Below are 71,664 nucleotides of genomic sequence, written 5' to 3'. Positions count from 1 at the left end.
AATGATGATAATGATTATGATGTAATCCTGGTGCATTACTGATATTAAATGAATATTAACTCCACCTTAACAAAAAAACACTTGCTTGGTAATTTCCTTTGTTTACTACATTCCACACTCTCCTCAGGCCCGTTTGTGAGTAACCCTGTTTCAGCAGAACTTGTGAGCTCCACCAGTGGTCATTTCCAGTCCTGGGGTCCTTGGGAGTGAAGAGGAGCAGTCTTCACATTGAGACAAGCCCTTTGCTAACCACTGTCTCCATTCATCTTCCTGCAGCCTTGATGGGGCACACCTCTGATGGTCCACAGATTCCTGATGGGTCCTAGGGGTTCATTGTAGGGAAGATTGTGGATCACAAGGAAAGCGCTTCCTCATGGGGGTCTCAGATGCTAAATGGGAGAGAGCTAGATCCTCACTAGATAGTCCCAAAAAACCACATCAATTAAATATTTGGGTTTTTGAAAAAAATGTGATTAAATAAGCAAAGAAATTGTATTTCCCTGATATTGAAATCCAAGTTTTCATTTCAATTTTAAACATGTTTTTTTTTCCAAATTTCAAATTCTGCATGGAATTTTCATTTTGATTCCTTTTTTGGAAAACAAATAATATTTTTTAATTTTAATAATTCTTACCTCTTTTTTGTGTTTTTCATATGTAGATCTCAAAGCACTTTACAAAGGAGGTCACTTTCATTATCCCTGTTTTAGAATTGGGAAACGAGGCACAGACAGGGGAAGTCTCTGTTTGCTGTTCTCCTCACTTGCTTTTGCTCCTCTAAAAATAAAAACCTGTATCCAAAGATACACCCACCCCCTCTTCCCCCTACAATTACAATGCATATCGCTAATAGAATGTTGCAGATTTTCTGCAATAAGAGTCATTACCTCACAAAACTACTGTGCCTGTGATCTCAGAGATGGCTGCCTCCTTATGATTGAGGATGGCGTGGGGAAGTCACATCTTAGAGATGTTCATTGCCCTTCTGACTGGCAGGTGAAGTGGCCCTAGTTCCAGAAATGACACGATCTCAGAAATCTTTCCCATGTATAATATCTGAATAGGTGCTGAGATGCAAAACTCTCTGAAATCCCCCTGAGCTTTACTGCGTCTGATCAAGAAGTCGGTTCCCCAGAGCTTTGAGGTTCCCGTCACAATGGGAATCATTAACAAGTTCACAGCATGTTTCATTTGGTTCATGTTTGTTTTTAGACACCCAAACTCAACAGGCTGGGAACGTTTGCAGTGTACACTGGTGCTGACACAAGCGGGGATATCCAGGACACAGAGAATGAACTGGGTATTCGTCTGGCCTCAGAAACATTGTAAATCCCAGGACTCCTGGGTGCTCTTCCTGCCACTGAGAGATCAGTCTGATCAAGTGGTTATCGCTGGACATAGGAGTCGGGACTTGTTCGACTTATGCAGTTCGAGGAGGGGAGTGAGAAGTAGTGGTTGGAACAAGCAGGCACGGTCGTGCCAAGTTGCTCACATTCATTTTAACATATTTGAGCCAAGAGCATAGCTCAATATTCTGATATTCTTTTGGTGAGCTATGACTTAAAGGTCAAAGTTTAATTTTGGTCTCATTTTACATTCCACATCCAATGTACAATCAGAGTCCACAAATTTCTACATTCCAGGAAGATGGGAACGTATGGTGTCAGTGACGGGCCTGGGATAAGCATCTCCATTAGTATGATTTTCTCCCTGATTTTCCAGCCAGGTCAGGAGCAACAGTGATGGGATAGCTACCAGGGGTCTGTATACCTTGTTGCGTGTGTAGGCTGAGCTGTTCACCCAACGACAGAGAGAAGTGTACTGAACTGACACCGGGATGTACGTAGGCAGCAGCAGGGGATGTCAGTGAATTAGGGGCAGATTTTTAAAGAAGTTTATGCATCAAGTAGGATTTTCAAAAGCCCTGGGTGACTAAAACCCATTGATTACAAAGGGGATAGGGCAGCTTGATTCTTTTGAAAATGCTTCTAGCCCCCTAAATACCTTTAAAATCTTACTTTTAGTCCTAGAATAGAATAGAATAAACCCACCTGTACAACAATAGAATAGAGTAGACCCAGCTGTACTAGTTTAGAATAGAATATTATAGACTAGAGAAGAATTCTGCTCCATTGGGTTGGGGGCAGGTCAATTCCAGCAAACATCCCTTCATTTAGAATTGCTCACCATTTTGCCCAGCACAACCCAAGTCTTTTGACTTCATAGGCAAGGAAGTTGCCATGGATTCCTACATAAACCAGCGCCGGAAGCCCAAGTTTTAGCAGAATGTTAACAATGACAGATCCATTAATTAAGGGAAAGGACATCTCAAAGAGACATATTTCCCCATGGTTGGCTGAGTTTTTGAAGGTCTCACTCAACTAAACAGCACTTCTCTGTCTGTCTGTAACGCAAAAACTTTGGAATGCCACATCTGATCAATTCCAAATCTTCAGGGAATGTTTTAGGCATCATTGGTCAGAGCCCTGATGATTTTAGGGGAAATCAGAAAACCAAAAGGGGAAAAATGTAGTACACATAGAGCTCCAGCCATCTGATTAGCACTGCCATAGCGACAACCACCTCTGCAATTCTCCATAGATCATACATGGTGCTATTAAAGCCTTTCATCATGACAATACTCCATCGCATCTCTGCCCATCTTCCCACTATAGTTTAACATCCTGACACCCGGCATGACTTGCTAGAAAGACAGAAAAAAAACAAATAACTAGGGGGAGTGCTAAGAGGCAATGTGGGGGAAAGGTGGGAATGGGGTTGCGCACTGTTGCGTCTCGGTGCCTCTCAAGCGGGCATGAACAAAGCTCTTCAGTCAGTATGATTGGCAGCTAAGTCATTTATTTCTCTCCAGCATATTTCATTTATACAATTAATGCAGGCAATCAAGCAATTGCTAATTGGTTAATAAAGTGCAGACAGGCACAGCTGTAACTTCATTGGCTATTTAACATCTTGGCCAACCCTCTAATTTATTATTCTGTTATTGCCTCCCAGCAGATAAGAACTAGCTTCATCCTTGAAACTTGCATGTCAGTTTCTCACACTCTTATGCAAAACAATCCGACACTTCCCCCCTTTTCTCATAATAAAAAAGGGAAGGCACAGCAAAACATTCCCAGCTCATAGCATTACATTACTACAATCTATTACACAGCAAAACTAAAAACAAATCTAAACACCAGCTGCCTAACTAAACCGTAACAATATCTTTCGCAGTGCCCTACTTTTACCTATACATCCCTCCTCCAGGTAACACAAGTGGCCCAAGGGGCCAGGAGGGTTCTGCCAATGTGCAAACACCCACAAAGCAGGTTTCCAATAAGGGCTTCCACTGCAGCAACATGGGGCAGGAAAAGGCCGTAGTATTTATGGCACTCTGCGCCAAAATCAGCCAAGGCCGGACCCACTTCGCCGGAATCCATCTGGGACCTTGAAAACAATCTCAGCTAGGCCACCTGGCATTTGCCTCGCTCTGGCATAACAACTTTATCTCATCCCTCTGTTCTTGTAACCACGCTGCTGTAATTTTCCACCAAGGCAGCATAGGGAAGATGCAACCGGACATCTCCCCCCTATTCTTAAACACAAAAAAATTAAAAACATCCAATAAACTACACCAAACTTATAACAAAAGGCATACAAACAAAACAAAAAAATTAATATACCTTATGCTACAAAGCTCACCTATAACCATGCAATTCATAACATACAACACCAACAACATCAAACAAAACAAACATAAATACACAAAAATCAAACACATAAATGGTGTAAATTCTGCAGGGTTCCCCCAATCTCCATTGCACACCAAATCGTGACAAATTTCTATTACCAATCCATCCCCCATGTGTCAGGTGATCAAACTGACACTGAGGGGGGGGGGGGTCCTAGCAGGAAAAACACAACATAAACCACATAAACATTTTAACAACATCACAATTCTTTCTGGCCAGAAACACATATCACAAACAAACATAAAACATAAAACATAAATTTAAACTCTATAAATAATTACATGGTACATTAAATGCTATGCAGCTAACACCAATTTTCTTTAATATCTAAAAAAACAAAAACAAAACTACCCCTACTGGGCAAGTAATCATTACTTAAAATATACCAAAACCCTATATAGCTAGCAAGCAAAACAAAACAAAAAAAATTACTTCATCAAGTAAATCATTTACATTAATACAATTGCTTCCTAGCTTACTCCTAAAATTCAAAGCTAATCACAGCTTAAAATTTCTTACTATTAGCTTCTAATTTTAAACACTAAAAAAAAAAAAAACCATCACCACTTATATGCCCTTAGCCTAATACAATTACAATTACATAGCACAATATACAATCTTCAACTAATGCAACAAAATATTCATGGCCAAACAATTGCAAACTAATTTCTTGCCTAAATTTATTTACAAACATTTCAAAACACCAAAAACTTTTCTCTAAGCATTTTTACAAAATTCAACCTTTATTCCCTCTGGCAACCATAGAGTTAAACTTTTAGTCTCGCTACGCCCTCAAGAGTTTTTCAGCCAGCTTTCCAAGCCTTATCTGTTGCCTGTCCGCTTGGGCCCGATCCTGTTTTCCCTTCCAAATACGCTGTCTATTATAATATAGACCACATCTAATATCAAGCAGTCTACAACGGCCAATAATCAGCACATGACACAAAATTAACAAAAAGTCTAAATAGACTAACAAAGGCACTTTACATAAAAATTGTTAGGGTCACATAAATTCAAAGCCATTCTCCCAAATTACCTAAATTTATGCCTAAACAATCCACAATTCCCCCCTTTGAGAATACTCAACAAACCCGTTGGCTGAGTTTTCTCAAACTTGAAAAACAACAAACAATTAAACTCTAAAAAGCTGGGGTAAATAATTTCACATTCATCCTCCCCATGAACCCGGCAGGGTTCGATATGTAAAAGCCCTCACCCCCCAACTCAACCGGTTTACATGCTGGGGAGGGGCACTGCAAATATTTACACTTTTACTTAAACAGTGTCTAAATATATTTTTACAACTCCAGATCAGATGGTACTCCTAATATATTTGTAAGGGCAGTGGGCTATCCTGGTGCTCAAAATCACTCCGAATGGCCATCAGCTGGCCATTCAAAAATTCAAACATACTAGCTCCCACGGCAATGCTTTCTCAGCCTCAATAAAATAAGAACATATCATTTACAATCCAATTAGGGTGGGCTATACATACTGAAGGATTTATCCAAAACACAGGGCGCAGCCTGTAGAATAAACCCCGAAATTCAATTAATACCACAGTTCCAAACATAAGTCCCACAAATTTCGTCCTGCCAGTGTGTAATTCTTTGTTTCTTCACCAGGATCAGTTCTCAATGTCTTTTTAGTCAGAAATTTCTGGACTTTGGCAATGTCAATACTGTAAGTGTTTTTTCTCCTTTTTCACCACCGTCGTGGTTCAGCTTCTACGGGGGAAATAATCAGAACGTGGGGGCTGCAGCGGACAAGGAAAAAATTAGCCAGCACGTTACCTTGTCCTTTTTTGCTGCTGTTTAAAGGCACAATGGAGCTAAAAAAAAATTAGGCCAATCATCAGTAGGAAAATTCTCCTGATGTGAAGGGGTCTTTCTGCAGTAAAAATCATGGGTCCAAGCAGTCAGTCTTTTTTGTAGCATGTCTTTACCCATAAGAAAAGAAATCTGACACATTCCGGTAATGCCAGGCCGAGTTTTGCAGCTCTCATTAACTTTTTTGGGCCCAGTCACGCTCTCTTTAGTCTGGGCTGTTCGCCAAGTCTTATCTTTAGCTTGCTTAGTTAACTCATGCTGTTCCTTTTCCTTCACGATATAGAATTCATCTTTATGAGCACCTCAGTTACAGGATGGTGCATGATCAGATATATCCTCTCAAGGGATTGTATCATGTCTTGCTTGTAGGTCCGAACGACCTCCGGGGCCACGGCACGAGCCTCTACCTGCGCCGTGCACTCCAACGTCTTCCCGTCCAGGGCTCGCTTCCAGCGGAGCACCTCCTCGTCCTGTGCCCGAAGGCCGGTCGGGAGGAGCTTCCCCAACTCCCCCTCTCTTCTTAATAAGTAAATCAGTGCAGCAGGGGAAATTCTTTCCCCCTGTCGGTTCATAATGTGCAATAAAAGCTTCTGTATTTTCTTCCTCGTTTTACTCCATACTTGACTCAGGGAGAAAGTTTCCTTATTGCCCTGAGTCACCGACTCCCAAAGCTCGGAGCCTAGCCGCTCCCAAACAGTTTTATCAAAGACTGTATTTGATTTAACGAAAAGTCCCATTCTGTGTTATCTTTTCTTCAGCTGATACAGCGGTACTCACGTTAGCTGCTCTGCCCTTCACCTCCGCGGCTTATAGCCGCTGCTTTCCTCCGCGGCTTATAGCCGCCTTCCCCTGGCTTCTGGCTTGTAGCCACTCTCCTCCGGCTTATAGCCGCTTTTCTTCTTCCGCTGATGCAACGGTTCCCATATTAGCCGCTCACCTCTGAGCTCAGATGCGCCTCTCCTTTGGACGCCCGGGGGCTGGCCCTTCTCCAGCACTCCCCGCCGCGGCTCTTCCGCCTGGAACAGGCCACCGAGACTAGGCCACCGACACTTTCAGCATTCGATACGAATCACGTCGGATAGGCACTCCCCGCCTCTGGGCTCAGGCTCCTGGCCGTTTGCCTCTGGGCTCAGGCTCCCGACACTATCATGATTCAATACGAATCACGTCGGGGTCACCATTTGTTGCGTCTCGGTGCCTCTCAAGCGGGCATGAACAAAGCTCTTCAGTCAGTATGATTGGCAGCTAAGTCATTTATTTCTCTCCAGCATATTTCATTTATACAATTAATGCAGGCAATCAAGCAATTGCTAATTGGTTAATAAAGTGCAGACAGGCACAGCTGTAACTTCATTGGCTATTTAACATCTTGGCCAACCCTCTAATTTATTATTCTGTTATTGCCTCCCAGCAGATAAGAACTAGCTTCATCCTTGAAACTTGCATGTCAGTTTCTCACACTCTTATGCAAAACAATCCGACAGCGCACATGGATGGAATGGGGGAGAAAAAGGAGGACGCTAGAATGGGGGAAGGAGGATGGTGGGGGAAAAACACCTGTTGGAGGAGGATTGGGGGAAACAAGAAGCCAGTAGGGGAAATGAAGGCATGCAAGGAGCCCCTATAATATGCAATGAGGTAGGCCTAGAGAAGTCATGAAATGTGCGACCCCTCTAGTACAATGAATTACTACCCATCTATCTAGAAGACAAGAGCACATTTATGGGAAAAATGGGGGAAAGAGTCTAAAACCAGCTATCACTTGGAACAATGGGAAAACCTGTGGAGGAAGGCTAAAAACACACCTATATCTGAGATATAGCAGCCTTCCTGCATTTATGCTGGGAAAGCCCTAAGATATTAGGACAGTAAGAAGCCAATATTTTGGAGGAAAATAAATATATTTTTCAAAATTACTAAAGTTAGGTCACTTATGGAACCCATACTTGCAGCCTAAACTTGGTACTGATAGAAGGAAGGACTCATTGATAACTCAGTTATTGCCAGTAGCCAGATCCGTGATAGCTCATGTTTGGAGGAGAGCTCCACCAACATTAGTGGAATGGAGAAATAAACTATGGGTAATCCCTCCAATGGAGTAAATGGCAGAGATTACCTAGATCAGTGTCAAGTAGTATAGATAATGAATCATTTCCATGTTTGGAATTGGAACCTAATGAGCATAAACATCCTGATAAGAGGTTGACCTCTCTACTCCTAATCAAGATTCCCCTGTTTATGCATCCAAGGATTGCATGACACAGTGTCACACTAGGAATTCATGTTAAGCTAATTCTCCATCATGACCCCAAAATCTTTTTCAGAGTCCCTGCTTCCCAGGATATAGTCCCCCATTGTGTCAGTGTGGCTGTGACTGGTTGCCTGGATGGACCACACTGAGAATGCCACGCTCGGGGCAGACTGCAAGAAGTAGTCCCCCAAAATTGGCGATTTATCCTATAATTAAAGTCACCAAACCAGTATCAAAAGAGCTTCTATAGTACTATACTGGTTAACAGGAAGCCAAAGACAATCCTCTTTAAGCATTCCAGTCCTTGGCTCCTATGTAGGCAAACAGGCCTAATATAGTGAGAGGTTATTGAAAACCCTGTGCACCATACTTAAGGTTCTACCAATCCCAAAGGATCAGAAACTTACCCTCAGATCAATATATATTTCAGATCTTACTCAAATATCCTGCTGTCAGCCAATCTTTAGAAAACTAATTAAAATTTATAAAGAAAAGAAAAGAAGAGAGTTATAACTGGCCCAAGGTTTCATTTTTTATAGCTGAAACGGGCTGCGAAGTGTTTTGAGCACAGCATGTGACGGAGGATCCTTCTCTGTTGAGCACACACTGACCCATCACTTTGAAGTTAACATTCAATTTCCTATGCACACACAGCTAATCTAGTTACACTCATTTCCATAAAACAATTAGCCGGTCCTTCATTATAACAGAGATGGATAAGCTGAAGACAATGCAGATAATATTAGTTTCCTGCATTATCTCACATCTTTGATCTTAAGGTTAACTGAATGCAGTTTCATACATTGATATATCCTTGGGGGCAACAGCTGTAGGAAGAAATCACTGGAGACACAGAGGCTGTAAACCTTGGAGCAGCCATTTATTGCTACACACAGAACTAACCAACAGCCAGCCAAACAGGCTGGGTTATCCCCTAATATTCTGACTCAGTTGCCATAGCAACACAAGATTCTATTACCACGACAACGAAATACACAACATACATAATGTAAGGCGATTAAGATATGAAAGGGAATTAGCATCTACAAGCTAATTTGGTTACAATGTAAAACGTCTAATGGGATATACCGTAGATAAACACAGACAAATACACTTAGCATCTACCCTTGATTTCTATTACCACAAATGAATGGGTTAATGACCGCTTGTCTAGTATATCTGTTTGAAATTCACACACAAGTGAATTATCCTGATACGATTGTAATGCCTCTTGTTAAATTGTTATGCGTCATACACAGGTTGGCTGGTCTGCCAGTGTCAGTGGCCTACATTCTTTGTTCCTAGATGTATACATTTACATTTAGCCATATTAAAATGCATAATGCGCTTGCACCCACCTTAACAAGTGATCCAGATCACTTTGTATCTGTGACCTGTCCTCTTCATTATTTACCATTCCTCCAATTTCTGTGTTATCTGCAAACTTTGTCAGTGATGATTTGAAGTTTTCGCCAAGGTCATTAATAAAAATGTTAAATAGCACAGGACCAAGAACCGATCCCTGCAGAATCCTACTAGAAACACACCCATTCGATGATGATTATCTTGGCTGAGAGAATGAAGTTCTGGAAGTGGAAGATATGCGGATGTCGACATATTGTTTTCAGTAGGCACTAGATGTTCTCCCATTGAAATCAGTGGTAAACCTCACAGTAACAGCAGCATGATTGTTCTCAATCTGATCAGAAAATTTAAACCACGGAAACATAAAAAGAGTCCACTAAACTAAAGGCCAGATGGTGAATGGACAGCAGGCACTTAAATGAGTAGCCTCCCTGCAGCCAATAAGGTTAATCAAGGGAGAAAGACTCAGACCTCCAAACATATTTACATGCCTACTTCTCATTGAAATCAATCGGAGTTTGATTCCTCGGTACTTTTGAAGATCTGGGCCTTAGTGCTTCTGAATATGGGTACGAGTTCCAGGCTTTAGCCCTAAATCTTCACATTCTGGAAATAGAGAGACTGGATGTCCCTTCATAATTAGATCTTTATTTAAATAGGTGATGCATTCAGATTTTCATTACCCAGGTTTGCAAGGGAGAGAAACTCAGTAATCGCTGTCCTGGGACCTCCCTGTTAAATGCTGAGAGCACACCCAAACCTATGAGTCATTGTAACAGGGTGCTGGCTAGGAGAAACAAGCCAGGCCCCTGTTCACCCTGTTCCAGAGGAAGAAGGGTATTAGTTGGGCTGGCTGAGGGGCCACACCCTAATTACTAGAGTGGATCCACCTGCAGGGCTGGGTAGCCAGCCTGCCCTATAAAGCTGGCTAAGAGACAGGAAACAGGAGGAGACAGGAAAGGGAGGAGTGTGGGCTCTAGAACCCTGCTGGCTGGGAAGGTAGTAGTCTCCCAGAGTGTTGGTCTCTGTAGATATCTGTAAATAATAGGTGGTGGGAACCGACACAAACAATAAAAGGACACAGGTGCTGCACTTCAATTGCTCTCTAACTGCATTTGTGGAGGGGCCAGGAGAAGGCACCACTACAGTCATATATCACCAAAATCCCCATTGAAGGTAAGTGGATTTTTGCTTCAGTGAAATGTACAGAATGGGGCCCAAAATATTTTCATTTCATGGCCAGATCAAAAAACACATTTGTTTTCATAAGCTCCAGTCACTAAATTCATGGCCTCTTGCAAATGCAGAGAATGTGCCTTGTTCTTCTTTCATTGACACAAGCTTTACAAAAGTACAACTACATTGACTTCAGTGGAGTTACTCTTGATTCACAGCAGAGCAGAGGGAGACCTCCCTCTGGCCCAGCCTATGACTAAGTTCCCTTTGGGGATCTAGCCCACAGTGACCACGACCTGATACAGGTGTCACATTATCGACCATTTTGCAGCAGTTACCATGGCATCTGAGATACTGCAAAAACCAGATCCTCAGCTGGTGTAAATCAATGTAGCTCCATGGAAGTCATTTGGGGATCAATCCATGAAGGGACTTAGGTATTGCAACATCTAACTTTTAGGCATTTTGCCCTGATTTATCAAGGTATTTAGGTACCTAAGTCTAGATTCACCGAGGGATTTAGGTGTTGTGATGGTCAGAGTCACAAGTACTAACTTTTAGGTGCCTTGAAAATCAGTGGGATTCACAAAGCCTTAGTTCGGTGCTCAGGCTTCCCGTACAATGAATGCAGGAAGTCAAGTGCCTGAGAATGGGATTCACAAAGCCAGCATGCTGGGTGGCTCCATGCCTAAGCTAGCCAATGGGAGGTGTTGTGTATTTGGTTGTCATGGTTTTGTTGCTATGGCAACCAAGTTAGATTATTATGGGTTAGCTCAACCGGTTTCAACCGGCTGAGAAGCTCTCTGTAGATATGTAAATAAAATGGAGGTTTTGGTTAGCTGCCTGCTCTCTGGCCTCAAGTGATTGCTTCCTACACCGGCTGCCCCAAGGATATAACACTGGCGACGAGGATGGGATCCTGGTGCTGCTCCAGTAACAGAAGGAAGTAGAAGTTAAGGTAAAGACCAAACAAAGAAAAAAAGCTGCTTCTTTGCACTGACTGTGAAAGTGAAACTAAAAATCATGGCTACTCTGACCAGGCCCCTGCAGCCTTTTGATGAGAATACAGAGCAGTGGCATGTGTATACTGAGCGTTTTGAGCTTTTTTTTATTGCAAATGACATTACAGAAGCGAAGAAGGTGCCAATATTCTTAAGTGTTGTAGGGGCTAAAACCTACTCCCTGCTACACAGCTTACTACACCCTGTTAAGCCAGCAACTAAATCTTACAGTGACATTGTGGAAATCCTGGGGTCTCATTTCTCCCCAAAACCACTGGTAATTGCTGAAAGATATAGGTTCCACAAAAGAGACCAAAAGGAAGATGAAACAGTTGTACAATTTGTAGCCATTTTAAAAAAGCGTCTGGATACCTTTTTACTTTCCTACAGAAACACACCTCATGCTACGACCCACGCATCTCCGGCCTTTCTAATGATGGGACGACAGCTGCGCACTTGCTTTGATCTGCTGAAACCTTCTGAACCCCGACAAATTGTGCAACATCAGCAGCAATATCAAGTCATCAGACGGGCACCCAGAGCAAAAGACCGAACCTTTAGCCCGGGACAGCCAGTTTTGGCTCGGAATTATACTTCCAGAGCTAAATGGGTTCCGGCCACAGTCATCACTCAAACAGGACCTGTTTCCTACACAGTCCGGACTGCAGAGAATCTTACCTGGCGGCGACATGTAGATCAGCTGTTGCCAGGTCATGCCAGTCCTCAGGACCCATCTGCAGTTGAGGGGTCTGACTTCACCTCTTCTGGTGAGGGATCGAATCACGAGTCACCTGTTTCTGACTGTTCTCCTCCATTACCGCCGGCAGCTGAGATACCCCTTTGCCCAGCACGAGCTGATACCACCTCCTCACCTGTTCGTGCTGCGGACCCTGAGCCCCTAGTGCTTTCGGGTGCAATAACACCAGTAGTTCGCCGTAATCCACCTAGAGACAGAAGGCCTCCTCATCGGCTGGATCTTTAGCTAGGGCGAACCCACGGTTATGGGGCAAAATAATCCCCAGGGTTTAGCCGGGAATGGAGGCAGTCTACCCTCCTTCTCTAGTCTAGTGTGTGTTTTATTTAGGGGATGTTCTTATTAGGGGGGGAGGAATATGTTGTGTATTTGGTTGTCATGGTTTTGTTGCTATGGCAACCAAGTTAGATTATTATGGGTTAGCTCAACCGGTTTCAACCGGCTGAGAAGCTCTCTGTAGATATGTAAATAAAATGGAGGTTTTGGTTAGCTGCCTGCTCTCTGGCCTCAAGTGATTGCTTCCTACACCGGCTGCCCCAAGGATATAACAGGAGGTGCCAAGCAGAGGGCTGTGTGTTAAGCCCCACCCCTTTCAGGGAGTTCTGCACCTACCTCTGCTTGTGATTCTCAGCAGTGAGCCTTTGCCTGGGGTTTGGTGCCTAAGGCATTTCTTGCAAGCAGTGGGGAAGAATTCCCTCCCTCACTGCTTTTAGCCCAGTGGTCCGGGTGCTCACCCAAGAGACCATTGGTTCAAATCCCCCATCTGCTGAAGGGGGCGAAGTGATCCGAACAGGGCTCTGCCACCTCCAATTTAAGGCTCTAACTACTGGGCTATAGGATATTCTCATGTCGGGCCCCCTCAATCTTTCCCATTGGTGTAGTCCCACTTTGAATAAATAATTAAAGTATCACTGGAGGTGGGGGACCAGATCCAAGGTCTTCTACATTCAGGGCAAAGGCTCTAACCACCATGACATAGAGTCAGTCTCATGCAGTCTTTTTCTCTGCCCTCCCCCCTATAATTCTTTCTATTCCTCCAAAGTTGAATGGCTTCAACAGGAGAAATTGAGGGAGGTCCACATCTGAATACTTGACAGCTCAGTGGCTTGGGCCCTCACCTGAGAGAGAGTAGATTCCTGTTCAGCTTCTTTCTCCCCCTCAGGGGGACATGGGGCTAGAACAAAGGTGTCCTAACCACTAGGCTAAAGGTTATAAGGGAGTGTAGTGAGGCGGCCTGGCTCCCAGCCGCCCCAGAGAGGGACAAGCCCTTATGGTCGCCAAAGTGGGCGGAGACGCAGAAGCCTGTGCCCGCCCCCCAGAGGTCAAAGCGCAGGGCAGGAAGTATAAAAGCCCAGCCCCAGGACTCAGAAGCGGCCTGGCCTCCGGAGTGGCCAGACGCTGGTGCCGTAGCTCCCGTTGGGGGGCTCCCACCGCCTGCGACCGACCTGAGGCCTGGTCATACCTGCGGAGCCTGGACGCTGACCAGGCGCTGGAAAAGCCCCTAGGCCGGCCGGTACAAAGGGACCCCAAGGAGCTGCCCAGTTTACCTCTCGCTCAGCATCCTGAGGAGACCATGGTGTGGGACGCTGTGGAAGACGCCGCCAAGACAGAGGTACCAGTAGAGGGGGAGGTCGGAAGTAGCCCGGAGGCAGCCGACCCTAGTCTGTCTGCAGCACACCCAGAGCCAATGTCAGTGTGTTGCGGCCAGGATCCCCACTGACACAGCAGCAGGCTGCCTGCCGCTGTTAGAGCCCCGGGCTGGGACGCAGAGGAGTGGGCGGGCCTGCGTCCTCCCTACCACCCCACTCACAGGTGGCATCTCCCCCTCGCCCCGACGCTCAGGCCCAGGAGTCTGGGCTTAAATTATGGAACTATTTGCTCAGCCCCTGCCTGAGGGTCTGAGCCCTGAACTCTTGTTTGCTGCCCCCCCCAACCTAGGGCTTGGGCTTAAACTACTGAACTGTTTGCTCAGCCCCTTCCTGAGGGTCTGAGCCCTGAACTGTGGTTTGCTGCCCAACTAGGCTAATTCACCAGTGCACTGGACTCATGTAGTGAGGCGACCTGGTTCCCAGCCACCCCAGAGAGGGGCGAACCCCAACAGCGGACATTTACACGGATGTCCTACCCCTCCCCTGCTTTTTTATGTGGATCTAGGCCTGCTCTGAGCACATCCTACCAGATCAGGCCCTTCAAGTGAGATAGGCAGAGGAACACCCACCTTCTCCCAGTATGGGAATTGCTCAAGTGGACAATAGGGGTCCGGATCACCAAGTGAAGCTACAGCGCGCACGCCCAGAGGCAGAAACATAAACATGTAGGGAATATTTACACTGAGAATTTAGGCACTGGGTGAGTTTAGGGTCCTAAAGGATTCATCAGCTGAGTGGGGGTTTTATGAATACCAGGGGGTGGATTGGGGAGGCCTCCCTTTCAACCTTCAGTCAAGTGGTTAGTGTAGTGAGCCAGGATGTGGATGAATCCAGTTCAGTTCCCCCTTCTGCCTGATATGGGGAAGGGTTTGTTAAACAGCGTCTTTCTGTTGGATGCCCAAACCGCTGCACAATAAACTCATCCTCACTCTCTTTGTTGCTCGGTGTATACTTAATTATTTCATACACAGTAGAACAGCTTCTACAGGAGAGATTGAGACATTCAGCCTATGATAGCCCAGAGTTAGGGCACTCACCTAGGAGGCTAGAAATCCAAGTCCAAATACCAACCGCACATCACACAGGGAGAGGAACTAAATTCAGGTTTCCTACATCCCAAGTGAGTGCTTCAACCCATGAGATAAAAGTGATAAGGGAGGCCTCATATGCCCCCACCCCCATCATTTTGTGTCTGTTTAGGTGTGCTCTGAGACCACCTACCAGATCAATCCCCACGGGCTAGGCAGGTGGTGCAACACCTGCTCTGGGGACCCCATTGGGGCTTAGGGATCAGATAGGCACCCAGACACTTAGACTAATGTGTCTGTGCACATGCTTACTGGCAGAAACTAAAGTGTCTTGAGGACTTGAATGTTGGAAAGTCAGGCACCTAGGGATTTTAAAGGCCTACAGGGTTAAGCGACAGGGGTTTTGTGGAGCTCATGGTGCCTAAATGTTGGATTTAGGCACCTAAAATAGCAATTAGATGCCTAAATCCTTTTGTAGAACACACTAATTTCAGCTCCCTCCGGATTTGGAGATGGCTCTTACCTATTCTACAGATATAGGAATGCAAAAACATACACAAAGATTTGAAGTCTATGGAAATACTTTATTGTTTTTAACATGCTATATTGTCACTTGACAGAGAAATTGCCATGCAGCATCAGCCCTGTGGTTCTTTTAGTCCACGCACCCTTCTCCAGTGGTAGCCAGTATCAGCTGCTTCAGAGAAAGGAAAATTATAGGCTAAACCATGAGGAAAATTTCATCCTTGCCCAGGTAGTCAGTGGTTGGCTCATGTCCTGAAGCATGAAGGTCTCTACAAATGATAAAGACATTTTAGAATTCTGTTAGTCTCCATGTCTGAATGATCTGAGCCACCGACATGCACAAGGGTTATGAGCTTGTTAACTAGAGAGAGGTGATAGTGACAGAGTAAGAGATGGACAGACAGACGAGTTGTACTAGATGTCCACCCACATGTCTCAAACTCATTGGTTTATAGCCGGATAAGAAAGAAAAACAATGAAACGGTGTGTCATAATTTTGTAGTTTTTTCTTGTTGCTCCAGTTTTTTGTGCAAATTAAAAAGAATGCTGACACGCTGTGTTGTATCTCTCTGTCGAAATGCAAGGTTCATTTTTTCAAGGATTTGTGGCCCATAGTCCTTCTCAAAGCTTCTTTAACGTCCTTGTTCCTAAGGCTGTAGATGAAGGGATTCAACATGGGGATGACAAAGGTGTAAAACACAGATACTGCTTTCCTTGGGTAAAGAGAAGATAACCAAGTGGGCTGGGCGTACATGAAAGCAGTGGTCCCATAAAATAAAGTCACAACCAACATGTGGGAGGTGCAGGTGGACAAGGCTCTGTGCCTGCCCTCAGCAGAACGAATCCGGAGGATAGTGAAAATGATGTAGATGTAGGAGATGAGCACAATCAGGGCAGTGCTCACTATGATGAGGCCACATAAGGTAAACATCACAAGATTATTGAGGTACTTATCACTGCAGGAGAGACTGATCAAGGGAGGGCCATCACAGAAGAAATGATCGATCTCGTTACGCCCACAATAGTGCAGCGTAAAGGTGAAGCCTGTTTGCACCATGGCGTTCACACAGCCACAGATATATGACCCTACCACCATCTGAATGCAAACCCACTTGGACATGGTGACGGGATACAGGAGCGGGTTGCAGATGGCGATGTATCGATCATATGCCATCACTGCCAGGAGGAACCCTTCGGTGGTGAGGAAGAGACCGAAAAGAAAGAATTGGGTGGCACATCCGTTATAGGAAATGATTTTGCTCCCTGATAGGAAGCTTGCCATGGCTTTGGGGGCGATGGTGGAGGTGAAGCAGAGGTCTAAGAGTGACAGGTTCATGAGGAAGAAGTACATGGGGGTATGAAGGCAAGAGCTGACTCTAATGATGAGGACCAGGATGGTGTTTCCCAGCACGGTTACTGTGTAAATCACCAGAAACAAGACAGAGGGGATCATCTGGCATCCTGGACCGTTTCCAAACCCTAGCAGGATGAATTCCATGACTGCTGTGCGGTTCCACTCTCTCACTGGCGCCATGGCTGTTAAATCCTTTGGAAAAGGCGTGAGATAAGGATTAAAAAAGAGGCAAATGAAGAAGATGCAATGACAGGCTTCATGAAAAGAGGGAGGATGGTCATGTGGAATAGACCCTGGTCTGAGACTCAGCAGATCAATGTTCATTTTCCAGCTCTGCCACAGACTCCCTGTGAGGCCTTGGCCCAGTCACTTGAGCTGGGATTTCCAAAGCAGCCAAAGGTAATTGGGCACTCAACTCCATTACATTTCAATAGGATTTAGTCACCTAGGACCAGATTTTTGAAGGTATTTCTGTGCCTAGTGGAATTTTCAAAAGCGCCAAGGCACCAAAATCTCATTGATTTCAATGATTGTTAGACATCTATAAGCTTTTGCAAAATCTCACTAGGCTCCTAGATTCCAAGACCAGAAGGGGCCATTCTGATCAATACATTTAATCCTAAATGCCTAAATACCGTAAATTGATCCTAAATATATTTAAAAATCAGGGGGTAACCATTAAGCTCTTGTGAAAACTCTCAGCTTTAATATTTCTGTCCCTTAGTTCCCAGTTCTGAAAATGAAGATAACATTATTTCCAGAACTCAGAGATTGTTGTGATTATAAAATCATTAATATTTTGGAATAGCTCAAATGCTACCATGGCAAGGGATAAAGTACCTTGAGTGATTTTCAAAATGAGACACCCAACGCCCCATTGACGTTTTATAATATTTGTGTCCTTAATTCACTGAAGTTCTATTGAAAATCTCATCATAGATAGCTTTGCCATCAAATTCAATCTGCCTTTGACTTGACTATAAGCAGATAAGGCCCTCGTAATCCAAGTTCAACAAATTCCTCATAAAATTTGAGTTGTTCTTTTGGAAGGCATCTTTTCTAGACTAGCAGCTAAATAAACCCGCTATTTCTTACAGCTGTAATACAAAGCACATCTCTTTGGCCAAGTTGGACAATTGCAGACTCTATGCATTCATGTGTGATCCCATTGATTTATAAAAGGGTGGGAGAATTAGACTTTGACATCAATATCATATAAGAAGATTGGATGACCTTGAAAATTGGAGTAATAGAAATGGGAATGAAATTTAATAGCATAAAGTGCAAAGTCATGCACTTAGGGACTAACAACAGGATTTTTGCTATAAGCTGTGGACATATCAGTTGGAAGTGACAGAGTAGGAGAAAGACCTGGGTGTACTTATCAGTCACAGGATAACTATGACCCATCAATATGATGTGGCCATGAAAAAGGCTAATGCAATCCTAGGATGCATCAGGAGAAGTATTTCCAGGGGAGACAGGAAAGTGTAATTACCATTATACAAGGCACAGATGAGACCTCATCTGGAATACTGTGTGCAATTCTGGTCACCCATGTTTAAGAAAGATGAATTCAGACTGGAACAGGTACAGAGAAGGGCCACTAGGATGATCAGAGGAATGGAGACCCTTCCTTACGAGAGGAGACTTAAGAAGCTTGACTTGTTTAGCCTAACCAAATGAAGGCTGAGGAGAAATATGATTGCTCTCTATAAATACATCAGGGGATAAACATCAGGGAGGGAGAGGAAGTCTTTAAGGGCCAATATTGGCCTTAGAACAAATGAAATTAGATGAAGGTTTCTAACCATCAGAGGAGGGCGTTCTGGAACAGCCTTCCATGGGGAGCAGTGGAGACAAAAAGCCTAACTTAAGAAGGGGATTGTACGATGGCACGTGGCCCATATGCAACTGCTAGTAGCAAAAATCTCCAGTAGCCAGAGATGGGACACTAGATGGGGAAGGCTCTAAGTTACTACGAAGAATTCTTTCCCAGGTGTCTGGCTGGTGCATTTCTCCCACTTGTTCAAGGTCTAACTGATCTCCATATTTGGCATCAGGAAGGAATTTTCCCCTGGCCAGATTGGCAGACCGTGAGAGTTTTTGCCTTCCTCTGGAGCATGAGGCGTAGATTAATAGCAGGGTTGAACTAGAGTAAATGGTGGATTTTCTATAAATTGAAGTCTTTAAATCATGATTTCAGGACTTCAGTAACTCAACTCAAGGTTACAAGTCTATTACAGGAGTGGGTAGGCAAGGTTCTGTGGACTGCGACGTGCAGGAGGTCAGACTAGATGATCACAATATTTCCTTCTGGCCTTAAAATCTGTGAGTCTGGGTCGGCCTGGGTCCGGTACTATTCAATATTTTGATTAAAGACTTGGATAATAGAGTGGGGAGTATGCTTATAACACTTGTGAATCATAGAATCATAGGTTTAAAAGGGAACACAAGGGTCATCGAGTCTAACCCTCTGCAAAGAGGCAGGATTTGTTGCTTCTGAACCATCCAAGATAGATGTCTATCCAGCTTGGATGACATCAAGCTGGATAGTCACCTATCTTGGAGTTCACAAGCACTTTGGAGGACAGGACTAGAAATCAAAAGGATCTTAACAAATTGGAGAAATGGTCTGAAATGAGCAAACTGAAATTCAGTAAAGAAACCTGCAAAGTACTATACCTAGGAAGAAAAACATTCATTGTACAACTACAAAATGAGAAACAGTTGGATAGGTGATGGTACTGATGAAAAAGATCTGGGAGTTATAGTGGATCACAAATTGAATATGAATCAACAATGTGATGCAGTTATGAAAAGGCTAATATCATTCTGGGGTGCATTAACAGGAGTGTCCTATGTAAGACATGGGAGGTAATTATCCCACTCTACTTGGCACTGGTGAGGCCTCAGCTGGAGTACTGTGTCCAATTCTGGGTGCCACCGTTTATGAAATTTGTGGACAAATTGGAGAGAGTCAAGATGAGAACAACAAAAATGATGAGAGATTTAGAAAATCTGACCTATGAGGAAAGGTTAAAAAAACTAGGCACGTTTAGTCTTGAGAAAAGAAGACTGAGGGGGCACCTGATGAGAGTCTTCGAATATGTTAAGGACTGCTATAAAGAGAATTGTGAGCAATTCTTCTCCATGTTCACTGAAGGTAGGACAAGAAGTAAAGTGTTCAATCCGCAGCAAAGGAGACTTAGAAAAAATTTCCTGATATCTAACCTAACTGTAAAGGTAGCTGAGCTCTGGAATAGGCTTCCAGGAGAGGCTGTAGAATCCCTGTCATTGGAAGTTTTTTAAAACAAGTTGGTCAAAATTGTAAGGGAATTCACAAACTGTCACTATAGATGTGATTCTCTTCTGTCAGATGAAAGACAGTTGAGATCTCACGACTGGAATCTAGGGCAACACCTGAAGATGTTCAGGGAATCCTCTGAAGATGCAGAGATGTCTGTGTTTCTCTGATTCCAGTGAAGTGTTAATTCTGCCTCATGTTAGATTATTGAAGTTGGGATTTTCAGTGGTATGCATCTCCTATTGAACTGACTGAGCTAGCAATTTTCCGAATCTTCTGAGTTCTGCAGGTTAATTTTTGGAGGGAAATCTTTCAATGGTCTTCTTGAATTCTCTCATTCCTCTATTTCAGCACTATCCTAAGCCCTTCCAGCCCAACCTGCTCCTCCACTCCTAAAAGAGGTTAGTTGTATTAATGCATTCACTGTTGTGAGAGCAGTAGATAGGTCACCTCAAATGGCTCTCTCTGAATCAGGAGGTTAATTACCTTTGTATATTGCATGGTAGAGACGAACTGTCCACTTTTGGTGTGCGCACTTCTAAAAGGACATTGAGAAAATGAAAAGGGTTCAGAGAAGAGATACAGAAATGAGTTGAGGTTTTACAATGAACTAACAAAGGAGATCAATCTATTTAAATTATTCAAGAGATGGTTTAGACATGATTTGATCATGGTCTATAAATGCCTGATGGTAGAAGATACTAGCTTTTTTTAGACACATCACCACAATTGGAGCTCATGAACATACAGATTGGAGTCAGTGCAGAAAATAACCACAAATTATTTGAGTGGCGGAGAAAATACCTTACAGTGAGAGAATTAAAGAGCTCAATCAGTTTAGCGTCTCAAAACAGAGATCAGTAGATGATCATAGAAGCATTGAAAGTAGGGCTGGAAGGGACCTCAAAAGGTCATTTAGTCCATTCCCCTGCACAGAGAAAGGGCCAAGTATACGTAGACCATCCCTGAGAGGTATTTGCCTAACCTGTTCTTCAAAAAACCTCCAATGACAGAGATTCCACAGCCTCCCTTCAAAGCCTATTCCAGTGCTTAACTAGCCTTATAGTTAGAAGTTTTTCCTAATATCTAACCTAAATCTCCCTTACTGCAGATTAAGCTCATTACTTCTTTTCCGGTCCTCAATGGACATGGAGAACAATTGATCTCTGTCTTCTTTATAATAGCCCTTAATATATTTGAAGATGGTTATCAGGTCCCCCCCGGCTTCTTTTCTCAAGACTGAACATGACTGGGTTTTTTAACCTTTTCTCATAGGTCAGGTTTCTAAACCTTTGATCAATTTTGTGGTCTCTTCTGTACTCTCTCCAATTTGTCCACATCTTTCTTAAAGTGTGGTGCCTGGAACTGACCTAGTACTCCAGCTGAGTCCTCAACAATGCCTGGTAGAGCGGGACATTTATCTCCTGTGTCTTACATACAACATTCCTGTCAATACAACCCAGAATGATATAAGCCTTTTTCACAGCTGTATCTCATTGTTGGCTCATATTGTGATCCAGTATAACCCCCAGATCCTTTTCAGCAGTGCTACCACCTAGCCAGTTGTTTCCCATTTTGTAATTATGCAATTGATTTTTTTTTCCACTGAAGTATAGTACTTTGTACTTTTCTTTACTGAATAATACCAAACCCAGGACAGACCTCTTCAGGATCCCACTAGATATGTTCCCCCATTTTGACAGCAAGCCACCAATAGCTACTGTTAGAGTACAGTCTTTCAGTATTGTACCCAACTTACAGTAATTTCATCTAGACCACATTTCCATACTTTGCTTATGACAATGGAACATACAAGAAATATAATTTCTGCAGCTTTGCCCCTATTCACTATGTCAATGATCCCGTCATAGAAGAAAATGAGTTTGAATTGGCATGATTTGTTCTTCACAAATCCATGTTGGCTATAACTTGTTACCCTGTTATCCTCCAGCGGCTTACACATTGATTGTTTAATAATTTGTTCCAGTAGCTTTCCAGGTACCAAAGTTCTGACTGATCTAAAATTCCCTGGGTCCTCTTTCGTCCTCTTTTTTTTTTTTTTAAGACAGGAACTATGTGTGCCCTTCTCCAGTCCTCTAGGACCTCACCCATCCTCCATGAGTTCTCAAAGATAATCGCTAATGGTTCTAAGAGTGCTTCATTTAGTTCCTTAAGTACCCCAGGATGAATTTCATCAGGCCCTGTTGAGTTGAATACATTTAACATATCTAAATATTCTTTGACCTGTTCTTTCCTTATTTTGGCTTGTGTTCCTTCCCCCTTGTTGTTAGTATGAATTGTGTTAAACATCTGGTCGCCATGAAGCTTTTTAGTGAAGACTGAAGCAAAATAGCCGTTAAATACCTCAGCCTTCTTAATATTATCAGTTATTGGCTCTCCTTTCCTATTAAGTAGAGGACCTACACTTTCCTTTGTCCTTCTCTTACTCCCAATATAGTATTAAAGAACCTCTTCTTAGGCCTGGTCTACACTAGGACTTTAATTCGAATTTAGCAGCGTTAATTCGAACTAACCGCTCAACCGTCTACAATAGGAAGCCATTTAATTCGAACTAGAGGGCTCTTTAGTTCAAATTTGGTACTCCACCCCGACAGGTGGAGTAACGCTAAATTCGACATGGCTAGCTCGAATTAGGCTAGGTGTGGATGCAAATCGAACTTAGTAGCTCCGGGAGCTATCCCACACTGCACCACTCTGTTGACGCTCTGGACAGCAGTCCGAGCTTCGATGCTCTAAGCAGCCACACAGGAAACGACCCGGGAAAATTTGAATTCCTTTTCCTGTCTGGACAGTTAGAATCTCATTTCGTGGTTGGACATCGGGGCGAGCTCAGCAGCACCGGCAGCAATGCAGAGCTCTCCAGCAGAGGAGTTCATGTAATCTCTGAATAGAAAGAGGGACCCGGCATAGACTGACCGGGAACTCTTGGATCTGATCGGTGTGTGGGGCGAGGAGTCTGTGCTTTCGGAGCTGCGCTCCAACAAACGGAATGCAAAGACCTACGAGAAGATCTCCAAAGCCATGATCCAGACAGAGGATACAGCCGTCATGCAACGCATCGCCGCGTGAAAACCAAGGACCCCAGACAAGGCTACCAAAAAATCAAAGCGGCAAACGGACGCTACGGAGCCTGCCACCACTGCCCCACCAGTGACCGTGGACTCTGACGATGGGACAGTGTCGACGGCCAGTTCCTCGGTGATGTTCGCGGACGGGGAAGATGAGGAAGGGTTTGTGGAGGACGAGGCAGGCGAGAGCGCTTACAACGCTGGTTTCCCCGACCGCCAGGATCTATTCATCACCGTCACGGAGATCCCCCAACAACCCTCCCCGGCCATTAACCCGGACCCTGAATCAGGGGAAGGAGCAGTCGGTAAGTGCTTTAACCATGTTAACTTTTATTCTTAATATAACAGGAATCTTAACTGTGTGAAAAGGAGGACTCTCTATATATGGGGATAGAACAGAAATCATCCTTGGAGATCTCCACGAAGCTCTCCTTGCGTTAATCGAAAAGCATCAGCAGGAGGTTCCTGAGGAGAGCTGCCTTATTGGGTGCTCCGTGGTAGCACAGTTTTCCGCGCGAGGCTTTCATGAGGTACTCAGGGAGCACTGCCTCCCCGAGCATGGCTGCATCGGGCCCTGGTTCGTGCTAGCTTTCACGCAGCATGCGCTCTCTATCTCCTTCAGTGACCCTCCTCAGGGTGATTTCGCTCGGAGAATCCTGCATCTAATTAGGTTAAGTACTGTAATTTTACGCCTGGTCCAAAGTATTTTTTAAAAATCTACGGACAGACGGCATAGCACAGACTCAGCACGCAGCTGCGTGACAAGCGTAACGGAAAGCCAAAGAATATAATGGACGCTCATGGAGGGAGGGGGGAATGAGGATGCAAGGTATCCCACAGTTCCTGCTGTCTCTGAAAAGTATTTGCATTCTTGGATGAGCTCCAAATGCTTCTAGGGTCAAACACAGTGTCTGCGGTGGGTCAGGGCATAGTTCGGCAATTTGCGCACACACCCCACCCACCACCAGAAGTGAAAACAATCCTCTGTTGACTCTTTTACATGTCACCCTATCTTTACTGAATGCTGCAGATAGACGCGATGGTGCAGCACTCAACACCAACATCCTTGCTCCCCCCACGCTATGGATGGCTGATGGTACAAAATGATGGAAATCCATCCTCATCATCAGCCTATTGGCACATGGGGCAGTGCAAAAGGGCTGGTAACCATGCCGACTAGCATCAGTAAGGTCGATCAAGGGCGCCTGTCCCTAATTTTTGATGGCAGATGGTGCAATATGGCTGGTAACCGTCCTCATCATTGCAACAGGGGGCTGAGCTCCATCAGCCCCCACCCTTCATTGTAAATAAAAGATTCAATTGCCCCTGGACTAGAAGAGGGATGATGGGCTCCTTCATCCACACTCCTTAATGTCCTGCCTGGACTATCATTGCAGCTGGAGGCTTCCTTCCACTCATTTCTCACAAACAAGTCACTGTGTCTTATTCCTGCATTCTTTATTACTTCATCACACAAGTGGGGGGACAATGGTATGGTAGCCCAGGAAGGCTGGGGTAAGAACGGAATGAACAGGTGGTGTTGTTGCAGGAGCACCCCCTGTGAATAGCATACAGATCAGAATTTCTGCAGGATCTGACACAGAGCAGCTGTGCTCTCTGGTTCTATGATACAGTGGTTATCTAGTACACTTGCCTATATTCTAGGCAGGACTGATTCTATTTTTAGATACAAAAAAGGAGGGATTGACTCAGGGAGTCATTCCCAATTTTTGCTTTTGCGCCCCTGGCTGCTCGGCCAGGGGCACTTATGACAGCACCAAATGGGGCAGTGCAAAAGGACAGGTAACCATGCCCATCTTATTACCATCTTATTACCAATTTATGGTATGGTAGATGGTACAATATGGCTGGTAACCATCTCTGCTGTCATGCAAAAGCAAAAGCATGCTGCTGTGTAGCGCTGCTGGCCCGCCTCTGTCAGCGGCATCTAGTACACATACGGTGACATACACAAAAGGCAAAACAGTGTCCATGGTTGCCACGCTATGGCGTATGCCAGGGCAATTCTGGGAAAACGGGCTTGAAATGATTGTCTGCCGTTGCTTTCCCAGAGGAAGGAATGACTGGCGACATTTACCCAGAATCCACCGTGAAAATGATTTCTGCCCCAGCAGGCACAGGGGTCTCAACCCAGAATTCACAGAGACAGCCTAGACTCAGTTAATTGTTCGCAAAAATGTATCTTTGCAAGGAATTCACTCCCTGTTTCCCATCTCACAGCTTCCACTGTCTCCAGACCTGCCACAGCATCCCCCTCGCAGAGGCTGGCGAAGATTAGGCGGCGAAAGAAAAAGACAAGGGACAAGATGTTCGAGGAACGTATGGGCTGCTACCTAGCAGAGGCGGACCAGCAGAGCCAGTGGAGGGAGACCGTCTCTCTGTGCCAGCGCTCAGACAGCGAACGGGAGGAGAGGTGGCGTGAGGAAGACAACCAGGCGACTGAAACAATGCTTGGACTAGTGAGGGAGCAAACGGACACGCTCAGGCGCCTTGTGGATGTTCTGCAGGACCGCAGGAGGACAGAGCCCCCCTGCAGTGTATCTGCAACCGCCGTCCCCCGCCACAAAGTCCCATACCCCCCTCACCGAAAATAATCAGGAGGAGGGGCGGCCGGGGACGTGAATACTGTCATTGCACCACAGCACAGTGCTCAAGTACCCAAAAGCTCTCATACCCTACAGTTGCGGAAGTCCTTCACTTCCAGACTCACAGTAGTCCCAATCCCAGTCCCATCCCCTAACTGTCTACTTAATTAATAAAAATGATTTGCTGTTAATTACTGTTTCCGTTATGTTTTTTCAAAGAAGACTGTGTTCGAATGGGGGGCGTGGGGAAGGGAGTGGTTAATTGCATAGGACAGTCACCTTTCCCAGGGTACAGACACGGGGGCAGGATCAGCAGCGGGTCACACACACGGTGCAGTCAGTAGGCAACCTGGTCGGTTTTTGGAGGTGGTTTCCAGGATCTGTGTGGGCGGGGGAGATGTGACTTTGCAGCGGGGGAGGGCGGTTACAGATCTTATACAGCGGTCCTTGTCCTGGACCGCTGAGTCACGCAGCTGAGGAATCTGTATCCGTCCTCCTCCACCACAAGGTCACATATCCGCCCGCACACAGAATTCCATAAAGAGGGATGGCAGGCTCCGTTGAAAGAAGCCTTCCGGCACTGCGGACTGCTCTAGGAGCAGGGGCCTGTCATTCCTTGAGTTTAGAGGCGGTCTTTACATCACCGCACACCGTAGCCAGCACAGCCTGCGTCCCAGTTTCAACCCTTTCACGAAAAGTCATGAATAAAGAAACCTTTGTTAAGTAATAATGGGACATGTATTTTATTTTTACACGTGTGCTGGAAGTGGGGGTAACGGGGTGAACGGGGTATGTAACCGAAGAGGAGAGTCAACAGTAACTGGGTAAAGAAACAGGGGCAGGTTCAGCTTCTCTGTAAAGAAACTGAACAGTCACAGGTCACGCTGCTCGCTGCTCGCTGGTATTTGAAGAGTTCCTTGTCGCTGTCCCAGGCGCCTATATAGGGCTTCATGAGCAAGTGCATTAGCGGGCAGGCTGGGTCCCCGAGGATGACTATAGGCATCTGCACATCCACAACAGTTATTTCATGGTCCGGGAAGAAACTACCTTCCTGCAGGCGTCTGAGCAGCCCACGTTCCTGAAAACACACGCATCATGAACCTTGCCCGGCCACCCGACGTTGATGTTTGTAAAACGTCCCCTATGGTCCCCCAGTGCTTGCAGCACCATTGAAAAGTAGCCCAATTTCTCATCAGCTGACTGTGGAAGAGGTGGATGATAAAGTGCGAGGAGGAGAAAATGGCGATGATCGCAGCGGGCTCCGTGCTTGCAGTGCTGTGGCGTCCGCGCTGTCACTGACCAGAAAAGTGCACGAACAGATTGCCCGCAGGCGCTTTCACGGAGGGAGGGAGGGAGGTTGTGATTGACGGTTCAATGACGACACTTACCCAAAACCACCCTCGACACATTTCTCCCCCCAGCAGGCATTGGGGGCTCTACCCAGCATTCCAATGGGCAGCGGGGAGTGCGGGAACTGTGGGATAGCTTCCCACAGTGCACCGCTTCAAAAGTCGACGCTGGCCCCGTGAATGTAGACTCAGAAATTCGAATTAGTGTATTTAGTATGGATACACAAATTCGACTTCATAAGATCGAATCCACAAATTCAAACTAAGTTGATTCGAAATAGTCTTGTAGTGTAGACAAGGCCTTAGTGCCTTTTATGTCCCTTACTAGGTGTAACTCATTTTGTGCCTTAGCCTTTCGGATTTTGTCCCTCATGCTTGTGCTGTCCTTTTGTACTCATCCTTAGCAATCTATGTTACCATTTTTTTTATTCCTTTTTCATTTTCACAATGTTAAAAAGCTCCTGATGGAGCCATATTGGCCTTTGACTATTCTTCCTACCTTTCTTCCACATCGGGATAGTTTGCTGTAGCACCTTTAAACTGTATCTTTGAGAAACTGCCAACTCTCATGAACTCCTTTTTCCCTTACATTTTCTTCTCATGGGACCTTACCTACCCATTTCTTTGAGTTTTGAAGTACATTGCTCTTATTCTGCTGCTCTCACTCCTTCCATGGTGGGGGAAGATATCTTCATTTTGAAGAAGTCATCTGAAAACCCAGCAGCCTCAGCACTGTATAATTGAATATTGCTGAGTGTATATTTCCAAATAAGGAGATATGTATTAGAAGTGGCTTTTATTTTCCCCCAAGAAATCCAACAGGATTTCTTAAAGTAGCTTAAAGTAAGGAGTTATACTTTAAACGTATATCTTTCTTGTATATATGGAACAGATAAGGCATTGTAACCTATGTTGGGAATGGAAGGGGGTGGTTTTCTGATTTACATAATGGTTGGAATCAGCTCCATTGACTCCAGTGGAGTTACTCCTGATTTACATCAGGGTGAGTGAGAGGCAAATCAGACCCTCAGTCTGTAGCCAGACCCTGGAAAGTTCTCTGAGTGTGTTTCAAATTAGACTGATTAGATTTGATTGGGCTAGCAGACCAAATGGTATTTTTGTCTACTCCCTGAAATGATTAATTTAACTCTGAGAGTCAGATGTTGGGTGTGACTACCTGTTCTTATCAGTTTAACATTTCCCTGAGAGGTGTGAGTGTAGCCCACAATTCATTGTGGAAATGTCCCCCAAGATAGCATGCCAGAAGTTGGGGAAAGGGACAATGGGATTTAAGTGGGGTGGTTACCCTCTCCTGCCCTTCGGTGCTTAAAGCAGCCCTGGAGAGAGCTGCAGCTCTAAAAGCTGGGCTGACTGGGGAAGCAGCCGCAGCTGGGCCACGCCCCAATCAGGGCACAGCTGGTCCCTATAAGAGGCTGCGAGACAGAAGCCCAGACAGTCTCCCTCTGCCTGTACAGGAAGAAGGGCCTGGCTGCAGGGAGCTAGAGACAGGGTACCTCAGTGGAGCAGGGCTGGGGAAAGTCAGAGGAGCCGGGGAGCTCCTGCCTGGAAAGCCCCAGGCTGCGGCCTAGCATAAGGCCAACAGGTGCTGGGGTGCAGAGGGCAGCCCAGGGGTAGGCAAAGGCAGCAGGTCCAAACGCAACCTTGCCAGTGATGAGTAGGCTGATAATGTAGTCTGCTCCAGGGCACGGGGGCTAGACAATGACTGGCAATAGCCATATACTGAGGCGAGGTGGGGATAGAGGGTGGAGGTTCCCCTGGGAGGGGAAAACTCAAAGAGTAAGGGGTTACTGCCAGGGGGCAGCACCCCATGTAAAAGGGCACCGGGTCCAGGGACGGACCTGGGGGCCAGAGGACAGGCGGATCACCGGCCTGCAGAGGGCACTCTGGAGCTGGAACGAGCTAATTCCTGGAACAGACCAGCAAGAGGTGCTGCAGGGGTGAGTCCACACGTCTACAGGGATACCTAACCCTACCCAAATGGGCGCACATCTTTTGCCAATAATACCTGATGCTATGTGGACACAATGCACCAGCACAACTGGCCAAGTGTGAATGCACACTGCTGAATTTGTTTTGTCAGTAGTGGAACTGGCTGGAAACTAGCAACCTGCCAGGCAGCAAAGCGGGACGTTCTGGGGGCCTGGAAACCCCATATCCTGGTTTTACAAGCACTTAGGTGCCTTATTTCCATTGAAATAAGTGGAAGTGAGGCACATTTGTAAATCCCACTTGGTCTAAAAATCTGTCCCCAAATCTATTAAGGACTGTGAAGCACTCAGATACTGCAGTGATGAGAGCTAGATAAGCAATTAGAGTAGATCTGTTCTAAAATTTACGCATGGAACAATTTTTTCTTCAAATAAAATGCTGTTTTGTTGAAATGGAAACTTTCCACAGGGAAGTGTCTATTTCTTCAAAATTTCCTTGGAAAAAATGAAATGAATTTTTGTGACAAGATTTGCTAAGCATTTCAACAAAAGCTCCATTTCAACCTTATTGGAATGTGATGTTGCGATTTTTCATTTCAAAAGAAACTTTCTGTTTCAAAATTTATTGTATTTTAGCAAATACAATATAAAATTTAAAAAATGCAGATTTTTATCCTAATGGAATATTTTTATTGACCCAAAAAGAGGTTTTTATCCAAAAAATTGCTTTGTGGGAAATTTTGAGACTTTGGTTTTGTTCCAGTTTGGGCCCGATACTCGGATGGTGTAAATTGAGAACTTCCATGGAAATCTAGGCTGCAACTCCACTGGCCAACTCTATATTTCAATCTAACCCTCTTTAAACTAAGTGATAACTAGGGCCTCACATGCTCATTTGAACTAATCGAAAACTGGTAAATATTTTTTCATGAAAACTCCTGAAAATGTGAAATAATGTACAACTATCAGAAAGCACTTTTTTCATTAATTCACCATTTTTCACAAAAAAATGTTTATTGAAAATTTTATTTTCATTTTTTCATTTTTTGGTTTAGTCTCTTTTCCTTACTTCCCCCTCTCCCCCTGCCTTTGCTTCATTTTCTATTTTTGCCACTGAAAAAAAAGAAAGCAAAGGAGAAAGGGGGAGGAAAAGTTCAAAAACTGAAAAGCAAAATGTTACATTGTGACACAAAAAGGGATGATATGTCACACATGTCATCATAGCTGTCACTGTGGTGTCACCTCCTATGCCTTCATCCCTTCCACCGTTCTCAAGACCTGCTCTGCAGTAGGTAGGTATAAAACCTTCTTCACCTGTGCCTCCCACATGATGGCCATGAGTCTGTTCTGTGGGACAGCCTTCTTCATCTAGGCCCAGCCAGTCACTATATCCGTTCCCAACCAGAGCAGAATGGTGTCCATGTTCTATACCCTGGTGATCCCCATGCTAAACCCTCTCATCTTCAGCTTCAGGAACAAGGATGTGAAAGACGCTCTCTGGAGTATGATGGGGAACAAGAAGCTTTTTTTCAATTAACTGAATAGAGTCCAGGGTCCAGTGGGCTCACAGTGGGGGTGCACACCACCCTGTTCTGGAGCAGAGCAGGTCTAAGGATGGGAGTTCAGTCTAGTATACCAGCTGAAGGTGTGACCCTTAGGCTTTAAGGCATCCCTTCCATCTCTGCTATATATCAGAAAGGAAAAAAATATTTCTGTCCATCATTTGCTAATCGCCTTGTGCTCTAAAACATGTTGGTGGATAGCTCCTAAATACACTAGTTTGGTTCAGTTCAGGTGCTCTTCCCACCTCCCAACATATTTCTTACCATCTCGATAAGCCATTGACCTGTATAATATCCTCAGTTAAGGATGTACTGAGATGAAGTGGATTTCACTTACTCCCCATTTAAACTTGTTTTCTGTTTTATTATTTTGCTATTTCTTGTTCTGAGGAAAGTTAGCCAGCTCTGGCTGGTTCCTTATGTTATATGTGTGGATGGTCAAAAAATTTCTGCTGAAACTTCTTCTGAAGAGAAAATACGATTTTTCAAGCAAATAAAAATTTTCAGTAAAGTTTCTCCTTTCTGTACAAAATTTGTCTTGTGGGAGTTATAGTTCAAGTCCCTCATGTCCCAGTTATGCTCTGTGAGCAGGTCCCCAACTGGACTTCATTTTCCATGATGTATCACAGCCATGTGACTTGCATGATGTGCCACCTTCACTCACCAGGACCTGATCCTGCATGGTAGTGAGGCTGTGTAGCGGGGTGACCACCCACTCCAGCCTGGAAGGGGTTGGAAAAGCCCTGCAGAGGGCAAGGTAAAACCCTGGCTGATTGGGGGAAGTGGCTGCAGCTGGGGCCACACCCCAAACTGAGCAACAGGGCCTTATAAGAAGGCCAGGGAAGCCAGGAGTAAACAGTCTCTTCTTGTTTGTAGAGGGAGATGGGCCTGGCTGCAGGGAGCTAGACACAAAGTAGCTGAGTGGAGCAGGGCTGGAGACAGGCTGAGGAGCTGGGGAGCTCCAGCCTGTAAAGCCCCAGGCTGTGGCCTAGCAATGGGCTAAAAGGTACTGGGGGTTGCAGAGAGCAGCCCAGGGGTAGGCCAAGGCAGCAGGTCCAAACCCCTTTCCTATGATGAGTGGCTGATACTGCAATCTGCCCCAGGGCGTGGGGCTAGACAATGACTAGCAGTAGCCATTAGTGAGGCGAGGGGATAGAGGGTGGGGGTTCCCCAGGGAGGGGAGACCCTAAGACTGGGGGGTACTGTGAGGGGGCAGCACCCCAGGTGAAAGGGCACCGGGTTCCAGGGAGGGACACGGGGGCCAGAGGACAGGCAGATCACCGGCCTGAAGAGGGTGCTCCAGAGCTGGAATGAGCTAATTCCCGGAACAGACCAGCAGGAAGTGCCACAGGGGTGAGTCTGATCGGTTACAGGCTGGGATTCTGAGGGAGTTAGGCACCTGATTCCCTTGGAAATTCAATGGGAACTGGACAGCTAACTCCTATAGGAAATCTCCTTAAATCTCAGTAACTTAAGAATTCTCAGAGGGAGTTGGGAGCCTTTAAAGGCAATTCCCAGCACCTTGTAGGATTAAGTCCTATACAATCATGATGTTTTCAGTTACTCAGGCTGGAATTCTCAAAGGAGCCTAAAGGAGTTGGGCACCTGACCTTCGCTGAAATTCAGTAGGGCCCCAGCTCAACAAATGAAAAACCAGCTTGTCCAACCAAGTATGATTCAGAGGAAGAAGAGTTTCATTTCAAAGCAGAAGCAATGCCTCTTCCAAGAATAAGGCATCAATGTCACTATTGCTGATTTACTCCAGATGGGGATCTGTCCCCATTGACTCCAGTGGGGCAATGCTGGGCATTTGATCCCACTGATTCCAACAGAGACGTGCAGATTTACATCAGATGGGGATATGGCCCTATTAAGTCTGATAGAGCAATGCTGATTTACACCAGCTGGGGATCTGGCCCCATTTACTCTGATAGAGCAATGCTGATTTATATCAGCTGGGGGTCTGTCCCACTGCCTCCAACAGGGCTACATTGATTTATGCCAGCTGGGGGTCTGACTTGAGAACTTTATACAGCAACAAACTCATAAAGAAGGCCAACACAGAGTGTGGTTTTGAGAATTTCTGAACGTTACCCTTAGCTCTGAGGAAATCATTGAACTATGAGATGAATTGTGTTTTCTACCCACCTTCCCATATTAGCAGAGGAGCATGGTGGGGTTGCTTTGGAAGGGCTGGTTCAGGAACATCTAGGCACCCCTTGCAAACAGGGGCGGCTCTGTTTTTTGCCGCCCCAAGCACAGCAGGCAGGCGTCTTTCGGCAGCGCGCCTGCTGGCGTTCTGCTGGTCACGCGGATTCAGCAGCGCATCTGCTGGCGGTCCGTTGGTCACGCAGATTTGGCAGCGCACCTGCGTGTGATCCGCTGGTCACGTGGATTCAGCGGCATGCCTGCGGGAGGTTTGCCGGTGCCGCGTCATCAGCGTCCCAGCCGAATTTCCGCCGAAGCCGCGGGACTGGCGGACCTCCGGCAGGCATGCTGCCAAAAGCAGCCTGACTGCCACCTTCATGGTGACCGGCACGCTGCCCCCCGCGGCTTGCCACCCCAGGCACGCGCTTACTGTGCTGGTGCCTGGAGCCACCCCTGCTTGCAAAGTTATTTTGTTTGAACATCCCCAGTCCACATTGCAAAAGAGAGAGTGGTGTTAATCTTCCCAGCTCTGACCACAACCTAAGCTCCACCCATTCACAATTCAAACTAAAATGTCACTCATAAGAGAAAAAAAACAGGAGTACTTGTGGCACCTTAAAGACTAACAAATTTATTTTAGCATGAGCTTTCGTGAGCTTTAGCTTTAGCTCACGAAAGCTCATGCTAAAATAAATTTGTTAGTCTTTAAGGTGCCACAAGTACTCCTGTTTTTTTTGCGGATAGAGACTAACACGGCTGCTACTCTGAAACCACTCATAAGAGACTGTCCCTCTTCTTGCTTGCTTGATTTGATCAGCAGGAAAATAGTTAATGTCTTTGACATTTATAGCATTACCATTAAGTTTCAGGATGAACAACTTACTGGCCAAAAACTGGGTTTGCGACAAAACAAACATTTCCCCCCAAAATCTCCTTCCTACAAAAAATGTTTGTTTCCATCTGAAATCTGGAAAACTGAACATTTTCATCCCCCTTAACTCTCCAGCCTGGGCTGTCTCTCATGATGCTTTCCTTTGTAATCTGAGCAAATTCCCCAAGCACTTTAGACAAACTCACTGGTAAGGATAAAGCATTCAAATAAGTTTAACTTCAGAAAGATATAAGGCATAAAGGTCAGAGGTAGTTACCTAAGAAAATAAAAAGTAAACACACATTCTAAATCCTAAACTCTATTAGACTAAGCAAGATTTGGATTATACAGCTTTTCTCACCCCACTGGATGTCACAGGCAGGCTACAGTTCTTAATACACAGATTGAATTTCCTTCTCAGCCTGGGACCAATCTCCTCAGTTCAAAGTCTTTGTCTTCCCAGCATTCTTGTTACCTTCAGCATAGGTGGGGGAGGAGAGTGGTGGTCTCAGGATGCCACTGTCCCTTATTTTATACTCTCAATTCATCTCATCTCCCAGAGAAGATACGGGCCTAGGCATGTCCTGGTGGGCAGTTGCACAACTGAGTCATAAAGTTGAGCAATCCCCATTGTGTGGTGCTTGTGCAACTGTCTCTTACAGAATTGTAAACCTCTTGTTTACAATTACCCTTCTAGTCAATGGCTTGTGATTGTCACTTAATGCCTGTTTGGATGTGGGTCACCTACTTTGTTGCCACCGGATAGCTAGCTGTGGGCATCTCCCAGACACACAACATATTTCACATCAACCATATAGCAGAATATCATAATTCCATATACAATGATGATACAGATATTTTGACAGAACAATGAGTTTCAACATATCATGACCTTTCATTGGATATCTTACATGGCATCCTTTGTACAAAATATCATAATCATATACAAATTATCAGTGTGGGGGTTACCGGGTGCTATTTTAAGGTACAGTGCATCACAAAGGCAAGCTGTGATAAACTTAAAGGGAGGGGAGTTCATAGATACCTATATACCAAGGCCAGAAGGGACCATTGTGATCATCTAGTCTGATCTCCGGTATAACACAGGCCATAGAACTTCCCCATAATAATCCTAGAGTAGATCTTTTAGAAAAACATCCAGTCTTGATTTAAACATTGGCAGCAATGGAAAATCCATCACCCTAGGTAAATTGTTCCAATGGTCAATTATTCTCACTGTTAAAAATGTGCATCTTATTTCCAGTCTGAATTTGTCTAGCTTCAGCTTCCACTCAGTGGATCACATCGTACCTTTCTCTGCGTCACACCTTAACCTTCTCTTTGTTAGACTCCAAGAGCTCAATCTATTTAGCTTATCTCTGTAAGGCAGGTTTTCTAATCCTTTAGCCATTCTTGTGGCTCTTCTTTGAACCCTCTCCCATTTCTCACCATCCTTCTTCAATGGTGGACACCAGAACTGGTCACAGTATTCCAGCAGCAGTTGCACCAATGCCATATACAGAGGTAAAGTAACCTCTCTACTCCTACTCGAGATTCCCCTGCTTGTCCATCCCTGGCTTACATTAGTCCTTTTGCCTACAGCATTGCACTGGGAGCTAATGTTCAGCTAATTACCCCCCTGCCTGCCCCCTGTGTCCCCAAAATCTTTTTCAAAGTCAGTGCTTCCCAAGACAGAGCCCCCGCCTGTAAGCATGGCCTACATTGTTTCTTCTCAGATATATACATTGACATTTAGCCATATTAAAACACAAAAGTTCTTCCACATTGTTCATCGGTTTCTTGGAAGATATTTGCATCCAATTTGTAAACAGGCTGAGAGTAATTGTCTATGTCTGGGATTTCATTGGAGCCCAAGGGAGTCGAGTGGCCAAATCCCATTGAAATTCACTTGCCTATGATCCCAATTTTTAATCATCTCTGTGCTGTAACCCTTTGGGAGTGAGACCTGTTTTCATGAAAATGTTCCAAAGGTTTTGTTTATGTAGAATTATAGAAATGGGTGGAAGGGACCCGAAGAGGTCATTTTGTCCATGCTCCCATGCTGAGGGAGGAGTAAATATACTTAGACCATCCCTGACCATCTAACCTGCTATTTAAATCTAATTTTTGCAGGGCAGATTTATTTTCTATGCTGGAAATGTAGGCTGGACTTTTAAAAGCGGCAAAGGGAGTCAAGTGCCCAACTCCCATTACCACACTTTGGGAGTTTGGTGCCTAATTCCTTTAGGCTCTTTGGCTCCTGCCAGGCTCTGTTTTAACCTCAGCACTAGAGCTGGTCACTGTTTTCCATCTAACACAATTTGGACAAAAAATGACTTTTTATCAAAAACAATGTTGGGAAAATTTTATTTTCTGCAAAAACTGAACATTTGTTGGTCAAAAGCTTTTCAGGCTTTGGTAATAATATTCAGTGTTTGAAATAGGATTTTTAAGAGAAAGTGCTGAATCTCTGTTCAGAACAGCCCTACACCACTGCTTAATGCAGGGGTTCACAATTTTTGATCCCTGAGGCCCACCTGTGCTGCTGATGGACCCAAACACGGCATTGTCCCTGGGAGGCCTGTGGGGCTGATGATCCAGGAGGCCCGGTAGCCATGGATTGTGGGGGGCGGTGACTCAGAGCGGAAATGGCCGTGAAACCTCCAGCCTCCTCTGCCTGCCCGGGGAGTCACCACCTCTTGGGGATGGCCCCTTCTCCTCGCCCTCCGCCCATCGCCTGGCGTCACCGCTTCACCCTCACCTGCCCGCCGGGGATGCTGAGCTCCTCCGGCTCTGGGCAGAGTCCATTGCTGGCCACCACGCCATTGCTGTCTGCTTCTCAATGCCCCCCATCCTCCCCATGTCTGCACCAGCAAACCACCCAAGACTATGACACAGCCCATCTTTGGGCCGCAGCTCACAGTTTGGGAACCCCTGGATTAATGGAGTAACAACAGCTCTGCTAGCAAGGGAATCTGCACAGCTGCATGCACATCTTATAAAGCACTTTAGAAAGATGGGACAGCACCATTACCTAATTCTTCTAAAGGGAAACTGAGGCACGGATAGGTGATGTGACTTGTCCAAGGTCACACAGCAGGCCAGTGGGAGAGCCAAGAATAGAACCCATTTCCTGATTTCTTGCCTTCGTCTGTAACTAGGGATAAGCTTTTCAAAAGGTCTTAAGTGACTTAGGAGCAAAATCCCACTAAAAGTCAGTGGGATTTGTGCAACTACATCACCTCAATGTTCTATATCTTCATCAGTGATTTAGATAATGGCATAGAGAATACACGTGTAAAATTTGAGCTCTAGATGACCTCTCAAAGTCCCTTCCAGTCCTATGATTTCATGATGGTACGGTGCCTCACAATGGGATTCAAAAAAGTCAGCATGATCGGTGGCTCCTCGCCTAAGCTAGCCAATGGGAGATTCCAAGAAGAGGGTTGTGTCCTAAGCCCCGCCCCACTTCTAGAGATAGGCGCCTATGTCCGGGATGTGGGGAGTTGCCTCCCTCTGGCTGGGATTCTCAGCTGCAAACTCTCTCTCTTCGTGTTTGGTGCCTATGGTGTTACCAGATCAAGCTCCTCAGGCTGGATAGATGAAAGAACAACTATCTTCCCCTATTTTCTGCGTCACTGTGGGGCTCAGATGTCCAGATACCTGGCATGGGGCTGTAGTGCTCATGCTCAGAGGAAGAATCATAGGTGCCTAGGGAACTCTTTCCTGAAAAAATTAGGTTCCAAGAGAGTTGAGGCACCCACAGTGTTTGGAGGCAGCTGAGCAGGGTTTTGTGATTCCCAGTGATTCCCAGTGGGGCCTGATTCTGGGATTTAGGTGCCTAACATAGCACCTAAGTTCTTTAGTGTATCTAGCCCATGGTTGCCTAGATCTCATATTTCCCTTTGAAATACTTTACTTTGCAAGGTCTCTAGGCAGCAGGGACTAGCTATCACTATTTTTTTTTCCAAATCATTGGGGTGCTGATCTCATTTGATGCCTAAAGTTGTTAATGTAATCATAATAAATAATAATTAATAATTCATCTAATGTTACCCCACAATTAGTAGAGATGAGAGAGTCTTGCTATGACATTTGTTCAGCTCCTTCCACCCATTTTTGCCATTGTGAGTTCTCCTGTAGAATCAATCTTTCAGTGGCTAACACAGATTGTTCTCCCACATTACATAGTTCGTTGCCAACTTTTTGTTATGTTCAAGGGCCAGGATTGTCCCCTCCAACTTGTTTTTCATTGTCCAATGCACACTGGCTGCTGCAGTTATATATTCCATTGCCATCTTCCCTTTGCAAGTAACACACAAAATTTGTGTTAAAACAGAGATAATGTTTTACATCAGTAAATTTGAGGTAAAATACATTGCAGGGATATTGTAATTATACACAATTAAGTGTTAAAACCCAAGAAAGGTTAAACTTAAATCCAAACATATTAAGGAATGAAAATGCACAGTTAAGTCAGCAAAATGACCTTAACTCTGCCCTATCATAATTTTTTCCAACTTCCCATCTAGTTAAAACAATGGAATTTTGCATATAGGAACTATATAAATACTCTTTTTGGTATGGTTCATGGTAATTTCCTCACCATTATCCTTCAAAGTTTCACTATCAGCAGTCATTAAGATGGAGTCAAGGTTTAGAGAACATGTCCTTAATTTAGGGTAGAATACATTACAAAGGTGTAATTTCCCCACAAAAGCCCACAGGAAATTTAAAATGAAAGTTAAACAATATGCATACACGTTAGAGCAAGAAATGATATTAGGGCACCCAAACAAACTTAGCACTGCCCTATAGTGACACCTTGAAGAGGAAAAAATGAGGGGAGAGGGGGAATCTAATTTGTACTTAAAAATCTTGGAGTCCAAGAAGACTAAAAGGTTTTAATCATAATTTTAAAGGGGTGTATGTGTCTTTTTTTATTCGTGTCCTTTCATGGAAGAGTTTTCTGTTCAGCAATTTCTACAGGGCAAATTTCACCTCCTCATTCCTGAGAGATAGATCATGGGGTTCAGAATTGGGGTGACAACATTGTATATGTGGATGACTATAATATTCCTTTCAGAGGAGACCCCAGGGGAGGAAGTCATGTATTTGCCAAGGGTTAGTACATAGCATGGAGACACCATCATGGGGTGGGAGGTGCAGGTAGAAAAGATATTGGTCCTGATTTCCCATGATTGTCCAGAGGAAGGAAATTAAGTAGAGGTACAGCAGGAAGTTGGGGACAAAAGAACCCAGTGTGAAGCTCCTAGTGATGATTTTGAGGAGGCTCAGGTTGAGGCGGGTGCTGCAGCAGGCCAGGCTCAGCAGGGGCTTGATGTCACAGAGGAAGTCATAGAAGCAGCTGAGGGACTAGAAACAGAGCCAGGAGGTCATGACTTTTGCATCAGCATGTTCAGGGATGAACTGGCCCAGGTGGCTGCTATCAGCCACAGGCAGGCCTGTGGGTTCCTGACCAGCGTGTAGTGCAGCAGGTTAAAGAGGGCCATGGAGCAGTCACAGGCCATGACAGCCAGCAGAATGGCCTTCCTGCTGCCCAAGAAGTGGAAGAAATGGAACTGGGTGAGGCAGCTGGTAAAGGACATGGCCTGGTGCCCCGAGAGGAAGCCGGCCAGCATCTTGGGTATGGCGACTGTGGAATAGAAGATGTTTTGCCCAGGAAGATGGACATTGGGGTGAAAAGTTGGGGCTGAGCCACTGTCAGAAATTTCATACAGATATAGACATTTCATAAGATCATCCCCACTTCTTTAAGTGTACCAAGACAGATATCCCAAATAATCACACAAGGTTTATTACATGCGCAGTTGGGGCGTCCAAAAAATCTTAACTCTCCATTGTTGTGACAAGAAGAGTGGTGTGAGGAAAAGAAACATATCAATGGGGCTTTAAAAATTAAGTTCATTTAAGCTGGCTGCACAGACATTAAAATACCTCGATCACAATTGTATGTTTAGTTGCCAGCTGTGAATACAAGCCAGAGTAGAGATTTCTACTGAAAGAAATTTCATTTATGATAAATAATGGGAGTAAACGAGAATTACAACTAATAAATGAATAAATATTCAAATGTGACCTATGTACCAGATTTCAGTGTGTTTTAACAATAAGAGAAGTTGGAAGTGTCTGTGACATGATAGAGTTAAGGTGGCTTGCATTAGTTTGATTTAGTTCCTTTCAGGGAAGAGTTTTCTAGTGATGAATTTCCTGGTGGCGTATTTCACCTCACTGTTCCGCAGGGTGTAGATGAGGGGATTCAGAGCTGGGGTGATGACACTGTACACTAGGGTGATGATCATCTCTTCTCCCTTGGAGCTCCCTGAAGAAGGACGCGTGTAGGCGAAGATCACTGTCCCATAGTACATTGCTATCACAGTGAGGTGGGAGGTGCAAGTGGAGAAGGCCTTTCTCCTGCTTTCCTGTGACCAGACCTTCAGGAAGAGGAAGGAGATGATGTAGAGATAGGAGAGGAGCGTGATGATGTATGAACTCACACCGATAATCCCAGTGACTGTGTGGAGGAGGCTCAGGTTGAGGCGAGTGCTGCTGCAGTCCAGGCTCAGCAGGGGTTTGATGTCACAGAAGAAGTGGTGGATATGATTGGGGCCACAGAAGTGCAACCGGGAGGTCATGACCGTGTGCACCAGGGCGTGCAGGAAGCCAGTGGCCCAGGTGACTCCTGCCAGCAGCAGGAAGGCCTGTGGGCTCATGAGCAGTGTGTAGCGCAGTGGGTTGCAGATGGCCACGTAGCGGTCGTAGGCCATGACAGCCAGCAGCATGGCCTCACTGCTGCCCAGGAAATGGAAGAAATGCAGCTGTACCAGGCAGCTGGTGAAGGATATGGTCTGGTGCCCTGAGAGGAAACCGGCCAACATCTTGGGCACAGTGACTGTGGAGTAGAAGATGTCTAGGCTGGAGAGATTTCCCAGGAAGAAGTACATGGGGGTGAGAAGTCGGGGCTCGGCCAGTATCACAGCCACAATGACTCCACTCCCCAAAAAGCTAGCCAGGCCCAGATCCAGGGGGCTTAGGTGATACAACAATTCCAATTCATATCAAACACTATATACTTAATAGACATCTTTCCTAGCTACCAAAATCTATACGTCTTCTATGTAAGGACCAATTGCTTTGCAAATTTTATACACACCAATCACTTTGCAGATGGTCTAAAGTGAAAGCTATTTGTTGCCCTCTCCCCCCCGCCCTTTTCATAGTTTTGCAAACGGCCAGTAGGCAGCCCCTTTGTCCTGCTTCATCCCCTTTTATAGCTTTGGCATAAGGCGGGAATCTTTTGTCTCTCCGGGTCCTCACCCTTCCTTCAAAATGGAAAAATACCAGATTTAAGATGGATTCCAGTATCATGGTCTCTGTAAGACCCCTAGTTTCCATTCTTCCTGGGTTGGCCCACACGTACACAGGAAGGTTTGCAGGTCAATAAACCATTTACAACCAATTGTCAATGGGAGCCGTCAAGGTTTTAAACCACCATTAGTGGCCCATGCTTTGCATAATTACAATAGGACCTCAGAGCTAGACTTCATATTTCCAGCTTCAGATACAAGAATGAGACATGCATACAAATAGGAGGCATATATTCAGTAGGTTAGAACCTTTGTTATGATACCTTACAAGAGACCTTTTGCATCAAGCATATTCCAGTTACATCATACTCACACTTATAAGCATCCTTTCATAAAACGTATGGAGTGCAACGTCACCGGGTGCCCTACCTACCCTGCTTTCGCTGCTTCCTGACGGCACAGAATTGACAACAAAAGAGCCAGGCTAGGAGGCTTCTAAAACCGAGAGAGCTGTTCCATCGTGTCCACATCCTCTCAGGAGGTATCAAACCACCTCTCTCCGTTTCTATCCCCCAAATCCTATCAGCTCAATGATTTTTGTCCCTGGAAGAGCCTCGAGGGAGGCAGAAGAAGCGGAGAGGATTGCGTTGGGGGTAAATGAAGCAGGGAAGAGTTGTTCCTCTTGGGATTTTGGTGTGTTTCCCTGGTCCTCCTGACGGAGGAACGGGAAGCATAATTCCATTTTTTTCAATGCCTCGGATTGGCTTCAGTTGGTGAACTCTCTGCTCTTGTTCTCACAGGGGAATGGAGACTGGACGGGTTTCCCAATTGGGACAGAAAGTGGCTTGCCAAAGCCGAGGAGAGCCTGCTTCCTGCCTGCACCGAGTTGACAAACTGGGGAAGCCAAAGCTGAGAGACCCCGTAGACGAAGTCAGAATGCTATCCGCTCACATGGAGGGGGAGCACAAGCCCTCCCTGGGTCTCTCTGCCCAAATTATAATCAGTTGAGTGATCTTCCTGGACGAGCCTCTAGGTAGGCAGAAGAAGAAGTGAAGAGGGTTGCGATGGGGTAAATGAAAGCCGAGGACTCTTCCTCTTGAGAGTTCTTTGTCTTGCTCTTGTGGTTCTGATGGATGAACCTAAAGCGTCATTTGAGCGTGTTTCAATGCTTTTCCTCGGGCTCGGGTTGTGATGCTGAGCACAGGCGTTCCTTCACTCTCTCTGCTTGGACCCTCTGTAATGGGGAACGGACCAGCTTTCGAAACAGCCTAGTGGAGCTGAACGAAAATAGCAATACACATCCAGGTTCACCCTAGATTAATCTTTTTTCCCCAGTTTTCTTGGGGAAACAAAACAAAAACATTGTTTTCTTAAGAACTCAACTCCCATTCAGGCTCCAAACTCTTTTGCAAGATTTCCAGAAGGGCTCAACATCCTGAGTGCTGAGCTAGTTTGGAAAAAAAACCAAACAAAGCCGGTACGGATTGTGAGTGCTGGCTGCTTGACTGTGTGGCCCACCGTGCGGGAGTTTGAGGTTCTCATTAAGCTAAGTGTCTCTATTCTGCCTCTATCCTAGTGTCCATCTTTTATTCCCCTAATAAGTGAGGGGGGAGATTAGAACACCTCAGAAGGCACAGGGCTGTAGGAAACCTGCAACTTTAGATGAGGGTGATGGTGTCTAAAAACCAGATGTGATGTAGGTGTCGAAAAAGAGAGGCTGTCTTGGCCTCCTTGAGCGGCTCATACAATATTGAAGAAAAGGAGGGTTGAGAGAGCTGCTTTTGTCCCAGTGTCAGGATGGCCAAGTGGTCTAAAGTGCCACACTCAAGGTTCTGTCTTTCCCACGGTTGGGGTTTCTGGCTTTCCTTATGAGATGTGGGTTCAAATCCCACTCCTGCTACAACCTCTTGATTCCACCTCAAGAGGTGGCTTGGTTTCGATTGCTCTTGTAACATTGGAAGAGCACTTGTTCAGGAGTTTTCTTAGAGCAGCGGCAAGAGAAGTTAGAGGGAATTGTAAATATCTTCAGAATCCATGCGCTCAAGGCACCTAGTTGGGTAAATTCCAGTTTATTCCCCACCAGAAAGTTGGCATTGCTTGATGGTTGGGCAGGTATGGATGTCAAACATACAGGCGGAGGAAGAAGGGAGCAGTACAGTAGACAAACACTGATAAAGGGAAGGTAAGACTCTTAGTCTCAGGGTTTGGGCTTGAGCTCTAAACTGGGTGCTCTACGTACTCTGGTTTGGCTGCTTCAGGAGGGCACAGAATTGACAAAATAGGGAGCAGAGATAGAAGGCAGCTACAACCAAGAGCCCTGTTAGATTGTGTCAACATCCTATCAGGAGGTCTCAAAGCCTCTCTCTCAGTTTGTATCTCAGAAATTCTGTCAGCTCCAGGATCTTTCTCCATCGAAGAACCGCTAGGTAGGCAGAAGAAGAGGTGGCGAGTATTGCGATGGAGGTAACTAAAGCAGAGAAGAATTGTTCCTCTTGGGATTTTTTGTGTTTCTCTTGTGATCCTGATGGCGGAACCGGAAGCATCATTTGATTTTTTTCAGGCTACTTTCTGTCCAACAGATTCAGTTGGTCCATTGTCCATTCCCCTCAGGGGTAAAGAGCTGGAACCCCTGTGCTCAGGGTCACAACCTTAGCCCAACCGAAGGCACTGAAACAAACTCAAATGATGCTTCAGCTTCCTCCCTCAACATCACAAGACCAACACAAAGAAAACTCCTGAGGAACGGGGCTCTGAGCATTGCCAGGTTGTGAGTTCTGTGCCCGCAGGAAGCAGCCAAAATGCTCGAACCCCCACCCGCTTCTCTTGGACAGCTGGGAACATGGTGTTTGCACAGGAGCTGCAAGCCCTTCTTTCCTCTCTTTGTCTACCCCGGCCCCTTCCCCGCATATGGTTTCATCGCACGCTGGAGGGATCTAAGGACCTGCAGGATTCCGCACCCACCTCCTAAAGCAAACAGTCCTTCCCTTCTCTGACATTCCTGGAGCCGCGCATCCTTGGAGGAGTTTTACCCCAGGGGGTTCTGATTCCCTGCGAAAAGATGTGTCTGGCGGACGGCGGGGAACTGTCGTCTTGTCTGCCCCCTCTTTGGGTGCTGAGAAGCTTTTTCTGAGAAACAGCACCTCCTCCTGCTGGGAGAATCCTAAATTCCACCCTCCAGCCCAGGTTTCTCTCAGCAGCTGCTAGATGAACCCCACTTCTCTGGTCTAGACACCAGCATCTAACTAGCCTTGGAACGGGCCCTGATTGCTAGCTGGAGAGCGAAGGAACCAGGAAAGAAGGCAAAGGTCAGGAAACGAATCTCAGCATGCAAAGAAACTTCCTTCGCTCTTCTTTTGTACTGTCTGTGCCTTTGCGGCACCTTGAGGCCTAGCCCGACTCGCTCAGTCGGTAGAGCATGAGACTCCTAGTCTCAGGGTTGTGGGTTCAAGCCCCACGTTGGGCGTTTGATCTTGCACTCTTCGACGTTACTCTTTCCCTTAGAGTCGCAGGGCCCAAGGGAATCCACTCTTTGTCCTCTGAACCTGTCTTGGACCTTCAGTACACCATGAAGAGAAAACAAATTGACAATTCCATGGTCCTAAGAGAGTTGAATCTCTTCTAGCCCAGGCAAGAGAGGGAAAAAATAACCTTTCAGAAACTGGTTGCCCCTCACCCCATCCCCAGCAGTGATCTATAGCTTCTCTACTTCTTTCTAGATCTTCGCCAGCACTCAGTAGTTGAGATAACTGCTTCTTTCTCAAATCCTCCACCAGCCCTCTTCATTGGGATGGAGATTGCTTAAGGCTGAAGATTCCAACCACATCTTATTCATCCCTCGTACATTTCTGTAAGCCCATGGAGAGTAAAACAAGATAGCAATCAAACTGTTTAAAAAAATAAAAAGACGTGGCCTCAATGTATAACAATACTGGAAATTGTTTTAATATGTTTTCTGTTTCTTTTTCATATCAGTTGACTGTGCTAAAAATAGGAAGGGAACCGTAAGGAAACGAAGAGCTCAGAGCTTGTGTTAACAGCCTTTGAAGATGAACGAATGGCCTCAGTTGGACAGCAAGTAGGTCTAGAAAGTCAAGCCCAACAACCCAAACGCAATCTCCCTGGTTGTCTAGTGGTTAGGATTTGGCGCTTTCACCGCCACAGCCCCAGTTCAATTCCCAGTTAGAGAGTTACTCTCTTCAACAAAAGTCTACGTTTCCTTCCTCACTTGGAATTCAATCAGAAGAATGCAACTTCTTTGCCTCCTTCAGAATGCTTGGAAACTCTTTGGAGACCATGGGGAAAGCAAAGCTTCCAACTACTCCAATATGGCTAGCTGCCCCTTAAAGCCCAGCCTCTGCACCCTTTTAGACAAATACACTTACTTGTGCAAACAATTTAGTTTTTCCTTCTTACCTAGCCTAACCTCAATTAGAACAACATTGCACTTTGACCCAAGATCTTTTTTTTTTTCACTTTTCTTGGTGAAACCAAACCAAACCAAACAATCATTTTGGGTCCACCAAAATATTTCACTAAATATACTATTCATCCAAAAACCTTTCACCCAGCGCTATATACAAGTCTTTGGAAGTAATCACCCCGGAGAAAGATCATTAAGCTTTTCCATTCCTAAGATCTAGCTGCTGAAGGCTTCTGAGCATGGGCTATGGGCCTTTCACCTCTAGGCCAATGGTTACCCTCTTGCTCAGGTGGCTGCTGATGAAAGGCAACGTGGTTTAGTGGCAGATCCATTTCAGCCTCCCTCTTCCAATGTCTACAGGGGGGTGTTTGTTTCGCCTTGCATCTAAGAATCAAATCAATTATCTTGAAACCTCAACCTGGAATCAAGGTGATTGTAGGTCAAGGAAGGAAGGTTTTGGTCATCCTGTTCTAGTAAATGCTGATGGTTCTTGGAGCTTCCAGACACATTGGCCAGAATTTTCAGAAGGTCTCACACCCACCACTAAGGCCAGATTTTCGGAAGAACTAGGCTCCCAGTTAGGCACTAACATCTTTGGCCAGATTGTCAAAAAGGCTCAACCTATTTTTCCAAAAGATGAGTTATTTTGGAAAAAAGCTTGTCAAGATTGTGGGTGCTGGTTATTTGTCTATGTGGCCCACACTGCTGGAGTTGGAAGTTCACCATTGTTTTCTCAGAATGCGGTGTCCGTAGTCTGCCTCAGTTCTGGTGTCCATCTTTTATTCTCCTAATAAATCAGCAGGGAGACTAAAACAACATCGGACTCACAGGGCTCCCAGAAACCTGCATATTTGGCTCACGGTGAAGGTGTATACAAGTCATCTGTGCTGTAGAAGGGCTCTGGAAGTTGAAAGAGTTGTGAATTTAACCCTCTAGGTTTTGGGCATAATCTGACAGTGTTTCAAAACCAATTCCTTAAATAGACCATAGTTTGAAGCATCAGCAATAGGCATCTTACTGAATATATCCAGAGCTTTCCCAGCCAATTTTGCAACCAAAGTTGTCATCTTCCCTTTCCCGAATAAGCACTTTGTCTGTCCTCCGGGCAACATGCTTAAAAATCACTACCAGTGTCTCAAAGCAATTAGCTGTGCGCATATCCTGCTCGACTATGCCACTGTGATGGGTTCGGTCACAGAGATCCCCTTGGGACTAAAATTACTTCTGAGCCCCTTTTCCCTGCCAGTTTGGGACTCCAGAACCCTGCCTTGTTGAGCCAGACACCCTAGCCTGCTGGAACACAGATCCAGGCTCTGGGCCACACCCCCAAAGCTGCAGACTTTAACTCAAAACAGCTCAGCACCTGGGTCCAGCACCCAGCGGGATCCAAAACCCCAAATAAATCCCTTGTACTCTCTATAAAGCTTATACAGGGTAAATTCCTAAATTCTTCACCCTCTAGATCACTGATAGAGAGAGATGCACAGCTGTTTGCTCCCCCAGGGATTAATCACTTCCTCTGGGTTTATTAATAAACAGAAGTCATTTTATTACTTATAAAAAGTAGGAGTTAAATGATTTCAACTAATAACAGACAGAACAAAGGAAGTCACCAAGCAAACTAAAACAAAATATTCAAGTGCAAGCCTAATACATTAAGAAACTGATTCCAGGGAATAGCTCATCCTCAGAGGTGTTCCAATCAGCTTCTTTCACAGACTAGACTCCTTCCTAGTCTGGGCCCAATCCTTTCCCCTGCTTCGGTCTTTGTTACTTCCAGCAGACATCTTAGGTGGTTAGCAGGGGTTTTCTCATGACTGGCAGCCCTTTTGTCCTGCTTCACCCCCTTTTATAACTTTGGCATAATGCGGGAATCTTTTGTCTCTCGGGGTCCTCACCTTTCCTTCTAAATGGAAAAATACCAGATTTAAGATGGATTCCAGTATCGTGGTCTCTGTAAGGAAGGGAATTAAAGTTTAATTTGTAAACTGATGAAGTGTCCAAATGGCCCAGATAAAGTCATTTTACAAGTACATGTCAGAAAGTTGCACAATAGAGCCTAGAAGCTGTCCTCAGTGAGCACAGGGTGGGATGTCAAAGGAGTCTGATGGATCTGAATATTTTCCCTTTAATAGCCACTCATGATTTTTGTGGTTGTTTTGTTGTGTTGGTGCCTTAGTGCCTATGAGCCCCAGTCCTGGACCAGGACTCCATTGTGCAAGGTGCTGTACAAACACAGAACAAAAAGACCATCTCAACCCCAAGGAGCTCAACTCCCTGCCCTTCTGGAACTAGCCTAGGACCCAGTAGGACTGACTCCTTTCCTCCTGCTCTAACCCTGGATCACATTTCTCTCCCAGTGCCAGCAATAAAACTTACTGGAATTCCCTCAGACTGAGGCCACTCAAATGTCCATTTCTTTCCTTGCATCCCAAATACTTCCCTTGTGTTCACCCTGCCCGGCAGGGGAACTCCAGAGCAGGCTGAGTTTGAGTGCCTATAATAAACATGTAACTGAACCGAACCACTCCAGGGATTTCTTAATGATTCCGCTTGTGGCAGACTCCTTAAATCTCCAAAGAGTCAGGTCCCCTCATCCTGCCAGGAAAGCAGAGGGAAATTTCAGAGTCTCTTTCATCCTAGAGCCAACCTTACCTCATGTATCAGCTATTATATAAGAGGAAGATTTCTGGGGCTGTCTCATTTTTGGAACGAGGTCCACTTCCCCAGCCTCTCAGCACAGCAATGATCAGCTCTGAGATGTGACTTCCCCAGGCCTTTCTTGCTCATTTGGAGGCAGCTGGCTATGAGACCATGCACACGGCAGGTTATGCGAGGTATTGACTCTTGATTCCTAAACTGTGCAATGTGATATTAGGGATAGGCATTGTTATTGCCGGATAGGGGGATGCTTAGAGCCCATAGTGAGAAGGAAGGAGAGCTCTGGTTGGGGACATCACAATGAGCACTTGTACTGTTTTCTGTTTGAAAGGGTTATTACAGCTATTGGCGGGGCTGTCAGATAAATAGAGTTTGGAGGATAATAGCCCACAGACCCATTCTTCTTCACCGGGGCCCAAACCCGCTCTCAGCAGCCCTGTCATTTTTGCTATGATCCTCTGAAACCTTCCTATGACTAGTTGTGTCCCCAGATTCTCCCACAGCAGAGAATCTGTGGAGCTCAGATCTCCAGGGCAGGTTAGAGCTGGGAAACAGACCCCAGGCAAGTGCCCAGATTGATGGATAAAACCATAGTGAGATTCCCACCATGGGTTTCATTATTTCTTTCTCTTAGTATAGTCCAGGTTCTGTGGCTCTCCAGCAGCTGTGGACTGGAGTGGTCAAAGTAAACCCACATCAGAACTGAAGGTGGAATTTGGCACCTAACTCTTCCGGGTTCCTTTAAGAATCCCAGCCTTGGGGCCCCAAAAACAGCCCAGATTCACACTAAGTGCTAGACTAAGAAAAACCACAGGTGCCTCACTGCTACTCTCAGAGTCTAAGTCCAACATCTCGGTGCTGCTGGCATTCGCAATCCCCAACTTAGATTCACAGTGGACCAGAGGTGCTGCATGGCTATTTTTGGTGCCTACGTCCATCATTTTGCTGTCACTCATATTCACAAACCCTGCTTAGCTGCCCCGTGGGCACCTAAACTCACTCAACACCTTGATTTCTGCTGCAAAAGTTCCCCAGGTACCTAAGTTTATGCCACTGGGCACTTCCAGGCAGATTGATGCCTCAGCCCCAGTGTCCCACAAAGCAGAGGAAGGTGGGTGGAGGAACGGCTCTCCTCCCGGCAGCTGAGCTCAGAGCTCACCTACTGGACAGGGGCCCATTCAGAATCAAGCCAGAGGAGGTGGTGTGGTGCAATGTGCTAGGGGAGAAAGGATTTGAACAGGGATCTCCCACAGCCCACGTGAGTGCCCTAAGCCCTGGGCTAAACACCATAAGCTGGTGGGTGCTGCTGCCTCCCCCTCTGGCATGTCTTGCCAAAAAATGGTGTAGACGCCTAGCTCCAGTGGAGGGGCCCTGGCTATGGATCCTGTAGCCCAGAGTTAGGCTCCAAGCTCTGTGAGAAGGGTGGGGTAGAGCACGCGCCCTTTTCTGTGCCATCTCCCATCGCAAACACAGGCAGAGAGCCCTTCAGAGTGCTGACTTTTGTGAATCCCATTCTTAGACACCAACCTCTCCCCATTTGTAAGGGAGCCTGGGCACTGAACTCAGGCATTGTGACTTCCAGGGAGTTTTTTTAATTGTCTTAAAGCCATAATCCCATTGTGAATCCAGCCCTAACGTCCTCAAATTATTAAACGTGGATTGTTTGGTAAACTGTGCACAAGGAAATACGCATTTTAACACAAGCAAAATGTAAATGTATACATAAAGAACACAGGCTGTACTTAAAGGGTGGGGGAGTCTATCCTGGGGGATTTCAGAGAGTCTTTGATGTTAGTGCCAGTCTTAGTGCATGGGTCAGATATGGTATAAGGGGAAGATTTCTGGTGCTTTCTCTTCTTTGGAATATGATTTCCTTCCCCTGTCTATTCAGAGAGCTATGATCAGCTTTGAAATGTGATTTCCCCGGTCATCCTTAATCATTAAGAGGCAGCTGGATCTGATGCCACCGTCACAGCAGATTGCATGAGGTAGTGACTGTTTTTGTAAATAATCGACAAAGTACAATTAGCCAATTAACATTTGTTACTGCAGGGAGGAAGAGGTGGGTGGGAGACTTTTCAAATATAGGCTTGAATATTAGAAAAGTCTAAGTGATTTAGGAGTACATCAGCCCACTGAGCCTTTACTACCAAAACTATCTGACACCTTTGTAAGACTAACTCTGTCTGACAAGGCTTCTCCTTAGGCAACAGCTCTATGCTGCTGTGATCTGAAAGCCATTTTCTCTGGGGCTGGCTGGAGCTTGGAAGTTAAAACCAGAAAAAGCCAAGGGAAGTGCCCATATCTGCTTATAAAACCTAAATGAAATTCCCTGCACCTAACTCTCTTATTTCGCTTTGATGATCCTAGACTGAGAAGTGATATGAGTTATGGAAGGTCCCAAAAGGTGTCCATGGTAGGGCAGAAATTGAACGCAACTCCCTAGAATCCACAGCCAGTGATTTACCCATAAAGCCATCCTCCCCCTCTCCTCCCAGCACAGAGCATTGTCATTTAAGAATGAGATATTTATTTAGGGTTTGTTGATATTTTCAGCTCTTGGGATTTTCAAAAATACTAATGTGAGTTGAGCATCCATAATACCATGGCAGCTTTGAATATTTCATTGTAGATGAATACCTGCAAATCTTTACATGTTCATAGTTTTTCAATGGAGATGTCTGAAGCTTAGCACTAGGATGCATGTGTACCAAAATACAGAGACGTGATTTTTTCAGAAATCTTGAGCAAAAGCTATTCCTGCTAAAGCCAATCAGACTTAATTCCTTCTCTTTATGTAGCCACTCTAAGGGGTCAAAGACCATTGTTTTGTAAAGGCAGGATAGAGGAATTCAGTACCTCTGATGGGGTAGAGAACCCCAAGCTATCTGTCTCTCTCTTTCTTTCACCTAAAAATGCCAGAGATCCTAACCACGGTAAGAGTCAGTCACCATCTTGCTGGAAGACAGTGTGTGAGATAGGCCAACCTGAGCAAAGCTTTGAACCAAAACTTGCTAAATAAATCTTTAGACTTTTACCTGAATGTTCGCTCTTTTATTTGCTGGTAACCATTTCTAACTTTGTGTCTTATACTTGAATTCACTAAAAGTCCTGTCTTCTTTTTTTATAAATTGGTTTCATTTTGCAATCTAAACCAATCCAATGCTGTGTTTCAGCTGAACTGTTTGGTAACTCCAGTTAAACTAGCAAAACTATTTTATATTGACTCTGTACAGAAGCAATGAACCTTTAATAACTGAACTGTGCAGAAGACGGGCAGGACAGTGCAGAACACAGGTTTTTGGTAAAATTCAGGACTGGGAGAATGCTGGGGTTACCTGCAAGTAGTAATCAAGGCTGGTGGAAGCCAAGGTGTGACTGGTAGGTTGTTGATCGGCTGCTGAGGTCAGAGCTGCTGGTCCAGCACTGCAGCTCTACACAGACACCGAGGGGGGTGACACCTACAAGCTGGTAGGCCGGTTGTGAGAGTCCCAGGTTGGGAGCTACAACTGCAAAGAATTTTAAGGTACCCAGGGTCATGGAGCGGGCTGTGACACAAACCTCACTGGTCTGGATCGCACCCCAGAATGTGACAGACACCCCTGATGAGAAGCCCTGGTCTGTGAGTACATCCACTTTGCAAATATGCCTTCTTCCCAACCCTGAGCCTCTAGGCCACATGAGGAATCTGTGGCCCATGTGAGCTGTGCACTCTCAGGGCTTCAGGAAGATGAATGGAGACAGTTGTTAGCAGGGGGCATTTTGAGTGTGTAGGTTGCTCCTGTTCGCTCCCAAAGACCCCAAATTGGAGATGACCACTGGTGGAGCTCAGAAGTTCTGCTGAAGTAGGGGTACTCACCATTGGGGCTAAGAACACAGTCTGGAATTTGGTAAACAAAGAAAATTTCCATGCAAGTGTATCAGTTAACATGGAGTTAATATTCTTTTAATAACAGTAACATACTGGGATTGCATCATAATTATTATCTTCACTGTTCCTTCTTCAGGCATATTTTGAGGTTAATAAATGGAGAAGGAGAACTTCACCACCACAGTGACAGAATTTGTCCTCTTGGGCCTCACTCAGAGACCTGAGCTGCAGCCATTCCTTTATGTGACTTTCTTCATAGTCTACATAAACACTTGGCTGGTAAACTTCATCATCATCACCACTGTGGTCTCTGACTACCAGCTTCACACCTCCATGTATATCCTGCTGGCCAACTTGGCTTTCCTAGATATCTGCGATTCATCAGTCAGTACTCCAAAATTACTCTCAAATCTCCTCTCACAGCATAAAACCATTTCATTCAATGAGTGCATCCTTCAGATGTTTTTCTTCCACTTCTTTGCTGGCGCTATGGGGTTTTCCCTTGTGGGGATGGCAGTCGATCGGTACGTGGCCATCTATAAACCACTGCGGTACTTGACTATCATGAATCGGGGTGTGTGTGTGAGGTTAGTGGCACTGGCATGGCTGGTTGGATTGGCTCACTCTGCTGTTCAGACTGGACTGCTCCTCCAGTTACCGTTCTGTGGTCCAAACATCCTGGACAATTTCTACTGTGATGTCCCACAAGTCATCAAACTGGCCTGCACCAACACTCACTTGGCTGAAATGCAGATGAACTTAAACAATGGGTTAGTGATCATAATAATGTTCATAATTCTCCTTATTTCTTACACCGTCATCTTAATCAAGATCAGGACACATGTCACGGAAGGGAAGCACAAGGCTCTGTCCACCTGTGGAACCCAGATCACTGTGATGTGTTTTCAATTCATACCCAGCATCTTCATCTATGCTTGGCCCTTCAAGCAGTTCGCCCTGCATAAGGTGTTCTCAGTCATTTACTCTGTAATCACCCCAATGCTGAACCCGATGGTCTACACCCTGAGAAATGCCGAGATGAAGAAGGCCATCAAGAGACTATTGAACAGAATGCTGTTCTCACGGTGGGAAAGACACACATAGTTTATCTCTCAATGTCCATTTGTGTTAAAAACCTGATCTCAGTCATATATCAGAGATCAGACATATGTGGCACGTGAAATGTGTGTGTGGTTAAATAAGATCAAATCCTGCACACTCGTGAGAATCTCAGTTCACAAATGCATAATAGATGGAGAGCCAGAAACTCCATGTAAGGAAGAAAAGCCGTCAGTGGAAATAAGACGTAGCTCCATATCGGTAAATAGTTCAGATCCCCAGCTGGAGGAAATGGGTGCATCTCACTAAATGGCTTTCACCAGCTACGGCTTTGAGACTGAGAACTGTTGGTCAAAATTATTCTAAGAATGATTTCCACTAATGAAGAATCCATGAAAATAAATATCTTCTAAAAAGAATCTGTTGAATAAATTTTGTATCATATCTAATGCACTGATTGTGATGAAGAAATTATCATCAAATGTTCCAATAATGAATAAGGTAATCTTTGAATATATGGCTAATTCTGTTATCCCTTATATATGTATATACAGCACTTATCTGCATATATCATGTGAAGTCTCACCAAAATCTTTTAATAATCTTCACAACTTACTTTAAAAAAATATGTGGTTTTAGTTTTCTACATGCTATTTCTATTTCTAACCCTAACTTCACAGGTTAAACTGAAGTTTTCTTTGCTTCCTTTTTCTGCTAATCCTGATACAGAATGGGAGTAGAATGGGAAACATTTTTGATGGATTTTTTTATAATTCTCCTTTTCATTCATAATATACACATTTTGATTTTTCCACATTTACTCCTTTTCTAAGAAAGAAAGAAAGAAGTTGGGCCATTCATCCCAATATAAATTGAAGATCAGATAGAGAAAATCTTAGCAACACTGAATTCCTCCAAAGTTCTATCCCTAGTGGGAATGAATCACACCGTAACCATTAAAAGTTCCACTCTTGTAATTAATCCCATGGGACAAAGAGCTTAGAACATGCAAATGGGTTCAGAACTTTTTTCTCATCTTTGGTTTAAACTCACAGGCAAAGAATATGGATTTAAAACTGTGTAATGGGGCAGATGCCAAGCTGATATAAAAGGGCTAGATCCCCAGTTGGTGAAAATAGGCCTAGGTACTATGAAGACAGTGGAACTGTACCAATATACATCAGCAGAGGACCTGGTCCTTAGCTTTTAGTGTTTGCTTTTGTGTTCCACTTAACGACCTACTTCAACCAGCCAGGGCAGCCTTAGCTGTGGGTTCTTCTGATGGCTGAATCCCTAGAATGGTTAATGTGATGGGTGGAGGGGCAGGTGGGGAATCCCTGCTCATCCAGAAGAGATTATGTGGAGTTGATGGAGGAACAGGCTTTTTCAGGACAGACGAGTTTCTGGCACCACTAGGCTCTTAGCTATTCCAGGTCACATGTTGGTGCTATAAGTATATTTTTTATTCTGCAAACACCTTGGGACACCCTTTGTGCCTCAGCCCTGCCTTGTATTTAGCCAAGGGTCCTTCCAGGGATGCTGCCATTGTGTAAGATTTGGGCAGCTGCTGTTCTCCCTCTGTGGGTTTGGGGTCAGCTACGGCAGGTAGTCTGGCTGGTTTGCTCCGAGGTGAGATCAGAGCTAGGCTCACAGCCCTGGAGACAGGATTCAGCTATTTAGCCCCAGAACAGGGACATCCTGGCCTGTGACCATGTCTGAAGCCTGCATAAGCTGGGATCATCTCTAGAGCTGGGAAGGGCTTTCAGTCCCTGATCCCATTTAGTCCATCACTTCTCATCCAAGCCTGCTCTAGGAGGGGAGCAGGGAGCACCCATCTGTCGAATAGATCCTGGTCTGCTAGGAACTGCAGAGACCCAGCAACTCCAGCGAAAGGGCATGGAAATGGCTGTGGGCTAATACAGCGATGGAGGCATGAGAGACGACAGATAAATTGTAACCCTTCTGCCAGGCAGAGTTGATAGCAACAAGGTTTGGGTTCAGTACCTTTCAACAATACAATGCAAAACTATCTCGAGCCCCCACCCAGTGATCTGGGAAAATTACACACACACCCCTGGGTGCCTCAAAGAGGCAATACTTCCCCTCTCGCAAGCACAGAGCCTAGGTGTAGCAAAAAATCTTTAATAACAGGAGGTAAACAACTCAGCATCAAATTGGGAAAACACAACAACTAGGGTTCATAAACACAAGGCATAAACCAGAAGACCTATCCTCAAGTAGGTTGGGCCGTGTCCTTTCCCTTTGGGTTCCTGAGTCCAGCAATGCAAAACTTACCCCACTCACAGTTGCTGTCCTTGGTCAGTGAAGCCCCAGAGTTCAGAAGTTCATCTGAAGAGTTTACCTTCCAGCCTGGGTGGAAGGGAGGGAGGTACAGAGGCACCTTACATCAGGGGTCTCAAACTCAATTTACCTTAGGGCCAGCACCAGTCGTCAAATCCTCTCAGTGGGCCAATAATGTCACTGAAGATGGTGTTCACATCACCTCCTAGCCCATTTCCCACCCTTTTCCCTCGCTCCCTTGGCCTCATGCCCCCCTAGCTGACTCTTCCTGGTGACTAGTGATGCTGCCTCCATGGCTGACTCTGCTCAGCAACTAGTGATGGTATCTCTGTCCCTCTCCCCCAGTTAATGGGAGCTACAGAGAAGGGGGAGCACCTTGTAGCAGACAACCAGCAACATGACTGCATGGGTCTCTCCTCTGCAGCTCTGCCAGTAACAGCAGGGATAGGGAACCACTTGCAGGGAGTGGGACTGCCCGAGGTCAACGACAGGTTGCTGAGTGCAACCCCTGGAAGATCGCACGAGCAGCAAGAAGGAGCAACGTTCAGGGGAGGGGCATGTGAATCTTTCCTGTGCACTCCCCTCCCGACTCCACCCTCCCTTCATCCAGCAGCCATGAGGGCCGGATTAAAGAACTTTTTTGAAAGTTTCCATGGGCTGCAGTGGGGAGGTTCTCGGGCCACAGATGTCCTGTGGGCCAGGACTTTCAGACCTCTGCCTTACATGCTTCACTGCTCAGGCCCTCGACAGCTGATTGCCATGCCTATCTGTGGGGTTCTGCTCCAGTCTTCACTCCCAGGTGCCCAGCTTCCCACACCTCTCCACCAGCTGCCCACACCTCTGCACCAGCGCCCAGACCTATCTATTAGCCATTCACCAATATGTTTGCACTCATCCCCCTCAACTCTTAACACAGCTCTCAGTGATTTCAGCTGTTAGTAGGGGACCCTCACTGCTGGTGCATGTGGATAGTCTTCTTGTACCAGAACCACTAGCCCAAAATAGGTCTAATGCTGAGACCTAGGCATCAACAAATTCTGCAGCATGTAACAAGACTCCTAACTGAGTTTAAATTAACTCTATTATTACACAGCAGAATGATCAAATTGGTGTTTAAGACCTTCACTACGAGATACAAATACCTGTTTCCACCCTCTCACAAGTCCCTGGGCTTTAGTACCCATGTCCCTTACCTAGTGAATGCTACTCAGTTGAGGGTGAGTCCCTCGGTCATAAAATGCTGAGTACAGTTCTACTGTCCTTGATGCAGATAACTGGGATAACAACTCTTTATTACTCCTGCCCTGATAACAAAGAGACTGGGGATCCCACAGCAGCCAAAGTGGCCATTTGAGCAAGCAGTCCCATCATGCTAGGCAGGATGGGTGTGCCCATGCAAACGAGATCAGCCCCTGAAGTCCTTGTCCACAACTCACCACCAGATGTCAAGGGAGAGCTCATTCTGATTCTGCTTTGGTTTTAGTTCTTTTTTCTGTTTTGGGGAGAGGAGGGAAATGTTTATTGCATGGGGGAGGCCTCGATATTCTGTCTTTTGTTTGGGAAGCCAATGTGCCATCACTTTGATGTTGTTTTCTGAGTGAGCTTAAGGTTTGCTTTCCACGATGATCACGGGGTGGAAAGGAGTTGCTGTAGCTCTCTGGATGGCTGAGTTCCTGTTGAAAGGATTATTTTGATGGTGTTGGGGTTGTATTGTATTGGTAATGACATGTTAGGGGACCTCGAGCCTTGGACAGGCATCTTCATCATTTTAAACCTAATACAGCCACGCTCTCGTGTATTCTCTTAGATGGAATAAATGGGCTAAAGGTGTTAACATAATCCAGTCACTGTCCAACATTAAACAGCGTTAAAGAAGGTCTGGAACTTGGTGTAGAGAGACCTCAGCTTGCTTCACACCATAGCAAACACACCATTAAAAATTTGCTATTAAGCTATGTCCTCAGCTGATGCAAAGCAATGTAGTTGAAGACAATGGAGCTAGGTTGATTTACAAGAACCAAAGAAACAGCTCATTGACTTCATCAGCTCCCATAAACTTCAGACCATACACCATAACCTGAACTGCACCTTCTCAACCTCCCTTTCTTCACACACCCTGTCACTAGGTGAGCTGGGCCTTTATGAGGGAATGGATCCAACCCATCTGTGCTTTATTAACAGCTTCTCAATAGGGCCTGATAGATAGCAGCTGGTCTTTCTAAAGAGCCAGAGAGGAAGAGGAAATAGGGGAGGAAGCTGTGGCAGAGCCTGCAGGGGTCAGGAGGCACCTATAGGAGACAGACCTTTGACTGCGGGGAGAGCAGAAGCAGATCCTGGGGTGGGATGAAAAGCTGTTCCCAACTTGGAAACTTGAAGATAGACAGAGAGACCTCAGGGAGGAGGGGCTGGGTGCAGCTTGAGCCCAGGCTGGAAGACTCTTTTGTGCTTATTTTTAATTTTATGTTAATAAGCCAGACCCTAAGAAGGGACACATGCGCCTTTGTGGAGTTATTGAGGAGCTCTGAGGAAGAAAATGGAGGCCAGGCATTGAGGAGTCATCCCAAGTCATGAGGTGGCATTCCAGAGGTGGCCACTCTATTTACACGTCCCTTTACCAAACTACCCTTTCTTCTCCTATCCACATAATTTGTGGATATTGATGTAATAGAGTTATGTGCAGGAAGGGGTTAGTTTGATCCATGGTGGAGACAGAAGACTGGCATTCCCAGAGGCGCAGAGTTAAGGTTGCTAGAGAAAATCTGCCTTTAGTTTTTCCATTAACTTCTTTCAAGGGCTGTTTGAGATTTTTCACATGAGAGATTTTTCCTTGAAAAAGGTGGTTTCATCAAAATTTACATTTCCTGCTGGACAGCTGGGAGCTGGGCAGCAGGGAAGCCAGACAGTATGGGCATCTGGGCATCAGAGGAATTGGGCAGCAGTCAAGCTGAAGTCAACCAGGAGCCTTCCTGATTTCCACTAAAAGTTTCAATGGATTCAACGCATTCCAATGAAAAGATCCGATTCTGTCAAAACAGCATGTTCCAGTGGAAAATTGTTCAATAGGATATTTTTTGACCAGCTCTAATAATTATCCCACCTAATGACAGGGGTGATGTGCACGTTATTATTAAGGCCACTCAGGAGAAGAAATGGGACTCCGACTCAGAGATTGTGCACTTCTCTGCTCAGCCCATTCTGTGACTAAGACTTTGGGTGCAACGTTGCATACCAAGCTATAGTGTCCAGTTCCTTACCAGCAAGGATCAATGGGAAATTTGGGTAAACAAGGAAAGCAGGGTTAGGACTCCAGGACTTTACTGCTTCTAGTGATCAATTATTTATTGCTTCAGATTTACCAGAGCACTTCTCCCGTATTAAGCCAACCACTAACAGATTAGGATATCTGCGGACTTTCCATGGGGCCATTGTGTTCCACCTTTCAGTCTTATCAAAAAGAAGACTGCAAGGTGACTTGATTAAAGCGTATATGCTCCTTCATGGGGAGAAAGCACCTGCTTCTAATGGGCACTTTCAAATTAACAGGATAAGAACCAATGACTGGAAGCTGAAGCCAGACAAATGCAAATTAGAAATAGGGCACAAATGTTTAACAGTGAGGGTTTGAAGGGGTACAATGACCCCACACTGTCTGGAAAGAGGCTAATGAGGGCCTGGGCACTCAGTCAGCCCTACCCTGTTACACCTATGTGCTAGTACCTTGAAGGAAGACCTTACAGGACTCAGAGAAAACCTATCGATTGTGCGGAGGCAAGCTGGTCTGGGGGTAGGGGCTGTCCTGAGCCTGCTAGGTGCCAGATCCTCTTTGGGGCAGATTGACCCAGTGTGGGACCTGTAGATTTGCTTTGTTCACCATAATGAATCCTCTTTCCTTCTGGGATCTGTGAAGGAGTGAGCCTGAGAATGGGGTTGTTTGTCTAGGAGTATGGTTCTCGCTTTGGGTGCAAACTGTCTTAAGTTCAAATCACAAATGAGCCTTCTTGAGGTTTTTCCTGCAGAAAGGGACCTGGGGATTACAGTGGATGAGAAGCTGGAAATAAGTCAGCAGTGTGCCCCTGTTGCCAGGAAGTCCAATGGCATATTGGGTTGTATTAGTAGGAGCATCGCCAGCAGATCAAGAGAAGTGATTATGGCACTTTTGAGGCCACACCTCAAGTATTGTGTCCAGTTTTGGTCCCCACACTACAGAAGGGATGTGGACAAATTGGAGAGAGTCCAGCTGAGGGCAACAGAAATGATTAGGGGCTGGGACACATGAGTTATGAGGGAGGCTGAGGGATCTGGGGTTATTTAGTCTGCAGAAGAGAAGAGTGAGGGGGGACTTGATAGCAGCCTTCAACTACCTGATGGGGGGTTCCAAAGAGAATGGAGTTAGGCTGTTCTTAGTGGTGGCAGATGACAGAACAAGAAACAATGATCTTAAGTTGCAGTGGGGGAGGTCTAAGTTAGATATTAGGAAACACTATTTCACTAGGAGGGTGGTGAAGCACTGGAATGGGTTACCTAGGGAGGTGGTGGAATCTCCATTCTTAGAGGTTTTTAAGGCCCGGCTTGACAAAACCCTGGCTGGGATGTTTTAGTTGGTGTTGGTCCTGCTTTGAGCAGGGGGTTGGATTGGTGACCTCCTGAGGTCTCTTCCAACCCTAATCTTCTATGATTCTATGACAGGCTGAGTTAGAAAGTAGCCGAGGAGGAGGCAATGGGTGTGAAGAGACAGACCTGAACTGCTTACTACAGAGTACTCAGAGAAGATAGTAAGCCTGGTTTCCCCTACCAGCCCCTTGAGAATGGTGGCATGAAGACCCCCAGAGATGAGCTGGAAGGCCAATAAAGCCTCAAGTCAGGATGAAAAGCTGGCATGAAGCCACTGGACTACTGAGGAGCTAGATTGGGTTTACCTCAGATTGCGTGGGAATATATGTGACTTGGCTGGAGGGCTGAGTTATGAGAAGTAGATCACAGCATGGCCAGAGTAACAGTCAGCATGGAGTGCCAAAGAAGAAGACGACCTTGCTAGGCCATGCCCAGCCATGAGAAGACACGCTAGCCAGGGAGACACACTTCTGGAGAAGTTGATTAACCATTGGAACAAGCTACCAAGAGAAGTGGTGAATTCTCCATCTCTTGATATCTTCAGATCAAGACCAGACGCTTTTCTGAAAGTTGCTTTAACCAAGCACAAGTTATTGGGCTAAATACTGGGGAAACTAGATGAAATGTAATGCCCTGCTATGTACAGGAGATCAGAGAAGATGATTTAATGTCCCTGCTGGCCTAAGATCGGTGAATCTATGAACCCTCTTCTAAAGCTGTTGGTACTAGATAATTCAGAGACAGGATAGCGGACAAGGTGGATGACTGGCCTCCTCTAGAATGGCAATTCCTATGTTCTTTAGAACTGGTAAAGAGAAACTCCTCCTTTGATATTAGACATTTTCCTATCTCCATAACTATTCCTTTGAAACTAGAAGTTGTCCTATCTCCACAACTTTCTCACTGAGGTTAGGAGTTCATGTATTAAACTTGTTTGTAAGTTCTAAAAATAAAATGTAGCATTAAGGCTGCCCTTGCGGCAGTTGGAAATTCCCAATTGCATAAGTTTCCAGGGAATTGTTTCACTCTTATATAATGAATCAGAAAAGGTATTCACTTTTGGAGATCAGATAAAAGCCATCTGTGCCAATCAGGAGAATAGAACAGGGGATCGTCTGTAGAACTCTTAGGTCTCTTTGCTGAGGTCCATGGTGATAGACTCTGGATCCTGGCCTCTGAAACGCTGTATGAAGAGGTCCCATTAGAGACTCCAGCTTTTATTATACCTGTTTTCGAGGAAGCACAACCTTTCTCGTCAGATTCACAGAAGGTAAAGGATGATGTATATTGTCATGAATAGTGTGAAACAGAGATACTGTGTTTCTGTGAGACACCCCTGAACAGACCAGTTTAGATGTATGTAGAACACCCTGGGTTTACTCAGAGTCAGCCCTAGCCAGAGCTAGATGGGAGGAATTTGTGAGGATTTATGAGAATTTGTTTCTCCCCAGTCATTCACTGCATAAAAGCCAACCTCCATGATCAATGCTGGTTAAAGCCCAGCGGCAGTGAGACCCCAGACAGAGGGAGAGAAGATAGAAACTGAGAAAATAAAGTATCAGAGGGGTAGCCGTGTTAGTCTGGATCTGTAAAAGCAGCAAAGAGTCTTGTGGCACCTTATAGACTAACAGACGTTTGGGAGCATGAGCTTTCGTGGGTGAATACCCACTTCGTCGGATGCAGTGAGAAACATAGTTATTGAACGTCTTCATGGTGCTATGAGACCACTCACAGTTTTTTGCACACACTAACAAGCGAAGCCAGAATCATCTGTTGTGGTGTATGTTAGACCCAGGAGGTAATTGCTCTGCTCTACTCATTACCAAAAAGACCACTGCTGGAGCACTATGTTCAGTTTTGGCCATCACACAATAAGAAATACATGGACAAAATGGGGAGAATCTAGAAGTGAGCAACAATTTGATAAAAGGTTTAGAAAACCTGACCTATGAGGAAAGGTTGAAAAAATTGGGCATGTTTAGTGTAGAGAAGAGAGAACTGAGGGGGATGAGAAAATAAATTTTTTCTGAGGGTAACATAGTTAATGTATCTGGTAAAAACAAGTGTAACACATATTCAGTAGGAGGAACAATCTTAGAATAGAAAATCTTAAATGAGGTATCTAGCTAGCTAACTGTCTGTCTGCCAATCTGTCACTATTTATCCTTCCCTCCACAATCTAGCTTTATTTCTGCCTGTCTATCTTGCAGTGTCTCTGACTACTCTTCATCTATCTATCTATCTATCTATCTAACTTCATTAATTTGCCATCAGAGTGATTTCTAAGTTACAGAAGATAAAAGAAACCCTAAAACACACGAGTTTGCAGTTCAATATGGCTGCAAAAATGCAATGTCTAGCAGATAGGAAGAAAAAATAGGCAGGTATTAAAATGAATATTATATTGTGTCTGATATTTGCATGGCTAGTATTTGTAATCCTGTTAAAACTCCCTAAACAAAGACATAGAATAACAATCAAACAACAATTATTGTACTGCTTATCTCAAAATTCACAAACAAATTCATCACTAAGTAAAGCATCAATAAAAAATTCAGATATGTGTGTGACAAGGAGGTAAAATAATAAATTATAGAACCGAAGAGCTGGAAAGGATCTTGAGAGGTCACCTAGTCCATCCTCCTGGGCTGACCATGTAGACCATTTCTGACAGTTGTTTGTCTAAGCTGCTTTTTAAAAAGTCAAATAATGGGGATTCCAAAACCTGCCTTGTAACCTGTTATGAGGCTTCCCTATCCTTAGAGTTAGAAAGTTTTTCTACTCACAAAACTAAATCTCCCTTGCTGCAGATAAAGCTGATTCCTCCTTATGCGACCCTCAGTAGACATAAAGAACAATTGATCACTGTCCTCTTTATAACAACCTTTTACATGTTTGAAGACTCATCAGGTTCCCCCTCTTCTCTCTCTTCTCTAGACTAAATGTGCCCAATTTTTTCAACCTTTCCTCATAGGTCAGGTTTTCTAAACCTTTTATCATTTTGTTGCTCACTTCTAGATTCTCCCCAATTTGTCCATATATTTCATATTGTGTGATGGCCAAAACTGAACATAGTCCTCCAGCTGAGGCCTTCTTGGTGATGAGTAGAGCAGAACAATTACCTCCTGGGTCTTACATACACTATAACAGATGATTCTGGCTTCGCTTGTTAGTGTGTGCAGAAAGCTGTGAGTGGTCTCATAGCATCATGAAGACGTTCAGTAACTATGTTTCTCAGCAGATGGCGAGCCAGTTTATAAAGGGCATAAAATATTATTCTGATCTTTTACAGCTGGAGAAAGTGAGGCACGGAATGATATGATTTGCTCGAGGTCACACTGGATCAGGATTGAAGCCCAGATCTCCTGACTCCCAGTCTTGCCCATTACACTGCACAATGCTGAAGTGCACAGTGTTACTGGGGATAACTGAGGTACCAACCCAGCAAAAGGGTTTGAGGTTAGAACATGTACAGAGACACTGATGATATTTGCAGGGCAAAGGTTCAAGAGCAGAAATGCAAGACAACCTGTCCATCCCTCTCTAACCAAATTTAAATATCAACAAAAACAAAGTAACCCCTCCCCCCAAAAGGTATCTGTTTCATGTCATATTTCACAGGCTATTATTACTACTTTTTAAAAATTATTTTTCTTGATAGAATCCATGGCAGACACAAAAGAGAGAAATCAAACATCCATCACAGGATTTATTCTCTTGGGCTTTGGGAATCTCCATGAACTGAAAATTCTTCTCTTCCCACTGTTTCTAGTGATCTACATTGTGACAGTGGCTGGGAACATCCTCATTGTTACACTAGTTGTGGCTGATCAGCACCTTCACATCCCCATGTACTTCTTCCTGGGGAACTTGTCCTGCTTGGAGACCTGCTACACCTCCACCCTCCTGCCCAGGATGCTGGCCAGTCTCCTGACTTGGGACAGATCCATTTCTGATAGTGGCTGCATCATACAATTTTATATCTTTGGTTCTCTGTTAGCTACAGAATGTTGTCTCTTATCAGTGATGTCTTACGATCGGTATTTAGCTATATGCAAACCACTGCAATATGCAGCCCACATGAATAGTAGATTTTCCTTCCAGTTAGCAGTCGGGTGTTGGCTAACTGGGTCTGTAGCCAGCACAATCACAGCATGTTGGTTATCACAATTGATTTTCTGTTCCCCCAATGAAATTGACCATTTCCTTTGTGATTACACCACATTGATAAAACTGTCCTGCAGTGACACCAGCTTGATGATTCTTGTGATTTTCCCTCTCTGCTTCATATTCATTCTTCCCCCATTTCTATTAACCCTGGCATCTTACGTGTATATCGTCAGCACTGTCCTGAGAATTTCTTCCAGCACTGGGAGACAAAAGGCTTTTTCCACCTGCTCCTCTCACCTCATCATTGTGACAATTTTCTATGGGACTCTATTCGTTGTCTACATGCTCCCAGATACTGCTGCACTGCCAGACCTCAACAAAGTGTCCTCTGCCTTCTACACCATCCTGACTCCCATGGTCAATCCTCTCATCTACAGCCTGAGAAACAAGGAGGTCAAGGAGGCCCTGAGAAAAGCTCTGAGTAAGACGATGACTTTTATAACCAATCACAAACTTTTTTCTTGACATTTATTGTAAGTCGCAATAAAATATATATATAGTGGGAGCTCATCAAGCGGTGTAATTTAGCAATCCAAAGCGTATGTGGGAGCCCTGAATTATTCGAGCTGTTCTATTACCTACAGTGAGACCCCTGGTGTGCAGATGGGCTGGTTTATAAGTAATGACTGCAGGGCCAGGTATTCGCTGACTCATCAGGCACATTCTGGATGGATCCTGGATCTGCCTGGGGTAATGTGAGCTAAATCAGCTGCGCTGTGAGATGGACAGAGCATGTCCAGCCCACCCTGAACTGAACTCCACCGATGTCAGTGGGGACTTAAGGGGTTTATTCATGATGAAGTTCCCTGCAGTGCAGAGGGTCTACATGAGGTATACGATGTTTGCACTATTGTTGTAGCCGTGTTTTCCCCCAGGATATTAACGAGACAAGGTGGATGACGTAATATCTTTTATTGGTCCAGCTTCTGCTGGTGAAAGAGACAAGCTTCTGAGTTTACACAAAGGTCTTCTTCAGACTGGGAACAGGTACTTGGCATGTCACAGCTACATACAAATGTGGAACAGATAAGGCATTAACACATGTTGCAAGAGGCTATTCAAGGTGAAGTGGGCAGTTAACACCTCTCCAATCACAAGACAAAGAGGGTTAGTGAGTTACAGATTGCTGGAATGAGCCATAAATCCAGTGTCTTTATTAAGGCCCCATGATTTTTGCTGTGTAGCAGATTTATGAATTTAAGTATCATTAAACAATTACAACCCATACTCATTGGAGACCACATCCTGAATGACATCTTTCCGAACCCCTTCCTTTGACCTTCAAACATACCCCTGCAACCTCTCCAACCTCATTATCAGAAGCAAGTTCCCCACAGACCAGGAGCCACCAACTCAAAGAGGCACCAGCCCCTGCCATAACAACAGTTGTGAAACCTGCCGACATATCTCCACTGCCATGATGGTCAACACCTACCACAACACATGTTTCCAGGTCCATGGGACCTACACATGGCTATCACAACATGCGGCATACCTCAGCTGGTAGGCTTTCTCAGAGCAAGTCCTACCAAAAGGCAGGGAGAGGAGAAGGCTTCTCTTATAAACTTTAGCCCGCTGCTTTGGCCACTCGCCAAGAATATTGGAGACCCTAAGTTTAATTTTGAACATTTGGTTTTCTACATTTTAGATACATGCTCTAACCCCAGTGCAAAAGAGAGGCTTGAAGGATTAGATTTTTTATCTGTAAAAAACCCTTACACATCAAAATACACAAAATAATGAAAAAAATATTTCCATTGATAAGAATAGAAATTTACAGATAGGCAAAGTAAGAAAAATGCTGCTTGAGAATTTATTAGAGTTTGCCTTGTATATTTTGATACGTGATGTTGTCAGAGTGTGTTGTAATGGTTGTAAAGCTTTGACTTTTAAAAATCAACATCTCCTGTCATTATATTATTATTGTCTGACCAACTCTGTTGTGTGACTCACCCTCACAATTTCTCACACCTGTGATTGTTAAAATCAATAAAAATCAGAAAAAAAACAATCCTTAAAACTCATAATTTTTCACAACTGTGAAAATGAAGATTGATAAAAATAGAAAAAAAAAGCTTAAAAGTACACACCGCTATTATATGTTGAAATTATAAAAAATAATAATAATTGAATTCTGCCAAGCCTAACTAAAGGATCTCTTAATATGGTGCTCTTCCAGTCTCTCCTGTTGAAGCTGTTTCCCTGTGTATAAACAATTAAATATGCACTGGGCCCATAGTGAGCGAAAGTGACTCTGTATCCCAGTGGTCAGGTCAGTCATGTGAGAGATGGAAGATCCCTGTTCAAATTCCTTCTCCTGATCAACCAGAGGAGGGAATTGACTTGGGGTCTCCGACAGCCCAGGTGGGTGCCCTAACCACTGGGCTAAATTTTATAAGGGAAGATGCTGCTGTTGCTTCCTTTTCCTCCCATGTCCCTAAAAGACCACCAGAAACTCCCTAGAAGTTGGGGGGCTACCATTACCGGAGCCATGGCCCTGCCCCTTCTGCCCAAGGCCCCGCCCCACACACTGCCTCTTTCCTGAGGCCCCGCCCCTACACGACCTCTTCTCCGAGTCCCCACCCCCACACTGCCACTTCCTCTGAGGCCCCGGCCCCACATCGCCTCTTCCCCCAAGGCCCCTCCTCCACACCACCCCTTCCCTCGAGGCCCTGCCCTCATGCCGCACCTTCCCCCGAGGCCCCACTCCCACACAACCTCTTCCCCCGAAGGCCCTGCACATTGCTCATTCTTCTCTGCCCCCTCCCCTTCTCACTTGTCCTTAACTCCGGTAACAAATGATGGGTCCCCTGGTCCCCCCATTCCAGCACCCTTGTGTCCCTCTGGCCATTTTGTGTAGAATTATGTCTGTTCAGAGCCTGACTACTGGATAAGGTTTTGCAGGTGAGATAAGCTGGGCAACACTCGTCTTCACAGGTTTGTGGATCATGCTGGGGCTTCCAGAGACACATGCCCAGAGGCACATGCCCAGAGGCACAAAGTAAGACACTTTGGGAATGTTTACAGTGCAAATAGGGGCCTAGGGCAAGATTTTTAAAGGTATTTTTAAAGGTAAGGATTTCAATGAGTGTTAGGTGCTAAATCCCACTAGGCACCTAAATATCTTTAAGAATCTGGCCAGAGGTAAGTTTAGGTGCTTAAATAGTTAGATGGCAGCAGAGCGAGTGTTTGTGGATTGCCGTGGTGCCTGAAACTGCCTAAATCTAGTCTTCAGGTGCCTAAGTCCCTTTGTGGATCTGAGCCTGGGTAACCAGAGATCACCGGAGTCTTCTTCATTTATTGAAGCAGGAAGCCACTGATATTCTATGAATTTTAGCTCATTTTCACCTGGTCTGTTGCTACCAGACCTATTGATTGAGACCTTTACAGAATGGCTCTGAGATATTCCTGTGTTACGCCAGTTATACATTGATTGAAACTTCTGAAATCAAACCTGTTGTGCTGACATAAAGCAGAGTGCTGAATCACGGCTTGTATGTTGAAAGTTCAGCCAGAATATCAAAGTGTTAATCTTCACCTGGGTAGATAGTTATCATTTTCCCGATTAGGTAATCAGGAAGATCAAACAGCAAATGATTCTTATTTAGCTTTTCTAGAACACCACAGATGGTTGCATGGGGATTTAACACACAAATTAAAAAAAAAATGTTTTGCCCCAAAATCATGTTGTGCTAACTACTCTGATTTTGTATGATTGGTTATTTTATTGTTGTTACTCTTGTTGCTGTTTTTTTATTTTAAATTCATATAATAATATTTTATTTTGTTTTAATCACCATGGTAGTTTAAAAACATGACAATATGTAAAATTACAAGCCAGTCATATATGTGGATAGACCTCAGTCTCAATGTCACCTACTGAATGGCACACATCTCACGGTGTCCATTGGGCACCCAGCTCCCTTGGTGTCCTGGGAAACTCCCATCCCAGGAGCCTCCCCTCAGCAGGATATTTTCCAAATGCCAAAATTTGGAAAAGGATAAAAAGGTTGGGGGGAAAAGGCCCTACTATTTGACCTCCCTCTAACTTTTGCCATTTGGAAAATAAGAATTAAGTGCTGAAAATATTACTGTCAGAGATAAAGCAATACTTTCACTTTTGATGAAAATGCTTTCAACACTTAACAATATTCAGTATTAGGTGGCAATATTTTGGAAACAGTAAGAAAGTATGAAAAAAACAATATTTTCCCATAATACTTTCCTATGTTTTCAAAATTTCTTTGAAGAAAGTTGCAATTTCCAGACAGGAATCTTTCTAATGGGGACATTTCCCATTAAATGTTTCATAGGAAAAATCCTGATTTTCCCACCAGCTCTACTCAACGTCAAGACTTTTCATATTGTCACCAAAAAGAACTGGGAGCCAAGCAGTGAGAACTGGAAGTCCTGGTACACTCAAGGAATTATGATGTGATTGGACTAACAGAGACTTGGTGGTATAGCTCACATGACTGGAGTACTGTGATGGATGGCTCTAAACTGTTCAGGAAGGACAGGTAGGGGAGTTGCATTGTATATAAGAGAGCAGTATGATTGCTCAGAGCTCTGGTATGAAACTGCAGAAAAAAACAGAGAGTCTCTGCATTAAGTTTAGAAGTGTGAGCAACAAAGGTGATGTCATGTTACTAGATCACAGGCCCTGGTTCTTATGGGGGACTTCAATCACCCTGATACCTGCTGAGAGAGCAATACAGCAGTGCACAGACAATCCAGGAAGTTTTTGAAATGTGTGAGGGACAATTTCTTGGAGCAAGTGCTGGAGGAACCAACTAGGGTCAAAGCTCTTCTTGACCTGATGCTCACGAACAGGGAAGAATTCGTAGGGGAAACAAAAGTGAATGAGAACCTGGGAGGCAGTGACCATGAGATGGTTGAGTTCAGGATCTTCACACAAGGAAGAAAGGAGAGCTGCAGAATACGGACCCTGGACTTCAGAAAAGCAGACTTTGACTCTTTCAGGAAACTGATGGGCAGGATCTCCTGGGAGAATAACATGAAGGGGAAAGGAGTCCAGGAGAGCTGGCTGTATTTTAAATAATCCTTATTAAGGTTGCAGGAATAAACCATCCCAATGTGTAGAAAGAATAGTAAATATGGCAGGTGAGCAGCTTGGCTTAACAGGAAAATCCTTGCTGATCTTAAACACAAAACTTAAGGAGTGGAAGATTGGACAAATTACCAAAAAGGAATATAAAAATATTGCTCAGGCATGCAGGAGTGATATCAGGAAGGCTAAATCACACTTGGAGTTGCACCTCGGAACAGATGTTAAGAGTAACAAGAAGGGTTTCTTCAGGTATGTTAGCAACAAGATGGTCAAGGAAAGTGTGGGCCCCTTACTGAATGGGGAAGGCAGCCTAGTGACAGAGGATGTGGAAAAAGCTAATATACTCAATGCTTTTTTTGCCTCTGTCTTCATGAATAAGGTCAGGTCCCAGACTACTGCACTGGGCAGCACAGTATGGGAAGGAGGTGACCAGCACTCTGTGGAGAAAGAAGTGGTTCAAGACTGTTTAGAAAAGCTGGATGAGTACAAGTCCATGGGGCTGGATGCGCTGCATCCGAGGGTGCTTAAAGAGTTGCTGGATGTGACTGCACAGCCATTGGCCATTATCTTTGAAAACTCATGGCCATCAGGGGAGGTCCCAGATGACTGGGAAAAGGCTAATGTAGTGCCCATCATTAAAAAAAAGAAGAAGGAGGATCTGGGGAACTACAGGCCAGTCAGCCTCACCTCAGTCCCTGGAAAAATCATGGAGCAAATCTCAATCTATTCTGAAGCACTTAGAGGAGAGGAAAGTGATCAGGAATAATCAGCATGGATTCACCAAGGGCAAGTCATGCCTGACTAACCTAACTGCTTTCTATGACAAAATAACTGGCTCTGTGGATGAGGGGAAAGTTTGGGCGTGTTATTCCTTGACTTTAGCAAAGCTTTTAATATGGTCTCCCACAGTATTCTTGCTAGCAAGTTAAAAAAGTATGGATTGGATGAATGGACTATAAGATGGATAGAAAGCTGGCTAGATTGTTGGGCTCAATGGGTAGTGATCAATGGCTCCATGTCAAGTTGACAGCAGGTATCAAGCAGAGTGCCCCAAGGGTCACTCCTGGGGCCAGTTTTGTTCAATATCTTCATTAATGATCTGAAGGATGATGTGGATGGCACCCTCAGCAAGTTTGCAGATGACACTAAACTGGGAGGAGTGGTAGATATGCTGGAGGGTACAGAGGGACCTAGACAAATTAGAGTATTGGGCCAAAAGAAATCTCATCAGATTCAACTAAGGACAAGTACAGAGTCCTGCATTTAGGATGGAAGAATCCCATGCACTTCTACAGACTAGGGACCAAATGGCCAGGCAGCAGTTCTGCAGAAAAGAACCTAGGGGATACAGTGGATGAGAAGCTGGATATGAGTGAACTCTGTGTCCTTTTTTCCAAGAAGGCTAACGGCATTTTAGACTGTATAAGTAGGGGCATTGCCAGCAGATCAAGGGACACGAGCATTCCCCTCTATTTGGCATTGGTGAGGCCTCATCTAGAGTTCTGTGTCCAGTTTTGGGCCCCACACTACAAGAAGCATGTGGAAAAATTGGAAAGAGTTCAACGGAGGGCAAAAAAAATGATTAGGAGGTGGAGAACATGATTTATGAGGAGAGGCTGAGGGGACTGGGATTATTTAGTCTGCAGAAGAGAAAAATGAGGGGGGATTTGACAGGTGCTTTGACTACCTGATGGGGGGTTCCAAAGAGGATGGAGCTCAGCCGTTCTCAGTGGTGGCAGATGACGGAACAAGAAGCAATGGTCTCAAGTTGCAGTGGGGGTGGTCTAGGTTGGATATTAGGAAACACTATTTCACTAGGAGGGTGGTGAAGCACTGGAATGGGTTACCTAGGGAGGTGGACTCTCCTTAGAGGTTTTTAAGGTCAGGTTTGACAAAGCTCTTGATGGGATGATTTAGTTGGGGGTTGGTCCTGCTTTGAGCAGGGGGTTGGACTTGATGACCTCCTGATGTCCTTTCCAACCCTGATATTCTATGATTCTATGATTCCCTAATAGGATTGAGAGACTCAGGAGTTGGCCGAAGGGTCTGTGGAGAAAAAATCTTTTTTGTAGTGTACCTAGAGTGGAGAAATTGGAGAACAACCAGTCCTCTGGCCTAATTTATATGGACAAATTCTAGAAAGGGGAGGGAAGTATGAATGTCCACTGCCTTGCATCTTGTGCAATCATTCACATCTCTGAATGAGAATATAAATGCTCAGGACCTATTTCTCCTCTTTATGCCTCTGATGTTAGTGCAGTCACTTCTGATTTACACTGGTGTCAGTCAGAGAAGAATCAGGCAATATTATTCTGCTCTGGTAGCATATTACATCATGTCCGTAATGTTATATCCTTGGGGGCAGCCGGTTTAGGAAGAAATCACTTGAGGCCAGACAGCAGACAGCTAACCAAACCACCATTTTATTTACAGACACAGAGAGCTCACTCAGCCGGTTGAAACCGGCTGAGCTATCCCTTAATAGTCTAACTCAGTTGCCATAGTAACAAAACCCATGACAACCAAATACACAACATATTCCTCCCCCCCTAATAAGAACATCCCCTAAATAAAACACACACTAAACTAGAGAAGGAGGGTAGA

The 71,664-nt window shown here is 45.0% G+C and overlaps 4 protein-coding genes, 1 non-coding gene and 1 pseudogene across 5 annotated transcripts in view; 2 read left to right on the top strand and 4 right to left on the bottom strand.

The window, feature by feature from the left end:
* The window catches only part of LOC123346267 (olfactory receptor 4D1-like), a 1,870-nt gene extending 1,112 nt beyond the window's left edge, over positions 1-758 (bottom strand). The window contains exon 1 of the mRNA XM_044983576.1: positions 636-758. The gene's annotated coding sequence lies outside the window, so the exon portion shown is untranslated. The remainder of the gene's footprint in view (positions 1-635) is intronic.
* A 15,161-nt stretch (positions 759-15,919) lies between these two features.
* Positions 15,920-16,867, bottom strand: LOC123346714 (olfactory receptor 12-like). Its single transcript, XM_044984190.1, has one exon. The coding sequence runs from the start codon at positions 16,865-16,867 to the stop codon at positions 15,920-15,922; it is 948 nt and encodes a 315-aa protein (XP_044840125.1).
* Positions 16,868-38,565: 21,698 nt separating this feature from the next.
* On the bottom strand, positions 38,566-39,305 carry LOC123346713 (annotated as a pseudogene).
* A 454-nt stretch (positions 39,306-39,759) lies between these two features.
* Positions 39,760-46,474, bottom strand: LOC123346712 (olfactory receptor 12D2-like). The gene is made up of 2 exons (XM_044984189.1): positions 46,335-46,474; positions 39,760-40,618 (listed from the first exon to the last, which is right to left on the bottom strand). The coding sequence occupies exons 1-2, from the start codon at positions 46,472-46,474 to the stop codon at positions 39,760-39,762; spliced, it is 999 nt and encodes a 332-aa protein (XP_044840124.1).
* Positions 44,287-44,359, top strand: TRNAR-CCU. The gene has a single exon. It is a non-coding gene; the product is annotated as a tRNA-Arg (tRNA).
* A 5,530-nt stretch (positions 46,475-52,004) lies between the features above and the next one.
* On the top strand, positions 52,005-52,952 carry LOC123344997 (olfactory receptor 4D1-like). The gene has a single exon (XM_044981500.1). The coding sequence runs from the start codon at positions 52,005-52,007 to the stop codon at positions 52,950-52,952; it is 948 nt and encodes a 315-aa protein (XP_044837435.1).
* Positions 52,953-71,664: the final 18,712 nt, after the last annotated feature.

The sequence above is a fragment of the Mauremys mutica genome, chromosome 12 (genome assembly GCF_020497125.1).
Source record: "Mauremys mutica isolate MM-2020 ecotype Southern chromosome 12, ASM2049712v1, whole genome shotgun sequence".
Taxonomy (NCBI): Eukaryota; Metazoa; Chordata; order Testudines; family Geoemydidae; genus Mauremys; species Mauremys mutica.
Note: the sequence above shows the minus strand (reverse complement) of the source record. Positions and strands in the feature narration are given on the sequence as shown.

Coding starts and splice junctions, on each gene's coding strand:
- LOC123346714 (XM_044984190.1), bottom strand. CDS start 16,867: ATGGCGCCAGTGAGAGAGTGGAACCGCACAGCAGTCATGGAATTCATC.
- LOC123346712 (XM_044984189.1), bottom strand. CDS start 46,474: ATGCGCACAGCTAATTGCTTTGAGACACTGGTAGTGATTTTTAAGCAT. Junction 40,619..46,334: donor GAAAGCTCTGGATATATTCA/GTAAGATGCCTA, acceptor GTATCACCTAAG/CCCCCTGGATCTGGGCCTGG.
- LOC123344997 (XM_044981500.1), top strand. CDS start 52,005: ATGGAGAAGGAGAACTTCACCACCACAGTGACAGAATTTGTCCTCTTG.